Raw genomic sequence first — 72,089 nt, 5'->3', positions numbered from 1 at the left:
GGTTAAACATGTATTTAAACAATGTTATCAATAAAGAATTAAAGACATAATTTTGATCAATATATGGATAAATGAAACTCAAATATTAGCTTATATGTAGCGGTGTCGGTGTCCTATGTTTTCAACATTATCGGTGTCGGAGTGTCCGTATCGTGTCGTGTCCCGGTGTCCATGTCGGAGTCTGTGCTTCATATGTGTAAAGTGAGATAAACATTTATGATATAGAGAGCTTGAGAAGATGTCAAGGAGCTTTTGATTACTAAGTTTTGTTATCCTCTTGTGGTAAATTCGAAGTGTTTTTAATTTTTACTTTGGATTTATGTTTAAGAGAAACTATGATCTCTCTGTACAAGTAAGTATACTGCTTTTGATTTAGCGTTTCCTTTGTCTGGAGCAGAATTAGTAATTTAGCTCAGTGTGACTTCAATCTTAGATTTTCCAGTACTTTTAAGAGTAGTTTTTTGATGATTGATTATTCTAGTGAGGGGTAGGTATGAAGTTGTTCTTGATGAATGATATTTAGGGATGATGAATGAAATCATTCCTTTCAAAAACCCTCGTATGCTAGCACCATTATTTTCTACATGTTATACTCTTAAAAAACACTGTTTCTTCTTTTCAAGCAAAAGAAAATATTTCTTTGTTATTGCAAATATGAGATGTGAATGTGTGTATAGAGAAAATGGTGTGAATAATTCCAAATTCTAAAGGTAATTTTTTTAATTTTAATTTAATATATTTGTCTAGTTTTTTCTTATAATTAAGTGTATAGTAATTTTGACCCTCTCCTAGGTAGACACTTAGAGTAATTAAAATAAGCTATATCATATCCAATGGTATAGCATATAAGGAAACTTGATTTATAAATCACTGCAACACAGTTCCCTTAAGACACTATTGTCATGTCAGTTCTTACTCTCCCGATGAAAGAACAACCTCAGCACCAAGATGTATAGACTCTGATCCTAATCACTTTGCAAATTACAGCTTCGCGTCAAGTTTCATTATTCCAGCACCAATTTTAACTGCTTAAGCTGCAACAATCCCTGCCTTCCCCATTATTCCAATCTTCTAAACCAGAGTTATCACACAACATCCAATAACATTAACAATTTGGTTCCAACAAACTCGTGAAGAGCATCTACATTTTGGTACAATAGTAAAACATAAACCTCTTCAATGAGAGACTTCTTCATATTAAAGAGAATTGAAAGAAAATTCTTTCTTATGTCGTAATTGAGATATAAGTGTTGCTAGACCACTCTAGAATTGCTCTATGGGGCTCCCGTCAAAACCGTGTTGTAGCAAAAAAGAGTGCCATAATTGTCAAAAAAAAAGCATCATCACTGTCACCTTGGCCATAATTCTCCACATCAACATTCGAAGACCACTTGAAGACCGGGGGAGCTACCTACAAGCTTATTAGGCATATGCCCCCACTAGAATTAAAAGTTGATTTTAAAATATTACATATGTACATTAAATTAAATGATTACTTTATTTCAAAATATATTGTATAATAGTTCATTAAATATTAAAAAAGCTCTTAATCTGTTGATGTTTATATCTTTTCTTTATGATAGTATATTTTTGGAATTAAAGAAAAATTAATGATTCCAATTGATTTTGATTTGCGGACACAAAATTGTAAATTTAGAAGAGATTAAAGTAGTACATTGTTGGTGTAAAATAATTTTAAACCATAATCAAGACAACAACAGTAGACCAACCAAAATAAATTAGGTAGCAAAAGAGACTGATGGACCACTCACACGAAAAAAAATAATGGGTTGAGGCCAACTTCCCTAAGAATCGTCTCTATGATAGATTAACAACAAGGAAAGAACGTGAAAGGGGAGGGCATGGGCGAAGCTAAGGCCTGACTAGGGTGAGCCATTGCCCAGACTGCTTCCGCTAACATTTTTTATGCACTATAGAAAAATTTTGTTTATTATATATTTGATACTATCTTAGAACAAAAGTGGAAGAGTTTAAGAAAAATAATATTAAACACCCAATGAGAAGTTGACATTTAGGGTGTGTTTGTTTGGAGAGAAGTTGTGAAGAGAGAGTTTGAAAAGAGAGAAGTAGGAGAGAGATACTAAAGTTATGTTGTTTGGAATGCAGAGAAATAGGGGAGTGAGACCAGAAAAACGTGGGTCCCACTCCTTTTTCTAATCTCTTCTCTTGTGCAGAGAAATAGGAGAGATGCTCTATCTTACCATTTATACCCTTTATCCTTATGTTTCTCTTCCGGATTTTCTGGTTTGGCCCTCCTCTTGCGATGGTACGCTTTCATTGAAAGATGCTTACAAATTTAAAGTGTCCCCTTCGATTAAGCTTCCCTGGCCTGCTATCGTTTGGCATAATGATATTGCTCCATCGAAGTCCTTTCTTGTCTGGCGTCTCATTCACGGCAAGATTCCTACAGATGAAGCCTTCCAATCTTGCGGCTTTAGCCTCTGCTCGCGGTGCAGCCTCTGTAATCTACAGAGTGAATCTACCTCTCATATCTTCTTTCACTGTCGCTTTGCGGTTAGAATTTGGAAGTGGCTCTGTTGTATGATTAATAGTCCTATCAACATTCATTCCATGGATTCTGTTTGGAACCTTTGCCGCAGTAGTACATCTCCGCAAGGTATGCTTGTTATTTCGGCTGCCATTGTTTCTGTTTTATCCTTCATTTGGCTGGCCCGTAATGGAGCTAGATATCGGAATATCACTCCTTCTTTTCATTCGACAGTCTCGGGTATTCTGGCCCAAATTAGATTGGCAGGGAATTGTTCGGTCTTGCGTGCCTCTTCATCTATGTCTGACTTTTGCTTGCTTAAATCTTTCAAGATTTCCGTGAACTTTCCTCGGGCCCCTCGGGTTATTGAGGTTCTCTTGCATCCTCCGATTCAGTCTTGGATTAAGTGTAATTGTGACGGCTCTCTTGCCAACTCTGCTAGTGGCTGTGGTGGTATCTTTCGCGATTCTCTTGGTAATTTTGTTCTTGCCTTTGTTGAGCCGATAGCGGAGCTGAATTCCTTACATGCGGAATTCTCTGCTGTTTTCAGAGCCATTGAAATAGCTAGAGACAGAGCATGGTTGAAGCTTTGGATTGAATGTGACTCCTTAATTGTCGTCCAAGCTTTTTCAAAGGAGGTCTTAATTCCTTGGCAATTTCGGGATAGGTGGTTTAGATGTAAAAATATAATTGCTAATATGTCTTTTTTGTATTACTCATATCTACAGGGAAGGGAACTCTTGTGCGGATTTTTTTTGCTAATTTAGGCCGCAATTCGCTTTCGCTAACTCTTTTTGATGCCATCCCCATATGCATTAGATGTGATTTTGTAAAGAATAGATTGTGGATGTGTTTTTTCAGATTTGTTAACTCTTGAGAGGGTTTGGTTTGCCCCCCCCCCCCCTCTCCTTTTTGTGTGTATCACCTTTTCATTTATTCAAATAGCCCTTATTTAAAAAAAAAAAACCATTGAAAACAATCTTTAATTTTAACAAAAAAATACCGAAACCACCACTTTAACATAATCAAAATATTAATTAATTAATTAAAAATAAAATATTACAACAACTCAATAAAGTAATAATATAATTAATAAATAAAATTATACTAACAAGCATTTTTTTTAATATTTGTTTTTTATTTTTTTATTATAAAGAATAAATTTTTGAAAAGGGTGTTTTTGTCAAATCATAAAATCTTCCAATTTCTCTCTTCTCTATTTCTCTAATCTTTCTCTTATACCAAACAATACTTCAAATCTTCTCTATTTCTCATATATTTCTCTCTTCTCTTACTCTCTCTTATTTATTTCTCTCTTCTCTATTTTTCTTTACAACCAAACACACCCTTACTTGTGTTTCTAGGAGAGATAGGCAGAACGTGGGTACATCTATTTTTTTTTATTACAGGGTACATCTATTTTTGGTACAAGTGATGATGCCATATTAACTATGCTATAATTATTATCAACTACAATAAAATTAATCAAAAATTTCAAGCTATTTTTATTTATTATTATTAATTCCTAATTTTTATATAGACAATTATATTTACAAGCCCTTTTTTTAAATATTTTATCCATCTCTCTTTCCTTCAATTGTTTGTTTATTTTATGCAAAAAAAAATTGTTTATTTATACAATTGTTTGTTTATTTATAATAGTAATATGAAAGTAGACTTGAAGTTTAAATTTTCTTGGAGTTATGAAGTCAAACAATGAGAGAAATGGAAAACAAAAATAATATTGTATAATTCTCATTATCAGAGTAAATTTCAAGTATAATAAGAGTACTATTTATAGGATATATGCAATAAATAGAAAATTAATATGAAAATTTCTAATTGATCGACATCCATAATCATGCCATTTGTAACACTATCCTTGGATATTCATAAAGAATACGTCTCATTAAAACCTTACACCGAGCGAGATATATTTAAGTCACTTTTAAAACCTTGCACCGAGCACCCAAGAGCACTTGGGTGAGACGGCAAGGATCTCTTCCAGCTTAACCAGAGGTCTTGGGTTCGATCCCGGCCCTGGGTACGCAGCAGTGTTAAATCTTTTGAGGGAGAGCTTTATCGCCTATATGGTCCTACCCGGCTCGAGGGATTAGTCTCTGCAGTTGCGCGCAGAGGATACCCCGGTTTATAGATATTGATATTATTTGAATGTTTATTAGAAAGAAGTCTCAGAAAGAAAATCCGTCTCGTGATTTTATATAAAATGTTATTGTAAGATTACGTTTCATCTCTTTTATTTTAAACTATATTTTTATTGACAAAATCAAAAGTTTGTTTTATTTTGCCCAGGCTATACTATTTTTCTGGCTTCGCCACTGGGGGAGGGTGAGAGTGGAAAGATGCATATTAGCAGGAAAGAATGATTTTTTGCTTCTGAATTGGTTGATATGCACATTAGTATGAAAGAATGATTTTCTGCTTCTGAATTGGTTAATATGCACATTTGTAGGAACTATTGGTCAAAGTTAGAGAACCCTTTAAATGAAGGAGTTTAAATAAGAATAAGTATCTTGTTAGCTAATTTTTGTGCAGTTTACTTTATCTCATTTGTTGAATTAATCCAACTGTAAATATATTCGCTCCGGCCTTATTTATAAGTAAAAATTTCTTTTTTAGATTTATTGAGTAATGAATGTATCTGGTCTACATAATAGATTAGATACATTCATTATTCAATAAACCTAAAAAAAAATATTTGCTTATAAATAAGACCAAAGTATAAATTTAGAAATAAGATATAGCCTATTATGTAACTTCTTCATTTTATTTTTTGTTTAAATGTTGTTAGTTCTTTAAAAGACGGGCACCGTCATCCTAATATTAAAGTCAATCAAATTTTATTAAATTTTATCTACTGCCTATAATCAAATTTTCTTTCTAACAACTTTGTACACTTGATTCTATAAAGATGATTATGCCATGATTGGATTTTCATAAGAAATTAAAATATTAAACATTTATATAATATATTAAAACATAATCGAGCATCATCTTGCCAACCATTCAACTATTTTTGTGCCACATCACCCCATATTCTTATGCAGCACACTTCAAAAACTCATTTCATTTATCAGAAGGAAAAGAAACAAATATTGATTCTCTATACCCATTGATTAGGATTAGAAACCCTAATAAACACATTGTCACCCTTTCATTATACATCTCCATCAGCGTCAAAATGACACAATTTCCACTGCCATTATTCTCTGGATTCCACCGAAACAACTCATTCCACCGCCTCTCTTACCGGAAGAACTTGTCACAGAGATCCTCTTACGGCTTCCGATAAAGTCTTTTCTTCTATTTAAGTTCGTCTGCAAATTATGGAGCCATTATTTGAAAACTACTAAATTAGGGATAATATCAATTGTAACATCCTGTTCCAAATTCTGTACACAAATGAAAAATAAAGATCAAATTTATTATTCATTAAGATTGTGTGATAGTCAATTGTTTATCCGAAGATTGATTAATAAGATGAGTTTCTAGACTTAGACAGTACATATTGGTTAATGGTTGGACGCACCCAGCCTAGAGTTATTGCTTTGATAGTTGCTATAGCTTCCAAACCACCATCACCGGCAAGACATGTCCAATCATTGACTGGAAAAGAGTTAAATACTATCAACATCCCTTACAAATAGTCAAATACTATTAACATCCCATAAAACTATTATAGAGTTTCTCAATGTGTGAGGGTAATACTAAGCTCTTGAAATTTTCAAAAAACCTTTTGCATTTTATCAACTCTCAATTCAACAATTAATGAATCCAATTCGTATACACATTGAAGAATGAAAACTCACTGAGCAAGCAAGAATACAACGAGCTCAATAAATTGCATTGGTCATTACTGTCATTTGTTGGTTCTACAATATTAGCTACTTCTGAGTCAGTAACATGGTTAAGCCTACTTAAGGTATCCAAAACATTGACATGTGACAATCAAATAGAGTAGTAAAAATTAGAAAAAGGAAATAAACACAAAACCTTATATCACAACAGATGTTTATCAATTGTCATCTATTCAAAACACCGTCATAATGTATTCCACACTTATAATCACATTCCTAAACATGTATATCGCCACCCTGTGATGCACATATGCACAAAAATTTTAATAACGACCAAATGCATTGAAGGAAAAAAATTACTACTTTGTCTACAAAGATCATCTATAAATGCTCTTTGTTTTAAACACAACCTTCCATTTACGAAGCACTCTGTAAGCCACATTCCATAATTCTTTGCTACTATTAATGTTGCATATTTTTTCCACGGGTCTCGCCATGTAATAATAGTGGGAATGGGCATAAGATGAAAGTTCGATGTTCGAGGATTTTGTGCGACGAAGATGAGATGAAATTAGAAATTATGCAGGGTTATAAATATTAAAGACACGATTATTTGGACGGTTGAATAGTTAATGGGGTAGAAACTATTTTGAATATGGAATCAATAGAATGATACCTTTGTGAAACCATGATTTCAAATTCATAATCGCCGATAAATTGGAGGAGCAGATTCTCGAAACCGTTGATGCATTAGAGGGGAAGATTGAAAAACATGATTTCAAGTTCATAACCGCCGATGAATTGGAGGGGCAAATTCTCGAAACCGCTGATGAATTGGATGGGATGATTGAAAAACAGTGGAAACGGTTTTAGAAGTAGATAACCGTGGAAAACCCCAAAACGATGAATTGGAAAGGAAGATTATCGAAACCGCTGATGAATTGGAGGGGATGATCGAAAATAGTGGAAATGGTTTTAGAAGTAGATAATAGTGGAAAACCCCAAAAGTTTGTCCACTTGTCTGGTCCTATAATAACACTGGGAATGGGCAGAAGATAAAAGTTTGATGTTCCAGGATTTTGTGTGACGAAAATGAGATGAAAGTTAAAATTATGAAGGGTTTTAAATATTAGAGGCACGATTATTAGGAAGGTTGAATAGTTAATGGGGTAGAATCTGTTTTGAATATGAAATCAATAGAATGATACCTTTTGTGAAACCATGATTTGCCGCTGAATTGGAGGGGCAGATTCTCGAAATCGCAGATGAATGAATTGGAAGGGAAGATTAAAAAACATGATTTCAAATTCATAACCGTCGATTAATTGGAGGGGAAAATTCTCTTAATTGCTGATGATTGGATGGGATGATTGAAAAATAGTGAAAAATGGTTTTAGAACTTCTTCAATCCAGAAATACATTATAAATATCTAGGGTTAAGCCTACTAAATGGGCTAAAAGGTTTTGAGCCGAAATAATAAAAGAGAAAATTACAATTAAAATTACTAACAAGATCTCTTTAGTAATAAAAGTCCCTAAGGAGAACTGATAATTTCTCTTATCTACTGAGCCTGACCAACTTCTTATCAATACTCATGGGTCTGTTAAAAACCTTGTCAACAAGGTTCAACAATTTCTTTATAAACCTTCATGGCTTCTTAGGAACCCACGACAAAATTCCAAAAACACTCTTATATTTCTCCGAAGACATTTTTTTTTGAAAAAAAAATGGTTATTTCGGTTGTGCATATCCGAAAATACTTTTTTTAAGAAAAAATGTGACTTCGGAAATGCATATCCGAAGTCACATTTTTCAGGAAAAGAGGTGTCTTCGTAGATGCATATACGAAATATTCTAAATTTTGGTTTTGGAATTTTTCGGATATGCATATCCGAAAGAACTCAATACTTATTAAAAACATTAAAATCAAGGTGAATCAATACAATCAATAGTATAATTAATTTATTAATTAAAAAATATTATTAAATATATATCATCATAGTCAAGATATAATAATAATAATAATAATAATAAAAATAATAATAGTCTAATAAATATTTAAATCAACACCTTATTTATATATTTAAAAATAATAATAATAATAATAATAATAATAATAATAATAATAATAATAATAATAATAAAGTATTTACTATTTATTTATTATTTTTTATGATACATAAAAAAATCATTTCATAAACTAATTTTCAAAAAAAAAAATAGTTAAAAAAATTTATTTTATAAAAAAAATTCTAAAATAATTTTAAAGTTAAAAATACTTTTACTTAACTTATATAAATGAAAAATATTCTTATTATATTTTATAAGTAAACTTTGAATTATATAAAATTATATATATAATTTATTCACTAAATAAAATAGACAAAATCTCTTGTAATTTTTTTAAGTAAGTAAATGATTTTTTATCATAATTATTATTAAAATAATTGTATATTTATGATTTTTATTTATTATTTTGAAAATATATGTAATTTAAATTTTATATTAAAATATGAATAAAGTAGTAAATAATTTTTCTATTACTTGATCTCTTTTATTTTAAATTTTTGTTGAATTATTATTAATGTATTTATTTGTTGTGTAATAGTTATAATTTTAGTAATTATATATATATATATATATATATATATATATATATATATATATATATATATATATATATATATATATATATATATGATATTTTAAGATTTCTAAATGTTTTTTTCATGAAAATCTATAAAGAAATTGTCTAAAGTTCACACTAGGAGAAACTATTTGAATGGGGCTTTGGTTGGATAATTGTGAAATTGGGCCGGGTAAAACAAGAGAGGGATTAGGGTTTGAAGGGAAACGTGTGGGACACGTGGCATGCTAAGGGACCGCCGCGGCTAGGGTGTTGGAGGACAGTTGTGTGAGTTGGATAAGAGACGTTGGAGACAGCTGTGGTATCACGTGTGAGGAAGTGAAGCATCAGAATGAGTGAGGCCCTATGTACTTGATTTGTGTGAAGTGTAACGTTAGAAGTTAAAGACTTGGAACCCATAAGATCCTCAAAGTCTTTCTCTCTCTCTCTCAGTATTCCTCAAACGTCCTTCTCTCTAGGAAAAATTTCTCTCTCCATTTTTTCTCAAACCCTTTTTCTTTATCTATTCTAGGGGCGGCAAAATGGATGGATTGAATGGATATGGATTGGATCCTTAATGGATGGATGAAACCAATCCATTAATCCATTACAATCCATTAAACTCTCTAAATAAAAATCCAATCCAATCCATCCATTAAGGAATAAAATTCATCCAACCCACCCATTAACAAATTTCTAAGGGATGGATCCATCCAAAAGATAATTAAAAATATATTTTTTTTAAAATTTCATAAAAATAATAATTTAGGTCTTTTAAAATAGTTTTTCCGTTTTTCTGAAAAATAATTGATTTTTCGTTCTTCCGAAAAAAATTGAATTTTTGTTTTTTCAAAAAAAACTTGATTTCTTGTTTTTCAGAAGAAAAAAACTTTTTTTTTCCGTTTTTGAAAAAAAATTCGGTTTTTTTTGTTTTTCCGGAAAAAACTCGGTTTTTTCGTGTTGCCAGAAAAAAATCGACTTTTTTCGTTTTTAACAATTTCTAGATCTGAATTTTATTTTTAACAATTTCACTTTAATTTTTTGACAGTACTTAACAAATTCACTTTAATTTTTTTAACAGTACTCTGAAACTTGGTTATCTGGATCTGGATTTTATTTGAAAATTTCTTTAGCCACCTCCCTATGGGGGTCACCCCCAGCGAAAATTCCAAAATACCCCTGCTTCGGAAGTTCATTTCCGAAAGCGTCTATTTTTGAAAAAATTGACTTATTTCGGAAGCGCACTTCCGAAATACTGCGATTTCTGCAGATTTATCAAAACACTCCCCCTCCCCCAATCATTTACCCTAAATCAAAACAAAAAGTGGCAAAGGCGAAAATTTGTGCAAACAGAATTCCAAAGCTGCATCAAGGCTCCAATCAAACTGCTAAACAACATTCAAAAGCCCTCAATCCTAACACTTTGTAAGTTTTGAAATTTTTAGATCTATTATTCAAATGCATGTTATTTAGGGTTTTAATTGCATAAATGATATATGGTTAGGTTGTTAGTAGTATTTAGGTTGTTTAGAAGCATTTTGATTTGGTTTGAAGTTTGGTTTAGGGGTCTGCCATGGAAGTTGCAGAAAACTCCATCGCATGGGTGTTTCGGAAGTTCATTTCCGAAAACACCTCCATCCCAGTTTTCCGTTTTTTTGAAAAAACTCGATTTTTTTGTTTTCCCGAAAAAACTGAATTTTTTTCGTTTTTCGTAAAAACACGATTTTTCGTTTTTTCGGAAAAAAACTCGATTTTTCAATTTTCTGAAGAAACTCGTAAATAATTTAAACAATTTAAAGTATAAAATAAAAATAATCCATTGGAGGGAGGTTGAAGTCTAGATCGATATGAATCGTAAGTTTGTAAGTAATCTGGCCGATTCATTGTGATGATTTTTAATTTTTTAATGTTTGGTTATCTGGATCCGAATTTGGTAATCTAAATCTGAATTTTATTTTTGACAAATTCACTTGAATCATTATTTGCAATTCATCTCTGTGAAACTGGGTTATCTAGATCTGAATTTTATTTTTAACAATTTCACTTTAATTTTTTTAACAGTACTCTGAAACTTGGTTATCTGGATCTGGATTTTATTTGAAAATTTCTTTAGCCACCTCCCTATGGGGGTCACCCCCAGCGAAAATTCCAAAATACCCCTGCTTCGGAAGTTCATTTCCGAAAGCGTCTTTTTTTGAAAAAATTGACTTATTTCGGAAGCGCACTTCCGAAATACTGCGATTTCTGCAGATTTATCAAAACACTCCCCCTCCCCCAATCATTTACCCTAAATCAAAACAAAAAGTGGCAAAGGCGAAAATTTGTGCAAACAGAATTCCAAAGCTGCATCAAGGCTCCTATCACACTGCTAAACAACATTCAAAAGCCCTCAATCCTAACACTTTGTAAGTTTTGAAATTTTTAGATCTATTATTCAAATGCATGTTATTTAGGGTTTTAATTGCATAAATGATATATGGTTAGGTTGTTAGTAGTATTTAGGTTGTTTAGAAGCATTTTGATTTGGTTTGAAGTTTGGTTTAGGGGTCTGCCATGGAAGTTGCAGAAAACTCCATCGCATGGGTGTTTCGGAAGTTCATTTCCGAAAACACCTCCATCCCAGTTTTCCGTTTTTTTGAAAAAACTCGATTTTTTTGTTTTCCCGAAAAAACTGAATTTTTTTCGTTTTTCGTAAAAACACGATTTTTCGTTTTTTCGGAAAAAAACTCGATTTTTCAATTTTCTGAAGAAACTCGTAAATAATTTAAACAATTTAAAGTATAAAATAAAAATAATCCATTGGAGGGAGGTTGAAGTCTAGATCGATATGAATCGTAAGTTTGTAAGTAATCTGGCCGATTCATTGTGATGATTTTTAATTTTTTTAATGTTTGGTTATCTGGATCCGAATTTGGTAATCTAAATCTGAATTTTATTTTTGACAAATTCACTTGAATCATTATTTGCAATTCATCTCTGTGAAACTGGGTTATCTAGATCTGAATTTTATTTTTAACAATTTCACTTTAATTTTTTGACAGTACTTAACAAAGTCACTTTAATTTTTTTAACAGTACTCTGAAACTTGGTTATCTGGATCTGGATTTTATTTGAAAATTTCTTTAGCCACCTCCCTATGGGGGTCACCCCCAGCGAAAATTCCAAAATACCCCTGCTTCGGAAGTTCATTTCCGAAAGCGTCTTTTTTTGAAAAAATTGACTTATTTCGGAAGCGCACTTCCGAAATACTGCGATTTCTGCAGATTTATCAAAACACTCCCCCTCCCCCAATCATTTACCCTAAATCAAAACAAAAAGTGGCAAAGGCGAAAATTTGTGCAAACAGAATTCCAAAGCTGCATCAAGGCTCCAATCACACTGCTAAACAACATTCAAAAGCCCCCAATCCTAACACTTTGTAAGTTTTGAAATTTTTAGATCTATTATTCAAATGCATGTTATTTAGGGTTTTAATTGCATAAATGATATATGGTTAGGTTGTTAGTAGTATTTAGGTTGTTTAGAAGCATTTTGATTTGGTTTGAAGTTTGGTTTAGGGGTCTGCCATGGAAGTTGCAGAAAACTCCATCGCATGGGTGTTTCGGAAGTTCATTTCCGAAAACACCTCCATCCCAGTTTTCCGTTTTTTTGAAAAAACTCGATTTTTTTGTTTTCCCGAAAAAACTGAATTTTTTCGTTTTTCGTAAAAACACGATTTTTCGTTTTTTCGGAAAAAAACTCGATTTTTCAATTTTCTGAAGAAACTCGTAAATAATTTAAACAATTTAAAGTATAAAATAAAAATAATCCATTGGAGGGAGGTTGAATTCTAGATCGATATGAATCGTAAGTTTGTAAGTAATCTGGCCGATTCATTGTGATGATTTTTAATTTTTTAATGTTTGGTTATCTGGATCCGAATTTGGTAATCTAAATCTGAATTTTATTTTTGACAAATTCACTTGAATCATTATTTGCAATTCATCTCTGTGAAACTGGGTTATCTAGATCTGAATTTTATTTTTAACAATTTCACTTTAATTTTTTGACAGTACTTAACAAATTCACTTTAATTTTTTTAACAGTACTCTGAAACTTGGTTATCTGGATCTGGATTTTATTTGAAAATTTCTTTAGCCACCTCCCTATGGGGGTCACCCCCAGCGAAAATTCCAAAATACCCCTGCTTCGGAAGTTCATTTCCGAAAGCATCTTTTTTTGAAAAAATTGACTTATTTCGGAAGCGCACTTCCGAAATACTGCGATTTCTGCAGATTTATCAAAACACTCCCCCTCCCCCAATCATTTACCCTAAATCAAAACAAAAAGTGGCAAAGGCGAAAATTTATGCAAACAGAATTCCAAAGCTGCATCAAGGCTCCAATCACACTACTAAACAACATTCAAAAGCCCCCAATCCTAACACTTTGTAAGTTTTGAAATGTTTAGATCTATTATTCAAATGCATGTTATTTAGGGTTTTAATTGCATAAATGATATATGGTTAGGTTGTTAGTTGTATTTAGGTTGTTTAGAAGCATTTTGATTTGGTTTGAAGTTTGGTTTAGGGGTCTGCCATGGAAGTTGCAGAAAACTCCATCGCATGGGTGTTTCGGAAGTTCATTTCCGAAAACACCTCCATCCCAGTTTTCCGTTTTTTTGAAAAAACTCGATTTTTTTGTTTTCCCGAAAAAACTGAATTTTTTCGTTTTTCGTAAAAACACGATTTTTCGTTTTTTCGGAAAAAAAACTCGATTTTTCAATTTTCTGAAGAAACTCGTAAATAATTTAAACAATTTAAAGTATAAAATAAAAATAATCCATTGGAGGGAGGTTGAAGTCTAGATCGATATGAATCGTAAGTTTGTAAGTAATCTGGCCGATTCATTGTGATGATTTTTAATTTTTTAATGTTTGGTTATCTGGATCCGAATTTGGTAATCTAAATCTGAATTTTATTTTTGACAAATTCACTTGAATCATTATTTGCAATTCATCTCTGTGAAACTGGGTTATCTAGATCTGAATTTTATTTTTAACAATTTCACTTTAATTTTTTGACAGTACTTAACAAATTCACTTTAATTTTTTTAACAGTACTCTGAAACTTGGTTATCTGGATCTGGATTTTATTTGAAAATTTCTTTAGCCACCTCCCTATGGGGGTCACCCCCAGCGAAAATTTCAAAATACCCCTGCTTCGGAAGTTCATTTCCGAAAGCGTCTTTTTTTGAAAAAATTGACTTATTTCGGAAGCGCACTTCCGAAATACTGCGATTTCTGCAGATTTATCAAAACAGTCCCCCTCCCCCAATCATTTACCTTAAATCAAAACAAAAAGTGGCAAAGGCGAAAATTTGTGCAAACAGAATTCCAAAGCTGCATCAAGGCTCCAATCACACTGCTAAACAACATTCAAAAGCCCCCAATCCTAACACTTTGTAAGTTTTGAAATTTTTAGATCTATTATTCAAATGCATGTTATTTAGGGTTTTAATTGCATAAATGATATATGGTTAGGTTGTTAGTAGTATTTAGGTTGTTTAGAAGCATTTTGATTTGGTTTGAAGTTTGGTTTAGGGGTCTGCCATGGAAGTTGCAGAAAACTCCATCGCATGGGTGTTTCGGAAGTTCATTTCCGAAAACACCTCCATCCCAGTTTTCGGAAATGAACTTCCGAAATGTATCAGAAGTTCAAATTTTTTTGTTTTTTATTTTGTCTCGCATACTAATCGATTTCAATTGTTTACAGGAACATGTCCGTTTTAATTTGCAAGTACTTTATTTTTAACGCCTTTGTTTATTGTGTCTGTTTCTTTGAAGTTTGTGTCCCTTTCTTCTTTTATAAAAGGAGGTCTCATGGACCTTTCTTTCTTCATTTTTACGCAGGAATGGGTGGCGCTAAGGGAAGAAAGGGTTCTTCAAAGAAGGAGGTGAAAGAGGTGAAGGAGAAGAAGAAGGTTTTGACTGGTTCTGCTTCTCGTCCCCTGGGGGTCCATGGCTCGGACGTGCAGACTCAGTCTTCAGGCGTGATCAACGCTGATGGCTCTGATACTGAGTGGGATGAGGATTGATATAATTATCTTCATTCGGAGGAGTTCGTTCGTCGGGAAGAATAACGTGTTTTTATTTTGTTTGATGTGTATTTTGTAACGCTCGTCGGGCAAAATAACGTGTTTTTGTTTTGTTTGACGTGTTTTGTTTTGTTTTGTTCTGATTTCGGATTGTATCGCACAGTGTTTTTGTATTGGATTTATCATCTTAGTTTTTGGATTGTTCTGATTTCAATATGTAGATTCTTGGATTTCATCGCCGCGAACACTATCCATCTTCTGGATTATAAACATAGAACTTTGACTTTCCCAGCGCACCCTTTTGTTTGATTTTTTTGTAATGACGTCCCCTGATGATAATGATAAACTATAGCTTACTTTGATTGGCTCCTTTGTCTCGCGGTGGACGTACCTCCGGTTCTTCTTCCTCCGGACATCCACCTCCTCCGTCATATGTTCCGGCCCCGGTTACCTCTCCTCCGTCTGTTGTTGCAGCTCCGGTTGTTCGTCCATCTGCCATAAACCATTTTATTCTTTATCGTTAAGAACTCAAACGATCTCTGTCCTAATACGTAACAAAAATTGGGAAGCTCCAAAGCCACGCGCTAATTCCATTTTGTTACTTACAGTAGTACGTATTTTTATTAAAAGAATAAAAAAAACCTTTTGAAATTTGGAAGCCTTTTTTTCTCCCCACCACTCTCTCATACGGTTACCTTCTAAACACTTTCCTACTTAAAGCCTCTCTCACCCATTTTTTTTCAATCACATCTGAATCGTTTTCCATCTTTACTCTTTTTCTCTACTCACATATTTTATTTCTGTTGTTACCGCTTTCAACGCAATGTCTCGCCGCGGTGGAGGAAATCACTCCGATAATCGCCGGAGTCAACCATCTCCTGCACATTCTCAACAATCATTCATCAATGCTGCAGGATCAGGCCGTGGTGGTGGTGGTCGTGGATCTTGTTTGTTATTTTTCTTCTGTCCAGACCTTTTTTCAGAAGTGTATTTCCGAATTCCTCCAAGGGGGTGAATTCGAAGATGAACTTCCGAGAACACCACATTTTCTGAAAAATAACTTTATTTCGGAGATGCATCTCCGAAATCAATATTTTATATTAAAAAAACCCTTTTTCGGAGATACATTTCCGAAAACACCTTTTTTAAGAAAAAAAGTACAGTTTCGGAAATGAACTTCCGAAAATAAGGGTATTGTGGTAAATTTAGCAGAGGTGGCCAAGAAGGTTAGGAGGTGGGTGAAGAAATTTCCTTTTATTTTTAACAAATTAATCATTATTTACAGTTCATATCTGTGAATTGAATTTTATTTTTAACAAATTCACTTTAATTTTTTTGACAGTACTCTGAAACTTGGTTATCTGGATTTTATTTTTAACAAATTTACATAAATTTTTATTTTTTACTTTTCCAAAATATTTAGATCTAGAAACAAAATGAGAAATCTGTCGTATAATTGCTAAGGGACCTTCTGAGAAGGTTAATTACTAATCTCCAATTCTGTTAGTTTCGAATTTTTGTATTTAGTTATAAAAACTGTTATAGGTTAGTTATAAAACTGAGAGTTAGTTACATGTTGCTGGAAGTTTGTTACAGAATGTTTTGTTAGTTTAAAAACTGTCATGGGATAGTTAATAGGTCTGATTTTGTTAGTAAAATGTTGTTATGAGTTAGGACTTTAGTAACTGAATTATTAGGTTGTCAACTGAGATGTTAGTTATTGATTAATTAAAAGTTAATTAGTTGAAATAGGTTTGAAAATTAGTTACCTAAGAGATTAGAAGTTATTTCTGATTTGTTTTGAAAATAGTAAGTTAGGGAAACTAGTTTGAACACCTGATGAATGAGGTATATTATGGCATGATGAATGAGTTATATTATGGCAGGGCTGGACATTGTTCTTTTTATGTAAGAATTCTGGTGAGGGTACCATTAATGAGATGCACCGAAAGAAGAACTGATGGCGTGTTACGAGAGTAGCGGAGAACAAAAGGTTGTAAATGGCAGCCAAGAGTACAGATCCTGATTTGTTATAATATCAAAAAGAAGTCTATAAGCAGATTGTGACCAGGCCTATAACTAAAAAGACTTCATTTAGAAGTGTTCAAAGAGTTTAAAGGTATACTAACTCAACTTGATGAAACACATCTTAATTAAACAGTTCTGCTGATTTTATGAACCAATACTGGTCCATTGTGTCTTCCCCATTATCATGTTTTTGAGCAATTAACCCGAATCCTTGTCACACCAAGTATTCCCCAGGAATTTAATACACACGCCAATATTTTATGACGCTCCATTTATTCTTTTCCGTCCATAACCAATAATTAAAACTGTATGTGCTCCTTATACTTGTCCCTTCAAAACAATAGCTTATGAGTTTTAGTTAAATAAACATTCGAACTATCAAGAAAGTACAATATGAGTTTTAGTTAAATAATCATTCTAACAATCAAGAAAATACCATATGAGTTTTAGTAAAATAAACATTTAAGACCGAGTATGAAAGTACCTTAGATAAGTATCTGCAATGGCGGAGCCAGCACCCGGCAAGGCCGGGCAGCTGCCCGGGCTCTTATACCACCGCCAAGTAGAATATCCCATCTTTCTCTTATACCACCGCTAACTATTCAGTTCTTTCTGTTTTCCGCTTAACATTTTCACTCCCATCTTCTTCAAAACCCTACGACGACAATCTCGACGCCATTCACAACGTTTTCAGATCCATGGTAAGTGGTAATTCCTCCCTTGTTGTTCTCTCGTTTTCAATTTTAGTTAGTTAGGGTTGTTAGTTACAATAAATTTGAGTTCGTTTTAGTCTTGTTGTTATTAGGTTAGTGTGAATTTAAAGTTGATTTTAGTTTCATTGTTGTTAGGTTACTAAGAATTTGAAGAAGCCGAAGGATTTCTATCTTGTTGTTCATTTATTCTTATAGGGGATTATATAGATCTGATGTGAATTTGGAGAAGTTGAAGGATTTTCATCGTCGAAGATTGCAAGTTCTTGTTGAAGCTGGTCCAGATTTGCTTGCTTTTGAGACCATTCCAAACAAACTTGAAGCTCAGGTATAATCTTTTAAGCCAGTAACACTTGTTTTGTAGATAAATAAGCACACCTTGTTATGATTCCTTAAAGTAAAATTACTACAAACAATAAGTGTATATCTTAGCAGGGTAATGGATTGCTATACCGCATGACTGGTATAGTGTAGCTGAAATTTTCAATAGGTATCCAACTATTTTTGTGTCAGTGGAAGTGCCTTGCCACTATTCTAATTTTCATCATCTGAATTCTTTATTTCTTATCTATTATCTCTTTAGTGATGAAACTTCCAAGCATTATTTTTCTCTCTATTTGCAATGAAATTATACATTGACTTGATAAAAAATTTATGAACCAGGTGCTGCTTTCAGCTAGATTTAATTGAATGAGAAGGCATAATCTTGTTCAATTGAAAATAAAGTGGACAATAAAGACTATGGACATATGGATTTTTTTTTTTAAGTTTATTTTTCAGCTGAGTTTCTTTTCCTCCTGTAACTATAGGGACATAATGTTCTAGTCAATCTATTATTGAAATTGCATTAGGCTTTGAATAAATACCAAGTTAAGGTGCTGCATTATTGAAGAGTTTGTTACATCAAAGCCAATTTTTGTTAACAAAACATCAAATTGAGTTTATCTTATTGATTTCTTTGAAACATGATAGAAACTAATAGACAATAATCATTTCATACATAAATATTGTTGAATTTAGAATACTATCTACATGCAATCATTGGATTTAATTTTTCAGAGTTCTACATATCAAAATATCATGAACAAAACCTTGAATTAAGAAAATATGATTTATTTATTGTGAAATATATGAAAGAAGCTAGTGCCCAGCATTATTTCTTACACAAATAAGGTTGACTAGAGCGTCATATAATGACCCTTTAAATACAATGTCATTTGTTTTTTATTTAATTTAACTTAGTGGTTGAGAGCCTATGACTTCAAATCTGTCAGGATTGGTATTTAGTTATATCTGGAGCTCTTTTGTATATTAGAGATGACTTCAGTAGATATAAAGACATGGCTTAAGGTAAAAAATGATGAAGCCAGTGGCAGAGCCCGTGAAAATTTGCCCAGGCTTCATAATATTTCTGGCTCCGCCACTGAGTATCTGAGGTCCTCGATCTGATAAAAGCCTCTAATGACTGGAACTTTAGTGTCCAGTAGTAGCTCCACATTGTTAATTCCGTAAATTTTGTCAAATCTTCTAGTTTTTGCGATAGTGTCTCTGAAATTTTTTGATTTTGACTCTCTCCTGAATTTTTGATGATATTTTCCTTTGAAAGGTCTTTCTCCATAATCAATCAAACCCTTGCTTTTCATAACATTTAAGCATCTCTTAATGGTAGTGTCATATGTTTTATAAATATCAGATTTAAGGAGATGATATGCCATGTTTTTTTTAGAAGTTGTAATCACGGTTTTAGAGAAGTTTTAATAAATATTGATAAAACATATGACACTACCATTAAGAGATGCTTACATGTTATGAAAAGCACGGGTGTGATTGATTATGGAGAAATACCTTTCAGAGGAAAACATTATCAAAAATTTAGGAGTGTCAAAATCAAAAATTTCCAAAGACATTATCGCAAAAATTAGAAGATTTGACAAAATTTACGAAATTAACAATGTGGAGCTACTACTGGACACTAAAGATTCAATCATTGGAGACTTTTATCAGACCGAGGACCTCAGATACTCCCTCTGTTCCTTTATAATTGTCACTTTTTAAGTTTTTTCACATATCAAGACAATCAATGATTATTGTTACTTTATTAAGAAATGATTATTTTTTTTTTCAATAATACCCTAAACTTTTTAACACTTTATTTAACTTTTTCTTTCTTTATCATAATGATTAGGGGTAATTTTGATAAAACAACAAAAATACTTTCTTGAATTTTGAAATGTGACAATTAAAAAGAAATAAATTTTTTCCACAAAAGTGACAATTATAAAGGAACTGAGGGAGTACTTATCTAAGGTACTTTCATACTTATCAATAGTAGATTTAGAGAAGTTTTATCCTCCCCCGATATCCAATACGTTAAGATAGCTCCAATCCCAATGCTCACCTGTCATTCTGAACTCCTCGCCAAACAGGTTCAAACTGAAGTGCAAGGACGAGTAAGTTCCAACTTTGATTTTTCCTCCAATGGGTCAGTAAGTACATTTTGAGGGGATGGCACATTTTGCTCAGGATCAATGAGTTTCTGAATGATTCTAGATGCCTAGAATAAAGGAATCATACAACACATAAGGATAGATTAAGCATATGTTGTCATATGCAAAAAGACAAAGATAGACATTTCCCTGTAAATAAAAATTTAAAATAAGATTGAGTTTAAATATACCAATAATTAAGAGAGTAATAATACCATCTTACAGACATAGTTCAGATCACAATCTTTGTAATTGATAGATAATGCACTTCGTGATCTCCTTGGTTGTGTTTAAAAAAAAGGAAATTTTTTCACCCACCTCCTAATCTTTTTGGCCACCTCCCGACCACAATACTCCTTGTTTCGGAAGTTCATTTTCGAAACTGTACTTTTTTTCTTAAAAAAGGTGTTTTCGGAAATGTATCTCCGAAAAGGTGTTTTTTTTAATATAAAATATTGATTTCGGAGATGCATCTCCGAAATAAAGTTACTTTTTCAGAAAATGTGGTGTTTCGGAAGTTCATCTCCGAACGCACCCCCTTGGGGGAATTCGGAAATGAACTTCCGAAAATATGTCTGGACAGAAGAAAATGAAAAACAACAACAATTCGCTTTATTTAATCGGGTGAAGATTACAACGATAATATTACATATAATTAAAGTTACATGTTGTTGATCACAGGTAGGTGGAGATGAGTCAACATTTTGATAACGTCGTCCGCCGATCTTTGAAGTTTCGCGTCCAACTCGATCGGGCCTTTCGAAGAAAATCGGTCGAACGTTGTCCACAAAACCACCAAATCTTCGTCGTTCTTGATCTCAAAAGGTGTGAACTTAATGCCTCCCTCGTCGTTAAGCGATGGCGAGCGGTACTCGAGCTTGACAACCTTTCGATTCTCGGGATAGTGCAAAAGCGTGTTGAGCGACGGTATCAACTCCGCAAACGGCGTGTCGCGCGAGAAGCAAAATTGGAACGGCATCGGGTAGTCGGTTTCAAAGTAGACGAATGCTAGGTGGGGGTAGGTTTGTGTCATTTGTGTTTTGTGGTGTGAAGAGGATGAAGAAGAGTGTGTATTTATAGACTTATTGGAGCATTGATGGCCTAACAAACCTTATCCTGCCTCAGGGGACATTTCGGAAATGAACTTCCGAAAATAGGAGGCAGACTAGCACATTTCGGAAGTTCATTTTCGAATTATGCAGAAACAGACATAAATTTTGCATTTTGTTGATTGCTTAGTGTGTTGTCTAAATTGAACATATGGAATTGACATTAACCATAAATTAGACAAGCAAGTCATAAAACATAATTATATTATAAATGTATTGAATCGGTCCGATTTTACATGATAAACAACAATACATACAAAAAACGATCCGGAACAAACTAAAATTCACCGAACCAATCGGTGGATCCTAAGTCCAAAATAGGCTCATTCTTCGACCGCTCTCTATTTTGCTCGTGCTCTTGGCTCATCATTTCTTCAAACTCCGCCATTCTTGAAACAAAAGGATCCGGCCAAGTCTCCGCCTCATTTGAACGATGTGCGGTCCATTGACAACAAGTAGCCGGTATAGGACACCCCGGTTTCAAAAACACTTGGACGAAGTGTCGCGATCGTAGATACCCGATGCATATGATTCGGCCCGACGAGTCCAATGGCGGTCGACTGTGAAGTGGAAAGAAAGTCTCACATAGTCCAAACCTCGTCAAATCGACGCATACAATATCATATGCACTTGCTATTAGATGACCCATATCGGGGAATGACATCCACTTCGAGACCGGAGCGATACCGGTAAGTGGTGGAACAAGTGCATCATGAATTTTTGCAAACTTTTCTTGATTTTCATATAGTCGGCCGTAGATGTCCCGATACGAAGTCAACTCCGCAATGAGTTCCCGTCGGACTAAAGTGTGATTATTTTCCCCTTTACCGAGCAAACCCGCAACGGCCCGATATCCACAATTTCCGTCGCCTCCAACATCAACGATGTTATCGATATATTTGTGCATAAAAAGTGACATCTCATCAATGTAGACAATGGGTGATTTTTTTATCGGCGGTGTGCGAGGTGGCTTCGAAATACGGGCACCTTTGTTACCACTACACTTGGACTTAGGTGTCTCATGAATTTCCGGGAACGATGCATCAACATGTTCAAAGTAGGAAGGAGATCATTTTGTTGATGTGTCATCTTGTGTAATTTTGGACTTTTTCGGTGCACCTTTAGTCTTAACCGGTTGAGATGGCGGTTTCAAATCGGTGGTCTCCGGAAATGCGATCTTTCGCAATTGTTCTTTTATGTGCATTTTTGTTGTGTCGTCCGCTTTAGCAAGCTTCTCCAATATCACTTCCAACTCGTCGGAGATGGTGATTTTGGAGTCATTTTCTTTCAGCGGGTCAAAATCATCAAAACGAAGTTTCTTCCAATGGTCGGCTACCTCATCCATGCGTATGGGTGAATTCAAATTCTTTTTTTTTGCAAGTATACAAGCACATGGTAGGCCGTATGTCTTTCTAATCGTGCACCCACATAATGAACTATCCGGCCCCGTGGTCTCCGACCGTTTAGCTTCATGAAACAAAAAATTCAAACCCGTTCGAGATATGTTGTAAATCAATTGGGAGAATAGAATTTGCCCTTTAAACCGGTGTTCCATAACCGTCTTGCATTTGGTTCACGGTGTCCCATCCCCGACACAAATCTCCCTTGCTATCACCCAACCACCTCTCGAAGACCGCATGTGCGGATTCAACTCGGTTAGTCGTGGTGCAACCAAGATGTCTAACTCGATTTGTCCAAGCGCACACGACTTTTTCTCTAACTTTATCAAGAATGGTGGATTCGACATAATGACAAAAAGTCTTAAGGGAACCACACAACGACCTAAAGTGTACCAATTTCTCGGTATACACGTCTTCGGAGTAGGCATCCAAAATTTCCCTCCATGCCGCCATTATCCTATCAACCACAACACCGGCTTTAACAACTTTACCGTTTTCATCCGGCCTATCGTTTGTCCCAACCGCGGGTTTCAACTTGCTTCTCACGTTGCAAGTTATGTGATACCGGCAAAGTAAAGCGGTAGATGTCGGGAAGACGGTATCGACCGCATTCATCAAAGCATTGTCCCGATCAGTGACAATGACGTTTGGCATAACCGCTTGATCAACTAACAAAGACTTGCAAATTCCCAAGGCCCACGTAAAGTTGTCTTCTTTTTCACACTACAAAAAAGCAAACCCCACCGAATAAGTCTTGTCCATCGAGGTAACACCGATTATCTCTAGAAGCGGAAACCTATACTTGTTGGTCTTGTACGTCGAATCCATCACAAGAACGGTTGGAAATGTGTTGAATAATTTGATACTTTCGGGATGAGTCCAAAAAATATCACGCACCGTAACTTTGTCCTCGGAGGTTCGGAAGCTTGAAACATAATTGTTATCGCCTAGTAGTTTCAAAAGTTGTTGCATTTCCGACCGAGGGTCCATATTCAAAACCTTGAGATTGTGCCGTTCATTGTAAATTTGCTTGATATTTGAAACACTATCCGGTTTCTTACGCTTCAAATCGGCAAGTATGTTGCGAGGCGCCACTTTGACTATCGTTAAGTCCGATATCACATTCCTCTCTTCGCGGGACAAACGACACGCCATTGGATGTCCGTGTAACTTGACATCCAAGGCATGATTATGAATTCCACAAATTACGGTTAACCGCCACAAATCATCAACCCTCCGAGTAGCACGCAACTTAAACGGACACCCGCACTTTCTCGAGCCCGTGTCCTCGTGTTTTAGCACCCGGTTTGATTGTACATAACTACCACCCCGTTCGCAATTCAAAACAACGAAAGCTTTCCGCCTACTATTTCCGTTGTCCGACCTTAAAATAACAATTCCAAATCCATGTTTGTTAGCTTCCTTCTGAACCCAATCAAGCAATTATTCGCGACCGCCGAAGCTCCGATCAATTGTAAAATGTTGCCGAACATCGACCGTATTGATCATAGGAGTAACGTCAATAACCGGATCGTTATTATCGTTGACAATTTCTGGAACTAATACTCCATCGTCTTGCAAATTGTTGTCCGGATGCACCATACCTAACAAATGAATAAATTATCAAAAGTTGGCCAAAACTGTTTTTTTTTTCCTGCCAGGCCTATTTTCGGAAGTTCATTTCCGAAATATGTTAGGTAATATATTTCGGAAATGAACTTCCGAATTATATCAGTTTTCAGCAGAATTTTGTTGAATCAATGTAGTGAAATAGGGAATGAAATTAGTGATGTTTACCTGAAATTGTAGCTTTCTATGCTCCCTTTAACGTGATCAACGGTTTGAAACTTGATTTTAGGACGAAAAAAGGATGGAGATTGATTGGGTTTTGGAGAGGGTTTGGAAAAGTGTTGGAGAAAAATGATGAAATAGTGAAGGAGGGAAATTTGTATATGCAGAAATCTTTTCGGAAATGAACTTCCGAAAATATTAACGGTTTTGGCATTTTTGGAGATTCATTTCCGAAGTAAAAAAAAATTCAAAAAAAAAATAACTTCGGAAGTTCATTTCCGAAGCAGGGGTAGTTTTGGTTTTTCGCTGGGGGTGACCCCATAGAGAGGTGGCTAAAGAAATTTTCTAAAAAAATAAGGGAGGAGGTGAGCTATACAGGCAGAAAGACAAACACTTAACAATACATACAGAAAAAGTCAAGTATTAGAAAGCAAATAGAAACACGGTTATTATGATACATTAGTGGTATCTTGATATTGTAGAAAACTGATCCCAACAGATATGAGTCCCTGGTGTGTACTTATTTGGGACTTGAAACAAATCTTGAATCTTGATTCAACATGATGAATATTGATCCATTATATTAATCTCTATCTAAACTGAGGGTAGTCAGCCACTTTTTGTCAACTTTGTATAGCCAACCACTTTTCCTTTGTCACTTGATTTATGAACTTGGATCTTGAATTACTCTGAGGTTCATATATTTCAGCTTATAATTTAGCTAGGTCACTTGTTTAGCATGTATCTTACAATTTATAAGATTTGATTCACGATATCGAAAATAGTTTCCCCAAATTACAATATGAACCTTAATTTGATCAACATGAATAGAAGTACAAAAAACATTGATGGGATTCAGAAATCAAAATAGCAAGATTAATACATACTGTAAATGCATTTTGCTTTTCAATGTGAACAACTAACATTAAAAGGCTATGAGGAAACACATACAATGATATATTAGAGAAAATAAAAGGGATTTGATTCACGATATCGAAAATAGTTTCCCCAAATTACAATATGAACCTCAATTTGATCAACATGAATAGAAGTACAAAAAACATTTATGGGATTCAGAAATCAAAATAGCAAGATTAATACATACTGTAAATGCATTTTGCTTTTCATGAACAACTAACATTAAAAGGCTATGAGGAAACACATACAATGATATATTAGAGAAAATAAAAGGTTGTAGAAGCTTACCTCAAAGTTAGAGGAAATAGTTAGGGCTCGTGACAGTTGACTACTTTTGTAAACTTCAGAGTCAGTGATACTGCCTGGATGATTTGAAGTTGTCCTGGATGCTTTGAAGTAGTCAACTGTCACCAGCCTTAGAAATGACAGATGACAACACTTGGAACACTGTTTTTATATAAAAGAAATTGTATCAGAAATAGAGAGAGAAAACTAAAAAATGGAGGATAAAGAATACTTGGAATAGATAAAGAGAACTAAAAATCATCAGTGTTGGAAGATAAAGAGAACTATCAGATCAAGAACCTTGATGTTTTAAAAATCATCAGTGTCGTATTATCTTATTTAACATATTCTAACATTACTTACTATCTTATTTAACGTATTATAACATTACAGTTACTATAGAATTTAACTTCAGAACAATAACAAATGATGAAGAGTAAATATGGAAAAGAAATAATGGTATACCTGAACAAAGAAAATAGCAATGGGATTTCCTCGCAAACAAGATATTCACACATATTGACATGGAGTGTGATTTGTAGGTGTTGGAATATTATGTATATATTCCAATATAGTGAGATGAATTGAAAAAGTTCATTAAGTTAAAGTCCCACGTTGTATGTTAGTTGAAAAAACTTCTTAGTCCCACATTGCTTAGATTAGAAATCTTGGCTAGTTTACTTCATTATATAAGGAAGTCACTTGTTTCATTCCAAAACACACCAAAAATTTATTTTGAGTTTTTCCTTCCTCACTCTCATAACTCCGCGTCTTTCGAATTGTCGAAGCGCCAACTTCTCCCCCTTTCTTTCTACTCGTTGAATTTTCCGAGTACTTTTTTGAATTCTCCTTAGAGAATAATGTTAATTTCTCCTCGTTTGAGTTGAGAACACTACAAGAAAAAAGGTCTATGGCCACGCTAAAATTTTCCACATCTCAAAAACTGTGGCCATATATATGATTTGGCCAGAGCTTTATAAGCGTAGACTAATGTTTGAAAACATTGAATCCAGACTGCGAAACCGTGGCCTTTCCTTCAACTATCCACGGTTAGACAACTGCAGATATTTTTAGCCGCAAAGAAAAACCGCGACCTTATAATTTTGACTAGAAACTCTGGCCCAAGTCCAAAAAATTAAACCCGCCTGATTTTCCCTCTTTTTTTTTTTAATTTCCCTCTTCTTAATTAATTTCTTTTATAATTTTTTTAATTAAAAAACATTAAAAAATTAAATACAAGTTCTCATGCTCTCTCCTAATTTCCCTCTAACCTAATTTTTCCTCTACCTCGCCGTCTCCTTCCTCAACCGAACCTCGCCGTCTCCTTCCTCAACCGAACCTCGCCGTCTCCTTCCTCAACCGAATCATGCTCTCTCCTTCCTCAAATCGGTCCTCTCTCTCATGATTTCAGATCTTTCTCTTCTCTAAATCCATTTCCTTCAAGAGAAAATCGTGAACGATTTGCAGTAGTTTGCAGCCGCTCATCTTCGTTTCTCACAACTTCCTTTCAAGCAACTCCAAAATGGTTGGTTTTCTCATCTTGTTGAATTTCAACTGTTTTTTTGTTATTCTAATTTCATTCTTACGATGATGATTGTGTTTGTTAATTCATATGTTTGTGATTTTGTTTACAGACTAAGAGAACCAAGAAGGTCGGTATTGTTGGCAAATACGGTACGTTCTATCAATTTTGTTACATTTCAACATTTTCTGTTGTTTCTGTTTTATAGAAATGTGCCTTTGTTGTGGTTTTGGTTTCAGATTTGTCTGTTCTAACCCTAAAAACTTGGTGGGTTTTTTAATTTCAATTAGGTTTAGTTTATATTTACTTTTAATTTAAATGAAATTCTCAGCTAATATGAGTTTATGACTTTTTAATTAGAAGAAGTTCTGTTGAAGATGGGGTAAGTGGGTCACAAAACTAATCTTTATAAGCACTTGTTTAGTTTGGGTTTTTAATAATGATATTTTGATTTAGTGATATTTCAAAGTTTTTATGGGTGTTGTTAATATGAGTTAATACAAGGCTCCAAGATTTAGGTAAGTGGGGCATATACTTCTGGAAGACTCAGAATCTTTGCGTGAATCTATTGTAGCATGGTGGTGATGACGATATGCTGTTGATGCTGAATTTTTGTATGTTGCAGGGTTGTGTTCGATGTAGAATGAAATGGGGATCGAAACTGATGTCGTGACGATGCAAAGTGAAGTTCGAACTGTTTCTTGTTCTCACTTCTCTCACTCATTCATTCTCAGATTTCTTTATTTTTAATTTAGGGTTTGTGATGATTGTTGTTGTTTACAGGTGAGTAAAGGACTTTGAACCAGTAATCTCACTCTACAAGTGATTAGGGTTTGTTGACTTCTTTTATTTCTTTATGCAGCTTCCAACTCAGTTATATATGGTAGTGGTAAGCACTCTAGCTGAAGACTAATGAGTTATGTTACCTAGGAAATCGTTATTGTTATCTGAATTTCCATTTCTCAATTAGACTGTACGATGTTACATTTTTACTGATGTATTGATATGCAGTTGTATACCTTTGTAACTGTAGCACTTGGTTCACAATCCATTTACTATGGATACATATACAAGAGACAGCTCAAAATGCAAATTCGGATCCCTATGCTGAGATACATTCAGTAAACTCAAATTGTGTAATACAACACTTTCATCTGTATTCTATCATTGCATGAATAAGCAGGTTGAGACACCAACAAAAGTCAGTGATGCTGAACAGAGTCATGGATTTGATGATTTCAGTAGAGGCGCTGTTCTGAGTTCTCCTATCTACCGGAAGAGAATTATTCCAGCAAACCTTCCAAGCATATCTACCGGAAGAGAATTATTCTACCAGTAACAAACCTTTCTCTGTAAAGCTGTTCAAAACTTATTTATCTTCAATTTGTTTAAACAAAGAAAAAAGTTTAATAATCCACTTATTTCTTTGAAATTCCGTGTTGACATCACTTTAGTCTGAAATATAAGTGACATTATTAGTCCCTCAATAATAGAAATTGACATAAAAAAAATCCTTTTGTGCACAAACTGTGAAATTAAGGACTAAATTACTTTCATTTCCTTATTGGGGCACTAAATTGATGCCAACTTCTTGTGATTGAGGGGCTGAGTTGATGCCATTTTTTATTTATTGACGGACTAAATTGATGTCAACTTATTGTTATTGAGGGGCTGAGTTGATGCCATTTTTTATTTATTGACGGACTAAATTGATGTAACTTTCTTAAGATGATTAAAACAATGCGACTCTCCATGTAATTTGTGATTTGTGACTGAGCTTCTTGAGAGGCTATCGAGTCAGAGTTAGGCAGTGGTGTCGTATTATATTGAGTAACATTTACAGATAGAGGTTCATGAATTGGAGTGCGATTTTCCATATCTAACATAACTTCATGTGACAGAAGCATCGTTTCAGCAACAATCATTGGACATCGGTCATCACGATTCTGAATGATAGACCTTAGCGCTTGATATTCAGTTGGAGGTCCACCGAGAATCCTCTCCAACTGATCATGATGTGAGATTGGATCTCCAATTGATTAAAGAATGTCTGCCATATACTGAATGTGACCTAGGTACTATGCAATGGCGGGGTCTCCTTTTTCGATAAACACGAGTTCATAGCAAAGTTAGATTGGTTTATATTCAGATTCCATTAAAACAAAACTTTGCCTATGTCATAGTCATAGTAATTCTTCGGTTCTGTGACTGAAATATTATGCTTGCAATGGTATCTAAAGCTATTTTAGTTTCAGGGACTTCGGATGTCGTCTAAGCTATGTACTCTGGAATTCATAATCATCAAGTAACCTTTTGGATGTCGTCTAAGCTATGTACTCTGGAATTCATAATCATCAAGTAACCTTTTGGACTTTTGGTGCTGCTGAACAATGACACCAAAATACACTCTTATCACTTGAATGGATATGCATTTTTGTGTTAATGTATCAGCCAATGGTCTATTTTCTTTTTCTTTCTTGTTAAGTTGGTTGAAAGGGAAGAGCATATCCATCTAACTAAATTGTATTGTTATGTATCTCTCTCAGGAATCTGGATAAATATCGGTCACCGACTATGTCGGAGTGACGAGCACGGAATGGTAAGTCACTCTTATCATTAATTTAATGATTATGAATGGAAGTTGGAAAATATATTAATGATATTTTTTTACTGGTATTATCATTTTAGTTTAAAGGCTTTTGAAAAAGAGTGGCTCATCTGACATCTTGATTTTCATAATTTCGTTGAATATTTATACTCCAAAACACAAGCTGCACTAAGTGGAAGAAGGTTGTCCTGAAGATGTGGAAGAACAAGGAAAACAGTAGAAGAAGTTGCAGCTCTTGTAAGGTCTTTGCCTGGAGAAGAGCAGCCAAGTATGTTTTGTTAAACTGTTGTCATTTCGGAAGACGTGTGTAATTTGTTAGGTCTTATTTTGCAGCTTTTGTTTTCTCATGTCATTCAGTCTTGACATAATAATGCCTTTGGCAGCAAAGGTGGAGGTTGCACTAAAAGATCTTATACTTTCTGATTATGCAAAGAAAAACAATGTGAATACTTCAGCTTTGACTCAATCTGATTTACACTGCCATCTCACTACTTTCTGATATATTTGTGTCCTAAAATTGATTTATATACTGCCATCTCAATGTATAATATTTACTCTACTTGTTCTATTTTCACTACTTCACAGGCGCATGCATGAAGCAAACCAAGTGATAGTTGTAACAACAAAGATTGTGATTGAGATATGGAAGAAGCTTGTGATCATGAAGATGTGGAAGAAGGTTGTCCTGAAGATGTGGAAGAACAAGGAGATTATCAAGAAGAATATTAAGAAGTTGTGTTTTATATTATCTAGCTATCTAGTTCTTAGAACTTTTGTTGTTATTTTGGGATGACTCTTTGAGAGAAACTTGTGTTTAATTTAGCTCTTGTGTTGAATCCCATGGTTGTTTTGAATTTGGGATGACATCAAAAATTAGTATCCAACTTATTAGTGGCACTACAAAAAAAACTTACTTTTGACGTTAATGTTAATTTGCTTGTAATTAATTAGATTATAATTATCAATATTATTGTTAATTTTATATATATATATATATATATATATATATATATATATATATATATATATATATATATATATATATATATATATATATATATATAATGACATATTTATGTAATAATACAGAAATAAACCATGGCTATATCTTGAACAAAAACTGTATTGTAAACGTTAAATTGAAACCGTGGCTTTACCATATAGCCACAGTTTTGAAGTCATGGCAAGTATAAACCGCGGCCTTAATCAAGTTACCTAAACCGTGGCCTAAAAAAGCCACGGTTGTCTAAAAGGCGTGGTCTATACCAAAAAACCGTGGACTTTACTTTAGGCCACGGCCGCATACTCCACAGTTGGATTTCCGTGGCCAAACCGTGGCCTCAGCGTTACGCCACGGTTATTTTGCATATAGCCTCGGTTTCTTGGGCGTGGCAGGAGGCCTTTTTTTTGTAGTGGAAATTATAAGTATAATTTTTTCTTGGATTCTCTTTAGAGAATTATTGAAATTTCTCTTGGTTTGAGAAATTACTACGACTGGTTGTTATACCAGATACTAAGATGGTATGTATACCATATTTGAATGGTCTTAGTACCATTTGAGGGTGTATTTCTAGACCGATTATCTACCGTGCAAGTAGTAATCGTATAGTATAGAACTGGGCTGTTTTATCCTGGAGGCGTCGTGATTATTAAGAGCTGCTTTGCATAATTTTGGCAGTACCGCGAAACGTCTTAAAGAAAGCATACCGATCCGCGACTCGACCCGGTAATTTCTTTGGTGGCAAAATTGTTAAAATCGTGATCCAACAATTTTTAAGACGTTTCGAATTGCCATGGCTACTGAAGAAATTATTGGTAGTTCTGCGGATAATTTCTTTGACAAACCGTTCATGTTTGAGAGATGTCACTTCAAATGTTGATTTTCTTCTTAATGTTGAAAAAGATAGCTAACATTTTGACCGACGACATTTTGTTGCTCCTTTTGGATCAACCGAACAAACTAACGGTAAGAAATCTGTGGATTCAAAAGGAACACGTAATAGTGTTGAAGTTGAATCTGCTGCACAGATTAAAGCGAATAATTTACAGCTTAGGAAAGAAATCCCTTTATAGAAAGAATTATTATAACATTCTGAATGGAATCGCAAATGATCTGTATGACTATTATAATAATTGCGATACTTCAAAATATGTTTAAGAGAATCTGAAAAAACAAGTATGACATCGAAGAGGCTAGAGAACAGAAGAATGATTTTAGAAGCTACGTGAAGTATCAGAGGTAGATGAAAGGTCAGTGAAAATCCAAAGTCACAAATTTCGAAAGATTGCTCATGAGATCATCACTAAAGGTATGTACTTATATATACAATTCGAATTTCTTTTATTTTTGACAAACTGCCCCTAGTTTGAAAGTTTTTATGAATTATGCTTTGTTAGAAAATAAAATAATTTTATTTAGAGACTGATTATTCTCATTAAAGAAGAATATCAGAGATATGATTAAATAGAAAAGTCTTGGTTGTTTTAAACAACAAAAATAAATTCGGTGTGGTTCTAAAGCCATATGGCAAATCATTATAGAATTAGAACTGCAATACTGTGAACCTAATTAAGAATGGGAACCCTTCTATGGCCCCAATTGCTCCAACTAGACAACAACCACCACCTCAAAGAAATGACGTTGTTTTCCTTTTGTTTCAACAGTGGAAAACTAAGTCATATGGCTAAGAGATGTAGTATGTAATGCTTGAACTTGGTGTAGCCTGTAATGCACAGGTTAACCTGGCTAATGGGAAATTTATTCATATGACCATTGAAATCAACATGGTTGATAGATCTGATGGTTGGTGGATAAACACAGGCGTCTCTCGTCGTGTTTATTATGAGAGTGTTGGTGGATAAACATGGTTGATAAATCATACACGAATACTAAAGATACGAAAGTGTTGTTGGGAGATGCCCACACCACTAATGTTGTCGATATTGGAGAAGTGGAACATAGTCCACCTATGAAAAGACTTTAATCTTGAAGAATGTCATGTATACTTCTGATATTATAAAGAATCATGTTTATATTTTTTCTTCTTCTTATAAATAAGGAAATATTTAGTCAATTTGTTGGGGTAGATTTGTACACCATCATCATAAAGAATGATACTTTTGTGAATGAAATTGATAAGTTTAAAAACTTTGTAAAGAATTTGAAAATGATTTAGTAAGAATTTGTAGTGATAGGTAATATGTATGATTCTAGTTTATTTAATAATTTTTATAAACAACATTGAATTGTACATGAAACGACTGCTCCATATTCCCCTGAAATAAATGGTAAAGCAGAAACAAAGAATAAAACTCTTACTGAATTATTTGTTGCAATTATGATGAATTTTGGTGCTGCACCTCACTAGTGGGGGAAATTCTATTGACTGTTTGTTATGTCCTGAATAGAGTTCCCAAGTCAAAGAGTAATATATCTCCTTATGATATATTAAAGAAAAGACAACCAATCTTGTCTTATTTGATAACTTGGGGATGTCTGGCTTATGTCAGAATTCCGGATCCGAAACGAGTTAAACTCGCTAGTAGAGCATATGAATATGTATTCATTAGATATGAAGCAAACAGTAAGGCATATAGATTTTATGACCTAAATGCAAAAGCGATCATAGAATCAAATGATGTTGATTTCTATGAATACGAATTTCCCTTCAAATTGAGAAATAGTGGGGGCACTCAATCGAGTCGCATTCTTGTGATAAGAAGCACAGAAAGCAACAAAAATGTAGAAATAGAACTTCGACGAAGTAAAAGAGTAAGAGTCTCTAAAGATTATGGGCCTGACTATGCGGCTTATAATGTAGAAGAAGATCCAATAAATCTTCAAGAACATTTGTCATCTCTGGATGCAGACTTATGGCAAGAAGCTATTAATGATGAGATAGATTCTCTGGAATCTAACAAGACCTGGCACTTAGTAGACTTAGTTCCTGGTTACAAACCAATCGGTTGTAAATGGGTTTTGAAAAAGAAACTAAAACCTGATGGAACTATTGATAAATACAAGGCTTGTTGTAGCCAAGGATTTTAGACAACGAGAAAATGTAGATTTCTTCGATACCTTCTCTCCTGTCACTAGAATAACATCCATTAGGGTACTTATTTCAATTGCTGCTATTTATAATTTAATAGTACACTAAATGGATGTTAAAACTGCTTTTTTAAGCGGTAACTTAGAAGAAGAAATCTATATGGAACAACCAGAAGGATTTGTGATCCATGGATAAGAAAAACAAGGCCTGTAAGTTAGACAAATCTATGTATGGATTAAAGCAAGCTCCTAAACAATGGCATGAAAAGTTTGATAGCTTAATGATATCAAATAGGTATAAAGTGAATGAAAGTGACAAATGCGTTTATTACAAACTTGAGAATCGCATTTACACTATCATATGTCTATATGTAGACTATTTACTCATATTTGGATCAAACATTCAGACCATTAATGATGTGAAATTATTGTTGAGTAACAACTTTGATATGAAAGATCACAAGATTCTTGGTATCAAGATCACGAGACCCGTGCAAGGAACTTCTTAGGATCAATCACACTATGTGTAGAATATCTTAAAGAAATATAAATACTTTTATTGTAAACTTGCATGCACACCTTATGATCCAAGTGTGAAATTTTTTAAGAACACTTGTGAAAGTGTGAGACAAACTGAATATGCGAGCATCATTGGCAGTCTTACATATGCCACTGATTGTACTAGACCCGACATTGTGTATGTCGTAGGATTGTTATGCATATTTACGAGTAGACCGAGTAACGAGCACTGACAAGCTATTGAGCGAGTCATGTGGTACCTTAAAAGGACCATAGATCTCGGCCTACATTATAAGAAATTTCCTACTGTACTAGAAGGGTACAATGATGCAGATTGGAACACCTTATTAGATGATTCCAAATCTACTAGTGGCTATATATTTAGTATAGTCGGAGGAGCTGTATCTTGGAAATCAAAAGAAACAGACTATCCTGACTCAGTCCATAATGGATTCTGAGGTGATAGCACTAGCCACAGCTAGTGAAGAAGCAAGTTGGTTAAGATGCTTGCTAGATGAGATTTCTTTATGAGAAAAATCTATGCCAGTTGTGTTGATCCACTGCGATAGTACCGCGGCTATTGCAAAAATTGAGAACCATTATTATAATGGTAAAAGACGTCAAATAAGAAGAAAGCACAATGCCTTTAGAGATTGTATCTCTAAAGGAGCTGTAAGAGTGGATCATGTGCGCACTGATAAAAACTTAGCAGATCCTTTGACGAAAGGATTAGCTAGAGAGAAAGTCCATAATACATCCAAAAAGATGGGACTAATGCCTATAGAGAAATGAGTTGCTCATGATGGTAACCCGACCTAAATGACTGGAGATCCCAAGAAATAGGTTCAATGGGTAATAACAAGTTGTGAGTAATATGAGGCGATCATGCTAGAGTAAATAAAAGAAGCATGAATCCTGAAGTAATAAGAGGATGAGATAATAGAAACTCTTAATGAGATCTATACTTTGTATGAGGGAGTACCTAGACTACATGAGTACTCTTGATAGACTCACCTATGTGATTGTGGAACTGAGGCCGGTTCCTATGGAATTTCGAGGCAGAATTCCTAGAGCCTTCACTAAACCGGGATACACGTGCAGGGCCATTAAAGCACGGGCTATTAGAATACAACTTAAGAAAAGGTTGTGTGCGAGTTTGATGTCTAAGATAGAGTTCAAGACAATTGTGTCACTCTTGTTGAATCGGAATCCTACTTGCTACGCAAAGGTTCAAGTCGTAGACACCTCTGCTTATGCACAATCTTAGAAATGTTTGACGTTACTTCTGAAATACTTTTTTAAATTCAAGTGGGGGATTGTTGGAATATTATGTATATATTCCAATATAGTGAGATGAATTGAAAAAGTTCATTAAGTTAAAGTCCCACATTGTATGTTAGTTGAAAAAACTCCTTAGTCCCACATTGCTTAGATTAGAAATCTTGGCTAGTTTACTTCATTATATAAGGAAGTCACTTGTTTCATTCCAAAACACACCAAAAATTTATTTTGAGTTTTTCCTTCCTCACTCTCATAACTCCGCGTCTTTCGAATTGTCGAAGCGCCAACTTCTCCCCCTTTCTTTCTACTCGTTGAATTTTCCGAGTACTTTCTTGAATTCTCCTTAGAGAATAATGTTAATTTCTCCTCGTTTGAGTTGAGAAATTATAAGTATAATTTTTTCTTGGATTCTCTTTAGAGAATTATTGAAATTTCTCTTGGTTTGAGAAATTACTACGACTGGTCGTTATACCAGATACTAAGATGGTATGTATACCATATTTGAATGGTCTTAGTACCATCTGAGGGTGTATTTCTAGACCGATTATCTACCGTGCAAGTAGTAATCGTATAGTATAGAACTTGGTTGTTTTATCCTGGAGGCGTCGTGGTTATTAAGAGCTGCATTGCATAATTTTGGCAGTATTGCGAAACGTCTTAAAGAAAGCGTACCGATCCGCGACTCGACCCGGTAATTTCTTTGGTGGCAAAATTGTTAAAATCGTGATCCAACAGTAGGGTAGGTCATCTCACGTCTGAGCGCTTCACAACGTGGGTGAACTTTTTGAAATGTTTTTGACTAGAAAGCAAATAAGAACCAGTAAAGCAAATAAGTTTTACTTTGGATTTATGTTTAAGAGAAATTATGATCTCTCTGTACAAGTAAGTATACTGCTTTTGATTTAGCGTTTCCTTTGTCTGGAGCTGAATTAGTAATTTAGCTCAGTGTGACTTCAATCTTAGATTTTTCAGTACTTTTAAGAGTAGTTTTTTTATGATTGATTATTCTAGTGAGGGGTAGGTATGAAGTTGTTCTTGATGAAATTTAGGGATGATGAATGAAATCATTCCTTTCAAAAACCCTCGTATGCTAGCACCATTATTTTCTACATGTTATACTCTTAAAAAACACTGTTTCTTCTTTTCAAGCAAAAGAAAATATTTCTTTGTTATTGCAAATATGAGATGTGAATGTGTGTATAGAGAAAATGGTGTGAATAATTCCAAATTCTAAAGGTAATTTTTTTAATTTTAATTTAATATATTTGTCTAGTTTTTTCTTATAATTAAGTGTATGGTAATTTTGACCCTCTCCTAGATAGACACTTAGAGTAATTAAAATAAGCTATATCATATCCAATGGTATAGCATATAAGGAAACTTGATTTATAAATCACTGCAACACAGTTCCCTTAAGACACTATTGTCATGTCAGTTCTTACTCTCCCGATGAAAGAACAACCTCAGCACCAAGATGTATAGACTCTGATCCTAATCACTTTGCAAATTACAGTTTCGCGTCAAGTTCCAACCCCTCAATACTTTCGTTATTCCAGCACCAATTTTAACTGCTTAAGCTGCAACAATCCCTGCCTTCCCCATTATTCCAATCTTCTAAACCAGAGTTATCACACAACATCCAATAACATTAACAATTTGGTTCCAACAAACTCGTGAAGAGCATCTACATTTTGGTACAATAGTAAAACATAAACCTCTTCAATGAGAGACTTCTTCATATTAAAGAGAATCGAAAGAAAATTCTTTCTTATATCGTAATTGAGATAGTGTTGCTAGACCACTCTAGAATTGCTCTATGGGGCTCCCGTCAAGACCGTGTTGTAGCAAAAAAGAGTGCCATAATTGTCAAAAAAAGCATCATCACTGTCACCTTGGCCATAATTCTCCACATCAACATTCGAAGACCACTTGAAGACCGGGGGAGCTACCTACAAGCTTATTAGGCATATGCCCCCACTAGAATTAAAAGTTGATTTTAAAATATTACATATGTACATTAAATTAAATGATTACTTTATTTCAAAATATATTGCATAATAGTTCATTAAATATTAAAAAAGCTCTTAATCTGTTGATGTTTATATCTTTTCTTTATGATAGTATATTTTTGGAATTAAAGAAAAATTAATGATTCCAATTGATTTTGATTTGCGGACACAAAATTGTAAATTTAGAAGAGATTAAAGTAGTACATTGTTGGTGTAAAATAATTTTAAACCATAATCAAGACAACAACAGTAGACCAACCAAAATAAATTAGGTAGCAAAAGAGACTGATGGACCACTCACACGAAAAAAATAATGGGTTGAAGTCAACTTCCCTAAGAATCGTCTCTATGATAGATTAACAACAAGGAAAGAACGTGAAAGGGGAGGGCATGGGCGAAGCTAAGGCCTGACTAGGGTGGGCCATTGCCCAGACTGCTTCCGCTAACATTTTTTATGCACTATAGAAAAATTTTGTTTATTATATATTTGATACTATCTTAGAACATAAGTGGAAGAGTTTAAGAAAAATAATATTAAACACCCAATGAGAAGTTGACATTTAGGGTGTGTTTGTTTGGAGAGAAGTTGTGAAGAGAGAGTTTGAAAAGAGAGGAGTAGGAGAGAGATACTAAAGTTATGTTGTTTGGAATGCAGAGAAATAGGGGAGTGAGACCAGAAAAACGTGGGTCCCACTCCTTTTTCTAATCTCTTCTCTTGTGCAGAGAAATAGGAGAGATGCTCTATCTTACCATTTATACCCTTTATCCTTATGTTTTGTACTGTGAGTGGTAATGATAAATTGAGACTAAGATGCACTAAAAAACTAATAATGTGATAGTGAAACCATTGAAAACAATCTTTAATTTTAACAAAAAATATACTAAACCACCACTTTAACATAATCAAAATATTAATTAATTAATTAATTAATTAAAAATAAAATATTACAACAACTCCATAAAGTAATAATATAATTAATAAATAAAATTATACTAACAAACATTTTTTAATATTTGATTTTTATTTTTTTATTATAAAGAATAAATTTTTGAAAAGGCTGTTTTCGTCAAATCATAAAATCTTCCAATTTCTCTCTTCTCTATTTCTCTAATCTTTCTCTTATATCAAACAATACTTCAAATCTTCTCTATTTCTCATATATTTCTCTCTTCTCATACTCTCTCTTATTTATTTCTCTCTTCTCTATTTCTCTTTACAACCAAACACACTCTTACTTGTGTTTCTAGGAGAGATAGGCAGAACGTGGGTACATCTATTTTTTTTTTTTTGATTACAGAGTACATCTATTTTTGGTACAAGTGATGATGCCATATTAACTATGCTATAATTATTATCAACTACAATAAAATTAATCAAAAATTTCAAGCTATTTTTAGAATTTTTTTTTTGAATAACCATTTTTTTAAAAAAAATTTCAGAAATAACCAACTTTTCAAAAATATTCCCCAAATGTCCATTTTTTGCTTAAAAATACACGTTGTCGCCAGGGGGGGGTGGCGACAACACTGGGCTTTAAGAGCATTCGCCAGGCCCACTGGCGCCCATGTGCAGTTTTTAGGTGTTGTCGCCACCCCCCCTGGCGACAACACCCCCCCTTATTTTTTTTCTTTTTTTTTTTTGTAATTTTTTTTCTTTAACATTAATTTCTCTTAATTTTTTTCAGTATTTTTTTTTTAATAACTACAATTTTTTAATAATTTTTTGTTAGCTATTTTTTTAGTTTTTTTTTTTAACAACAATTTTTCAATAATTTTTTTATATTGTTTTTTTATCTATCTTGTTAAAATTATTTTTGGAATATAAATGTTAATTAACTTATTTATAATTTAGTGTCTGAACATGGTTAATAATATATATTTTATTGGTCAATGAAGTAGTGGAAGTAGTTAATGAATTATAAGTAAAATAATTAATTAATAACTTATATTTTTGTGGTTAATATAGTCGTGAAGTTGGTTAGTAAAACAATGTTATATTTATATTATAAAATAAATTTTAAGATTGAATATTTTTTTAAAAAAATAATATTATTTTAAAAAATATTAAATACATTAAAATATAAGTTGGACATTCGTTAAAATAATTATATATTAAGATACAATAACGATACATTGACGATAGAAATACATTAAAATTAAAGACATTTCAAAAAACATTAACGATACAAATACATTATAATTAAAAACATTACAAAATACATTGAAGATACAAATAAAAATCTTATTGCGCGCCACGTGGACCATGGTACGATCCACATTGAGGTTGCCGAATGGGTCGTGTAGACGGGTCACGAGTTGGTAATGCCCCTCTATTTCCGCGACGACGCCCCCCTCTATTTGGTTCGTCTTGTGCCATAGTCGACGGTCCCTGAATGAAACCTGGGTCTTCAACATCTTGACCTATAGAATTCCCTCCATAGGATAGGCGGGTGCCCGCGGCGCTGTCGAAGCTGTGTCTAGGCGGGTTAAAATTTCTCCTAGTGGGTGCGGCCTGGAAGTTTTGGAAGTTGGTGGTGGATCCGGTTTGGTTAAAATACAATGGTTGTGGCGGTGTGTTGAAGTCAAATTGTTGGCTGGGGTACTGTGATGTGTGTTGGTCGAATGTGGTGTATTGCGGGTATTCTTCTTCTATGCCCATGTCGGGGGTCATTGGTGGTGATCTTGAAGAGCCCCCCGCATGGAATTCCTGGAAATGTGATCTAGAAGAGCTCCCTGCATGGAATTCTTGATTTTGTGGTTGAGTTTGGGATGAAAAAAACGGGTGGAGTTGTTGGGAATGTTGTTGGTAAAAAGGTGTTTGTGGTTGCATTGGTTGTTGGTGGTAACTTTGTTGTTGTTGTTGTTGGTGTTGTTGTGGGTAATGTTGTTGTTGGTAATTTGGTGGTGGTTGTTGTTGTTGTTGGTAATTTGGTGGCGGTGGTTGTTGTTGTTGTTGGTGGTAATTTGGTGGTGGTTGTTGTTGTCCTCCAAAATATGGAGGTTGTGCTCGCGGGTCAGCTAAATAGAAAGGGGCAGACACAATCATTTCAGGATTTGTGACGGTCCTGTACCAGTTTACATACTCAACAGTTGGCTTCATTTCTCCCGGCGCCACAGGAAATTCTAGAACCGTTTTTGATCGACGAGCCCATATTTTACGCTGCTCTATGGCAAAGGACTTGTAATTTTGTACGTACCACTGTTCGCTAACCTTCGCAAGATGCCAACGTCCCAAACAGTCAGGCTCAGGTGGGTCAGGGATACCTTGATGCATGCCGAATTGGAGCTTCACACGGTCACTCGGGTGCATCTCCACAGTGGTGAACCGTATGATGGGTGATTTTGCTGTCCAAATAGCCGCCTCGTCACCAGTTTACATTAATATTGAAAAATAATTACATTAATAATGAAAAAAAATTAAGAGGAAATAATGAAAAAAATTACATTAATATTGAAAAAAATAATTAAGAGGAAACAATGAATAAAATTAAGAGGAAATAATGAAAAAAATTAAGTGGAAATAATGAAAATAAGATTGAAAAATATTGAAAATTACATTAATATTGAAAAAAAAATTAAGAGGAAATAATGAAAAAAAATTAAGAGGAAATAATGAAAAAAATTACATTAATATTGAAAATTACATTAATATTGAAAAAAATTACATTAATATTAAAAATTACATTAATATTGAAAAAAATAATTATTTAAAAAATCCATGTTGAAATAATATTTGCAAAATATAACATAAAAAAAATTTAGAATACATTATGTTAAAGAAAAAATAATTACAAAAAAAAAAGAAAAAAAAATAAAGGGGGGGTGTTGTCGCCAGGGGGGGTGGCGACAACACCTAAAAAATACACATGGGCGCCAGGCCCACTGGCGACTGCTCTTAAAGCCCAGTGTTGTCGCCACCCCCCTGGCGACAACGTGTATTTTTTAGCAAAAAATGGACATTTGGGGAAATATTTTGAAAATATGGTTATTTCTGAAATTTTTTTAAAAAAAATGGATATTCAAAAAAAAAATTCCTATTTTTATTTATTATTATTAATTCCTAATTTTTATATAGACAATTATATTTACAAGCCCTTTTTTTTAATATTTTATCCATCTCTCTTTCCTTCAATTATTTTTTTATTTTATGCAAAAAAAAAATTGTTTATTTATACAATTGTTTGTTTATTTATAATAGTAATATGAAAGTAGACTTGAAGTTTAAATTTTCTTGGAGTTATGAAGTCAAACAATGAGAGAAATGGAAAACAAAAATAATATTGTATAATTCTCATTATCAGAGTAGATTTCAAGTATAATAAGAGTACTATTTATAGGATATATGCAATAAATAGAAAATTAATATGAAAATTTCTAATTGATCGACATCCATAATCATGCCATTTGTAACACTATCCTTGGATATTCATAAAGAATACGTCTCATTAAAACCTTACACCGAGCGAGATATATTTAAGTCACTTTTAAAACCTTGCACCGAGCGGGATATACTTAAGTCACTTGATGATATTGATATTATTCGAATGTTTATTAGAAAGAAGTCTCAGAAAGAAAATCCGTCTCGTGATTTTATATAAAATGTTATTGTAAGATTACGTTTCATCTCTTTTATTTTAAACTATATTTTTATTGACAAAATCAAAAGTCTGTTTTATTTTGCCCATGCTATACTATTTTTCTGGCTTCGCCACTAGGGGAGGGTGAGAGTGGAACGATGCATATTAGCAGGAAAGAATGATTTTTTGCTTCTGAATTGGTTGATATGCACATTAGTATGAAAGAATGATTTTCTGCTTCTGAATTGGTTAATATGCACATTTGTAGGAACTATTGGTCAAAGTTAGAGAACCCTTTAAATGAAGGAGTTTAAATAAGAATAAGTATCTTGTTAGCTAATTTTTGTGCAGCTTACTTTATCTCATTTGTTGAATTAATCCAACTGTAAATATATTCGCTCCGGCCTTATTTATAAGCAAAAATTTCTTTTTTAGATTTATTGAGTAATGAATGTATCTGGTCTACATAATAGATTAGATACATTCATTATTCAATAAACATAAAAAGAAAATATTTGTTTATAAATAAGACCAAAGTATAAATTTAGAAATAACATATAGCCTATTATGTAACTTCTTCATTTTATTTTTTGTTTAAATGTTGTTAGCTCTTTAAAAGACGGGCACCGTCATCCTAATATTAAAGTCAATCAAATTTTATTAAATTTTATCTAGTGCCTATAATCAAATTTTCTTTCAAACAACTTTGTACACTTCATTCTATAAAGATGATTATGCCATGATTGGATTTTCATAAGAAATTAAAATATTAAACCTTTATATAATATATTAAAACATAATCGAGCATCATCTTGCTAACCATTCAGAAGGAAAAGAAACAAATATTGATTCTCTATACCCATTGATTAGGATTAGAAACCCTAATAAACACATTGTCACCCTTTCATTATGCATCTCCATCAGCGTCAAAATGACACAATTTCCACTGCCATTATTCTCTGGATTCCACCGAAACAACTCATTCCACCGCCTCTCTTACCGGAAGAACTTGTCACAGAGATCCTCTTACGGCTTCCGATAAAGTCTCTTCTTCTATTTAAGTTCGTCTGCAAATTATGGAGCCATTATTTGAAAACTACTAAATTAGGGATAATATCAATTGTAACATCCTGTTCCAAATTCTGTACACAAATGAAAAATAAAGATCAAATTTATTATTCATTAAGATTGTGTGATAGTCAATTGTTTATCCGAAGATTGATTAATAAGATGAGTTTTTAGACTTAAACAATACATATTGGTTAATGGTTGGATGCACCCAGCCTAGAGTTATTGCTTTGATAGTTGCTATAGCTTCCAAACCACCATCACCAGCAAGACATGTCCAATCATTGACTGGAAAAGAGTTAAATACTATCAACATCCCTTACAAATAGTCAAATACTATTAACATCCCATAAAACTATTATAGAGTTTCTCAATGTGTGAGGGTAATACTAAGCTCTTGAAATTTTCAAAAAACCTTTTGCATTTTATTAACTCTCAATTCAACAATTAATGAATCCAATTCGTATACACATTGAAGAATGAAAACTCACTGAGCAAGCAAGAATACAACGAGCTCAATAAATTTCATTGGTCATTACTGTCATTTGTTGGTTCTACAATATTTGCTACTTCGGAGTCAGTAACATGGTTAAGCCTACTTAAGGTATCCAAAACATTGACATGTGACAATCAAATAGAGTAGTAAAAATTAGAAAAAGGAAATAAACACAAAACCTTATATCACAACAGATGTTTATCATTTGTCATCTATTCAGAACACCGTCATAATGTGTTCCACACTTATAATCACATACCTAAACATGTATATCGCCACCTTGTGATGCACATATGCACAAAAATTTTAATGACGACCAAATGCATTGAAGGAAAAAAATTACTGCTTTGTCTACAAAGATCATCTATAAATGCTCTTTGTTTTAAACACAACCTTCCATTTACGAAGCACTCTGTAAGCCACATTCCATAATTCTTTGCTACTATTAATGTTGCATATTTTTTCCACGGGTCTCGCCATGTAATAATAGTGGGAATGGGCATAAGATAAAAGTTCGATGTTCGAGGATTTTGTGCGACGAAGATGAGATGAAATTAGAAATTATGCAGGGTTATAAATATTAAAGACACGATTATTTGGACGGTTGAATAGTTAATGGGGTAGAAACTATTTTGAATATGGAATCAATAGAATGATACCTTTGTGAAACCATGATTTCAAATTCATAATCGCCGATAAATTGGAGGAGCAGATTCTCGAAACCGTTGATGCATTAGAGGGGAAGATTGAAAAACATGATTTCAAGTTCATAACCGCCGATGAATTGGAGGGGCAAATTCTCGAAACCGCTGATGAATTGGATGGGATGATTGAAAAACAGTGGAAACGGTTTTAGAAGTAGATAACCGTGGAAAACCCCAAAACGATGAATTGGAAAGGAAGATTCTCGAAACCGCTAATGAATTGGAGGGGATGACCGAAAACAGTGGAAATGGTTTTAGAAGTAGATAATAGTGGAAAACCCCAAAAGTTTGTCCACTTGTCTGGTCCTATAATAACAGTGGGAATGGGCAGAAGATAAAAGTTTGATGTTCGAGGATTTTGTGTGACGAAAATGAGATGAAAGTTAAAATTATGAAGGGTTTTAAATATTAGAGGCACGATTATTAGGAAGGTTGAATAGTTAATGGGATGGAATCTGTTTTGAATATGAAATCAATAGAATGATACCTTTTGTGAAACCATGATTTTCCGCTGAATTGGAGGGGCAAATTCTCGAAATTGCAGATGAATGAATTGGAAGGGAAGATTGAAAAACATGATTTCAAATTCATAACCGTCGATTAATTAGAGGGGGGAAATTCTTTTAATTGCTGATGATTGAATGGGATGATTGAAAAACAATGAAAAATGGTTTTAGAACTTCTTCAATCCAGAAATACATTATAAATATCTAGGGTTAAGCCTACTAAGTGGGCTAAAAGGTTTTGAGCCGAAATAATAAAAGAGAAAATTACAATTAAAATTACTAACAACATCTCTTTAGTAATAAAAGTCCTTAAGGAGAACTGATATTTTCTCTTATCTACTGACTCTGACCAACTTCTTATCAATACTCATGGGTCTGTTAAAAACCTTGTCCACAAGGTTCGACAATTTCTTTATAAACCTTCATGGCTTCTTAGGAACCCACGACGAAATTCCAAAAACACTCTTATATTTCTCCGAAGACATTTTTTTTTGAAAAAAAAAAAGGTTATTTCGGTTGTGCATATTCGAAAACACTTTTTTTTAAAAAAAATGTGACTTCGGAAATTCATATCCGAAGTCACATTTTTCAGGAAAAGAGGTGTCTTCGTAGATGCATATACGAAATATTTTAAATTTTGGTCTTGGAATTTTTCGGATATGAATATCCGAAAGAACTCAATACTTATTAAAAAAATTAAAATCAAGGTGAATCAATACAATCAATAGTATAATTAATTGTATTAATTAAAAAATATTATTAAATATATATCATCATAATCAAGATATAATAATAATAATAGTCTAATAAATATTTAAATCAACACCTTATTTATATATTTAATAATAATAATAATAACAATAATAATAATAATAATAAAGTATTTACTATTTATTTATTATTTTTTATGATACATAAAAAAATCATTTCATAAACTAATTTAAAAAAAAAATAGTTAAAAAAATTTATTTTATAAAAAAATTTCTAAAATAATTTTGAAGTTAAAAATACTTTTACTTAACTTATATAAATGAAAAATATTCTTATTATATTTTATAAGTAAACTTTGAATTATATAAAATTATATATATAATTTATTCATTAAATAAAATAGACAAAATCTCTTGTAATTTTTTTAAGTAAGTAAATGATTTTTTATCATAATTATTATTAAAATAATTGTATATTTATGATTTTTATTTATTATTTTGAAAATATATGTAATTTAAATTTTATATTAAAATATGAATAAAATAGTAAATAATTTTTCTATTACTTGATCTCTTTTATTTTAAATTTTTGTTGAATTATTATTAATGTATTTATTTGTTGTGTATTAGTTATAATTTTAGTAATTATATATATGAAAATATATATATATATATATATATATATATATATATATATATATATATATATATATATATATATATATATATATATATATATATATATATGATATTTTAAGATTTCTAAATGTGTTTTTCATGAAAATTTATAAAGAAATTGTCTAAAGTTCACACTAGGAGAAACTATTTGAATGAGGCTTTGGTTGGATAATTGTGGAATTGGGCCGGGTAAAATAAGGGAGGGATTAGGGTTTGAAGGAAAACGCGTGGGACACGTGGCATGCTAAGGGACCGCCGCGGCTAGGGTGTTGGAGGACAGCCGTGTGAGTTGGATAAGAGACGTTGGAGACAGCTGTGGTATCACGTGAGGAAGTGAAGCATCAGAATGAGTGGGGCCTATGTACTTGATTTGTGTGAAGTGTAACGTTAGAAGTTAAAGACTTGTAACCCATAAGATCCTCAAAGTCTTTCTCTCTCTCTCAGTATTCCTCAAACGTCCTTCTCTAGGAAAAATTTCTCTCTCCATTTTTTCTCAAACCCTTTTTCTTTATCTATTCCATGCATCGGATCCGTTCATAGGCCTCTCATTTTGCAAAGGTTGAAGAAGGTATTTTGGTCTTGCGTTTTCTGTTTGATGTGCGGTTTCCGAGCGTGTTAAAGTTTCCGATGCTAAAATATTTTCTGGATTTTGCAAGTCACACCTTGTATCGTTTGAGGAGGGATGTTGAAGTCTAGATCGGTATGAATCGTAAGTTTGTAAGTAATCTGGCTGATTCATTTTGATGATTTTTAATTTTTAATGTTTGGTTATCTGGATCTGAATTTTGTAATATGGATCTGAATTTTGTAATATAGATCTGAATTTTGTAATATAGATCTGAATTTTATTTTTAACAAATTCACTTGAATCATTATTTACAATTCATCTCTGTGAAACTTGTTTATCTAGATCTGAATTTTATTTTTAAGAAATTCACTTTAATTTTTTTACAGTAGTTAACAAATTCACTTTAATTTTTTTGACAGTACTCTGAAACTTGATTATCTGGATTTTATTTTTAACAAATTCACTTGAATCATTATTTACTCATCATCTCTTGAAACTTGGTTATCAAGATCTGCATTTTATTTTTAACAAATTCACTTAAATTTTTATTTTTTACTTTTCTAAAATATTAGATCTAAAAACAAAAGTAATCTGTGAAACAAAATGAGAAATTTTTCGTATAATTGCTAAGGGGCCTTCTGAGAAGGTTAATTACTAATCTCCAATTCTGTTAGTTTCGGATTTTTGTGTTTAGTTATAAAAACTGTTATTGGTTAGTTATAAAACTGAAAGTTAGTTACATGTTGTAGGAAGTTTGTTACTGAATGTTTTGTTAGTTTAAAAACTGACATGGGTTAGTTAATAGTTCTGATTTTGTTAGTAAAATGCTGTTATGAGTTAGGACTTTTGTAACTGAATTATTAGGTTGTCAGCTGAGATTAGTTATTGATTAATTAAAAGTTTATTAGTTGAAATATGTTTGAAAATTAGTTACGTAAGAGATTAGAAGTTTTTTCTGATTTGTTTTGAAAATAGTAATAGTTAGGGAAAATAGTTTGAGCACCTGATGAATGAGTTATATTATGGCAGGGCTGGACATTGTTCTTTTTATGGAAGAAGAACTGATGGTGTTACTAGAGCGGAGAAAAAGTTGTAAATGAGGATAAATCATTGTAAATGGTTGATATTCAACCGTTTCAAACATGCGGCAGCCAGGATTACTGATCCTGATTTGTTATAATATCAAAAAGAAGTCCAAAAGCAGAAAGTGACCAGGCCTATAGCTAAAAAGACTTCATTTAGAAGTGTTCAAAGAGTTTAAAGGTATACTAACTCAATTTGATGAAACACATCTTAATTAACCAATTCTACTGATTTTATAAACCAATACTGGTCCATTGTGTCTTCCCCATTATCATGTTGTTGAGCAATTAAACCGAATCCGTTGTTAGCCCAAGTATTCCCCCAGGAATTTAGTATACGCCAATATTTTATCGATGCTCCATTTATTCTTTTCCGTCCATAACCAACAATTAGTATTGTATGTCCTCCTTCTCCCTTCGGTTTGTATACTCCTCCCTTCAAAACAATAGCTTATGAGTTTTAATTAAATAAACATTCGAGCTATCAAGAAAGTACAATTTGAGTTTTAGTTAAATAATCATTCTAACAATCAAGAAAATACCATGTGAGTTTTAGTTAAATAAACATTCAAGCAGAGTATGAAAGTGCCTTAAATAAGCATAGATAAGCATGTGAGTTTTAGTTAAATAAACATTCAAGACAGAGTATGAAAGTACCTTGGATAAGTATTCGATGTCCGTGAGCCCGTAAAAGGCTGCGATGACTGGACCTTTAGTGTCCAGTAGTTGTTCCACATTGTTAATGCCGTATACTTCGTAAAAATTTCTTATTTTTGCAATAGTATCTTTGTAAATTGTTGCTTTTGACCCTCTCCGAAATTTTTGATAATGTTTTCCTTTGGGAGGTCTTTCTCCATATTCAATCACACCCTTGGTTTTCATAACATCCAAGCAACTTTCAAGGGTAACACCATATGTTTTATCAATCTCAGTTTTAAAGAGATGATTTACCAAGTCTTTTTTGGAAGTTGTAATCACGGTGCCAGTTTGAATTCTGAACATTGTCTCGAAAGCTGCACAGCATGCATAAATTGTGCAAGAACCTTCATTCCCTTGATGATAGGGAGTGGGTAGATAATCTGTCCACTTATCAACCAAATAACGATGCATAATTTGTTCAACCGTTTTAGTTTGGCTTGAGGATTTTGGTCTTCTAGAAGCAAATAACTTTGAGGTATATTTTGGCCGCCTCAGCACAGCACCTGAGATAGCATCTTTTGTAAAAAAATCCAAAATACAAATGTTTAATATGATTTTGATATGACACCATATTAATGTAAATAGAAGCCAACATCTAGCATTAATAACTACTATTTTCATTCAAGATACCTAATCATTATTTCATTTTTAGATCCCTCTGTTTGAGCAAAATAATCTCTTTAAACTATCATCACTTGAAAGAAGAGAAAACACTAATTATTTAGTGGTAGAGTTAGAATTTTTTTATTAATGCCAACCCCATTTGAAAATTATGTTTGGAACATATTTTGGAAAATAAGAGTGAGTTGCAAACACTACATTTTACTTGAGGAAATAGTATGGAAAACTCAAGTTCAAAAAATATTTGTATTTCATAATGATGCACTTCTGACTAAATTAACCTGTGACCGTAAGAGCTTGTACTTTAGGCAGCGCCGCCCCAAAGTCTGAAATAGTCTTGGCCTCCTTGCTGCAAGGGACAGGCTGCAAAAAGCAAAATGTTAATCAAAGTTATTTAAGGTTGCTAACAATGACATTAAAATTATTTAAAGTTATTTAAGTTGCATAACATAGTTTGGTACAAACCTGCAAGACCATAGTCGGATATCCAGACAAAATGAAAGATGATGCACCTTGTGATCTCGTTGGCTGTGTTTAAAAAAAAAAGTGAGGTGAGCTATACAGGGCTTGAAACAAATCATGAATTTTATCCGACATTATCAGAACTTTTGGTAAGATTTAATTATGGGATGAGTAGTTATTTTAACATTGAAAATGTTTTAGATTTTCTGTTGAGCAGAATTAATCTAGGTGTGAAAAGTTCCAAATATTTAAAACATGCCTAATTATACTTCAAAAGTGATTTTATTTAACCATCCCAAACAGAAATCAATTTCTTTAATATTGGTAATTGCAAAATCAATTATTTCAACAATAATATTTCAAAAATGAATTCTATAATTTTTAAAAAATAATAATAATTAACCAATATCTTGTTGTTTGTATTCTTCTTTTCATTGCCCCCCAAAACTTCCTTACAAAACTAGAGATCCAAAATCTATTGGAATTTACATGACTAATACAGCAAGAACAACATTCAAGCCTTGTCTCACTAAAAGGCTGCAAAATTAACATTAAAATTGAAACACCGTAATTATATAGCATTTAATTTGGTACGAACCTGAGCTGCACAAAAATAAAGAACATGTAAGATCCCTTTTTCCACGGCCCCGATATCCAATACGTTAAGATAGCTGCAATCCCAATGCTCATCTGTCATTCTGAACTCCTCGCCAAACAGGTTCGAGTAATCAACTAAAGTGCAAGGACTAGTAAGTTCCAACTTTGATTTTTCCTCCAAAGGGTCAGTAAGTACATTTTGAGGGGATGGCACATTTTGCTCAGGATCAATGACTTTCTGAATGATTCTAGATGCCTAGAATAAAGGAAGCATACAACACATAAGGATAGATTAAGCATATTCGTCAGATGCAAAAAGACAGATCACAATCTTTGTAATTGAAAGATAATGCACTTCGTGATCTCCTTGGCGGTGTTTAAAAAAATAAGGGAGGAGGTGAGCTATACAGGCAGAAAGACAAACGCTTAACAATACATACAGAAAAAGTCAAGTATTAGAAAGCAGATAGAAACACGGTTATTATGATACATGAGTGGTATCTTGATTTTGTAGAAAACTGATCCCAACAGATATGAGTCCCTGGTGTGTACTTATTTGGGACTTGAAACAAATCTTGAATCTTGATTCAACATGATGAATATTGATCCATTATATTAATCTCTATCTAAACTGAGGGTAGTCAGCCACTTTTTGTCAACTTTGTATAGCCAACCACTTTTCCTTTGTCACTTGATTTATGAACTTGGATCTTGAATTACTGAGGTTCATATATATCAGCTTATAATTTAGCTAGGTCACTTGTTTAGCATGTATCTTACAATTCATAAGATTTGATTCACGATATCGAAAATAGTTTCCCCAAATTACAATATGAACCTCAATTTGATCAACATGAATAGAAGTACAAAAAACATTGATGGGATTCAGAAATCAAAATAGCAAGATTAATACATACTGTAAATGCATTTTGCTTTTCAATGTGAACAACTAACATTAAAAGGCTATGAGGAAACACATACAATGATATATTAGAGAAAATAAAAGGGATTTGATTCACGATATCGAAAATAGTTTCCCCAAATTACAATATGAACCTCAATTTGATCAACATGAATAGAAGTACAAAAAACATTGATGGGATTCAGAAATCAAAATAGCAAGATTAATACGTACTGTAAATGCATTTTGCTTTTCAATGTGAACAACTAACATTAAAAGGCTATGAGGAAACACATACAATGATATATTAGAGAAAATAAAAGGGATTTGATTCACGATATCGAAAATAGTTTCCCCAAATTACAATATGAACCTCAATTTGATCAACATGAATAGAAGTACAAAAAACATTGATGGGATTCAGAAATCAAAATAGCAAGATTAATACATACTGTAAATGCATTTTGCTTTTCAATGTGAACAACTAACATTAAAAGGCTATGAGGAAACACATACAATGATATATTAGAGAAAATAAAAGGTTGTAGAAGCTTACCTCAAAGTTAGAGGAAACAGTTAGGGCTCGTGACAGTTGACTACTTTTGTAAACTTCAGAGTCACTGATATTGCCTGGATGCTTTGAAGTTGTCCTGGATGCTTTGAAGTAGTCAACTGTCAACAGCCTTAGAAATGACAGATGACAACACTTGGAACACTGTTTTTATATAAAAGAAATTGTATCAGAAATAGAGAGAGAAAACTAAAAAATGGAGGATAAAGAATACTTGGAATAGATAAAGAGAACTAAAAATCATCAGTGTTGGAAGATAAAGAGAACTATCAGATCAAGAAGCTTGATGCTTTAAAAATCATCAGTGTCGTATTATCTTATTTAACATATTCTAACATTACTTACTATCTTATTTAACATATTATAACATTACAGTTACTATAGAATTTTACTTCAGAACAATAACAAATGATGAAGAGTAAAAATGGAAAAGAAATAATGGTATACCTGAACAAAGGAAATAGGAACGGGATTTCCTCGCAAACAAGATATTCTCACATATTGACATGGAGTGTAATTTGTAGGGTAGGTCATGTCGCGTCTGGGCGCTTCACAACGTGGGCGAACTTTTTGAAATGTCTTTGGCTAGAAAGCAAATAAGAACCAGTAAAGCATGTACCGCGATATTATCCAGCTTGGAAAAGGCATAATTAAAAGCATAAACATGTCATATATAATAAAAGAGAGAAAAATAATCAATAGAATCATTTGCAACAAAAAAAAAAATTTGCTGGAGCATATATTGACATTAATAATGCAGCTTTATTAAAAACATGAGAAATTACTTAACATAGTGAAGATAAGAAAATGGCATGCACATCAAGTGTAATTATTTTTCACAATCAATTATTTGCTAATCTTTATTTAGTAAGCATAACTTAATACTGCTAAAAATTATAAATGACCTGTCTTCGAAGAAATAATTTCAAAAAACATGCATCAATTTGACAATATCACGAGTCACTAAAACAACAGAGTCTATGTGACAAGTATACAGAAACCCGAAATAAAAGACAATGATCAGACTTCTTAAGTTCTTATCAGATTGAATATACCTAAGTTTCAACCAAAACACAAAATCAAAATATTAATTATAGACTTTATCAACACTAGCAACACTAGCAAAATGCCCTAAAATTACAGTTCCAGAAACTCAATAAACTTGATTTTACAAAATTAAAATCGATTACTAAAATTTCAGCATGAACACTCAAAAACCTAAACAAATTCAAAAAAATGAGAACGAAAATGAAAGAGAGAGGAAGGAATGAACGAACATTGAGTTCGAGTAGAATCCATTCCTTGGTATTGATGGCGGTGGACCAGTGAGAACGGAGGTCTGAGTCAAGAACGTTGAGAGCCTTCTGAGAAGGAGATTCTCTGGACATGGCTTTTACCTCGAATTGAAGAAGCTTCACGCGAGGCTCTAACTCGACCTCCATTTTTTCTTCTTCGTTTCGTTGATTGATCAATCACATTCCCTATAGTTTCTCGTCTCTGTCTGAATATGAATCTCACTCACAGAGCACTAGTAGATGACTAGAAATGAAACTCGCTATATACTATCTTAGCCCTAACGGAAAAGGACTTTTTAGTAAATGCATATTGTACATCATTTTTTATTAGGGTTAAATATGCATGAAGTCCCTATAAATATCTCAACTTTCACTTTTAGTCCCTACAAAAATTTTCTTCGAACTTTGGTCCCTGTAATATTTTCCGTCTCATTATTAGTCCCCCGTTAGATTTCACTAACGGAGGGTGACGTGTCATGCCAGTTGTGTGAGTTTATTTAGAGTTGTGTTAATTGAAGAGATACGTAGGATAATTGTGTAAAAGACAAAAGGGATCGTGAAAAATTTTTAACCCTAATTTCATTCCACCTCTTGTTACAGGTTGCGCGTTTCTTTTTCATCTTCCATCGTCATCTTCACAGTCTCAGCTTCAAGTTCTTGTTCGCTTTTCTTTGTTCCTCTTCAATTGAAGTAGTCTTCCTTCTTCCCCTTTTCTTGTTCCTATTCAATTGAATTCGTCTCCCGCAATCTTACGATGTCATCTTCATCAAGGAGAACTAAGCCAACATCGTATCAATCCGCAAGTGTGAGTACCCGTCCAAGTAGAAGGTGTGCGTGTGATGCTCGGATGACTTCATATTACTGTAAGAAAGGACCTAACAAAGGGCGCCTGTTTTGGAGATGTCCATTTTGGCAAGATGATGAAACTTGTAACTTATTTATATGGGATGATGATATTGTTCAACGAACCGATGTTCAAGAAAGGTCAGATGATGAAAGGATAAATATTGAGAGCAAGATCAAGGAGGTCTCAATTTCTCTTGAAACTATGAGAGAATTGTATGAAATTTCACAGAAGAAGAACAAGAAATTGAAGTCGAAGATAAAGTCAGATGCTATGTATGGAAAGATGAAGTCTTGGTGTATTGTTGTTTCTGTAATGGTCAATATGTATTTTTTATGGAAATGTAATTGTTGAATCAGTGTTTGGAATGTTCACTTCGGATGTAATGTTGTTGTTATGAAATATGAGTTTGACAATTGTTGTAGCAGTGTTCTATAATCTGAGTTGGATAATTGTCGTATCAGTTCTATAATCTGTTGGTGTTTTGTGATGTTTTTATGTTAATATGTATTAATGTTGTTGATATAAATCTGAGTTGGATAAGTTGTATATAATTTGTCTCATTCAATTGACCTATAATCTGAGTTGAATATAATATGTTTTGTTGGATATAATCTGTTTTGTCTCATTCAATTGACCTATAATTGTCTCTATTTTGTCATTCAATTGACATATAACTTTATCTTGAAAGTGACATGTAATTTGTCATTCAAAAGACATATAATTTGACTCCAAAATTTGGTCATAAAAGTGACTTACTAATGAGCTATAATTTGGTCCAAAATTTGCACACAGTATGATAAGACTGCAAAATACCATTGACATACCATTAGGTTTGTTACATATGTTCATAAAACACAAAATAGATTGCAATAACATCAGAATAGTTAGAGGACTAGCCTCACTAACATTACAAACATGTCATCCTAATAACATCAAAATAGTTAGAGGACTAGCCTCACTAACATTACAAACTAACATCCCAATTTTCAAACACCATAAATATGTCATCCTACTGAGTCATCCTTTTGCAAATGGCCTCCCAATCTTCTGACTGCTTCCCACCATTAGCCTGATCTGAGGTTGCTTCATCTTCATTAATGACCAAAGGGTCATCAGACTTCTTTCCAGGGCCACCAATATTCTTTGTCATAAGGGTCCTAAGTTTGTCACTCCGCTGTTTTTGAACACCCATATCAACACTCTTCTTGTGCTTAGGCTTCTGTTTTGGTTTGTTGACCTATGGATAATCAACAATTACAGTTAAGCTAGATGAAACAGACATTTGAAAAAAGATTGTAATGACAAATTAAAACTCACAGGTTCTGAACATGTTGGCCTGGATGAAGATGAACCCTTGTCTTTGGAAGGTTTCTTGCCCACCTTTGGAGCTTTACCAACAAAAGTACTGACAGTTCTTTTCACAGGTGTTGTGTCAACATTCAATGGTTGAACATCTAGAATTTCATCATCATCAAGCAGCTTAGTCAATGTGTCAACTGAAGGATAGAAAAACACTTAGAAAGGGGGGGTTTGAATAAGTGTGACTTTAAAAAATCTTAAGACAAAAACAATTAACATAATTATTTTTATCCTGGTTCGTTGTTAACGAAATTACTCCAGTCCACCCCCTTAGAGTGATTTACCTTAACTGAGGATTTAATCCACTAATCAATCTTGATTACAATGGTTTTCCACTTAGATACCCTCTAAGTCTTCTATAGTATTCTGATCACAACTTGATCACTCTAGGAATACACTACTTATAAACTTCTAAGTCTTCTAGAGTCTACTGATCACAACTTGATCACTCTAGGAATCTTTTACAAATCAATGTAAAATAAGTGTTTACAAGAGTATTGAAATGCTTCTTAGAAAGATATAATCACAACTGTGATATTTCTCTTAAGTTCTAAGCTTAAATATCACTAAGATATTACAAGTGAAGTGAGGTTGAAGATGAAGTCTGAGAGCTTTTGAAATTGACATCGTTTCTGTATTTTTGCGGAAGAGTTGTGTATTCAGCTTCTCATCAGAACTTCTATTTATAGGCGTTTTGAGAAGATGACTGTCATACCCCAAAATTTTCCCATAATATTTCAATATATCTTGACTCATATGATCTTCAGTTAATCAAGCATATGCAAGAATTGGGCACACTTACTTATCTTCTAAGCAATCAACCCACAACTAGGGTTTTGTTTCTCTCGAGATCAAATCAAGTTCTGAGACCTCAAATGGATACCATGGCCTCTCATATGCTTCAAAGGGTCCTCATGCCATTTTTCAAGCTCTGATTCATAGGATTGCTCAGTCAACAACTCAGATAGTTAATAGTCGACTAGTTTGACCTAAAAGTCAACTATGGTCAAAGTACAATTAAAATTTCTGATTTTTGGTCAACATAAACATTTTTAAGTTACATTCATCATTTGATCAAGGGTTGATCATTATTCATCAAGGAAAGCTCTAAGATCAACAAAAGTCCAAGTTTCTAAATTAGGGTTTTAGGAGAAAGGTCAACCCAACTTTGACTGATTATATCTCTCTCATACTTCATCAGAAATTCCCCAACAAAAGCTCATTCTCAAGGAAATTTGATTCTCTACAACTTTGATGTTGGGCCAGGTCAAGAAATGCTTCCGCATAAGAGATATGAGCCCATACATTACAGGTCCTTCTAGAAGATCGCAAAAAGTTGTTTTTTTGTCAGGAGCCATATCATCAAGATAAAATCTCCAAATGAAAAATATGTTCCAAAGTGGATTATAGAAGACATCTTGGGATTTCCAAAAAGTTCTTGAACATGGTCATATGATAAAAATTGAAGGAGATACGAGACCCAGAAGTTGGTCGATTTTCAGAAAAATTACAAAACCCTAATTGCATAATTTTGTGTTTTTGGACTAATGGGCCTAAAACATAGGTCCCAAACATGTCCATAGGATTTATGAACATCCTTAAACTAATAAATTTATTTTTATAATATTTATTTTGTTTACTTGAATTTTAATTCATTTAAATACAAATAAATCATTATAAAATATGGAAAATTAGTTTTAATGAAAGATTTGATTTTTAATAAATTCTAAGCAATCAAGAGGGCCAAATATGATGCAAATTTCATGACAAGAGGTTTGGAAAAGATTGGGTTGAAATTGATACAAAAATAGCAAATTTTCAATCAAATTTCAATCAAATTTCTCACCATAAAAACACATGATTTTATGTGATTCTCTCAAAAATATTTTGACCTAATTCCATTCCTCTATATAAGGAGAACACTCACCAATCTGAAGGGGAAGAAAAATTGGTAAAAAAACTAGGGTTGTAAGTTGCCAAATTTTCAAAGAGAGGTGAAAAATTTGTATCCAAGGATCCAGCTATTATCAAAGTCAAATTGTTTTTCCATTAGTCTCCAGAGGCATCACAAGGTAAGTCTTAACCATGAAGCCTAATTGAATGCACGTAAAATCTATCTTCATGACTAACATATTCATGCATATGTTATGATCCTTATATCTTGAAATCCTTTACGTTTTAATGTGATTTATTCATATCTATGAGTCCCTAAGATCATTTAGAAGGTATTGAAGTCGTTGTTTTGGAGCTTTAACGTATGGAACAAATTCCACCATGGCTAGGGCAAAACGAAGGTGCTTCTTCGTTCTCATGCCTCCAAGCATTTTCAGACCAAAACAACGGTTCCATTGAGTTCGTAAGGTGTCAATTAGTAGGTCTGGGGGCGTTTGCATTTGTTTGGATCTTGTTCTGCAGGTATTCTAAATCGCAGGTTGAAGATGAGAAAAACAAAGGAAATTTCGCAGGAAATATCATGGGTAATTCCACAAGAGAATCCGCAGGTAATCCCAAGAAGATGATGAATAATAGTGCAGACCCCTTGACCACGCGTGGCATTTGTATACTGGACGGTGTCATACCCCAAAATTTGCCCTCTTATAATTTTCTATGTCATGTTATTTCAAATTATTGACGTAGCACAATTGGTAAGAATTTGAGGGCAAAAGACGCACGACCGAAAGGTCCCGGGTTTGAATCTCACATCTAACCTTTATTTTATTTTCTAACTTTATCCATTTTTATTTTTTATTTTTAACTTCATTATGTTATAATTTTCTTCTTTTTTATCAGGAAGTTCAAAACATCTTTTTTCTTTAAATCTTAATTTTTATACTCCTTTTAGTAAAATATATTCAAAAATTACAAAAGATATATATAGTTTTTAGAAGTTACTTTTTATTTTAAGCATTAGTTTTGTTATTATATTAAAGATTTAGAAATATTATATTAGATAGATGTTATTATTATTATTATTATTATTATTACAGTTTTAATTCAGTTATTTTTAGTTTTATATTTTTGCTTCTAATTATATTATAGTTAGTTAGCTATTATTATTTAGTATTATAATTAATAGTTATTAGAATTTTATTTTTATTACTAATTAAATCTTTTTTAGAGTCCAAGCCTATTGTTTTTTAACCTAATATTTCTCTTATAAATACTAATATTTTTTATACACTAGGGACTAACAATTCTAACCCTTATTCTCACACTCTATCTCTTCTGACAAATACAAAAAATATTTTCTCCTTCTTCAGGGTTTCAATTCCGGTTGCAGCAGAGTGATAAATTTTCCAGCCTATCAGCCAAATTCTGAAACTACTATTTCGATTTGCTCCGAATTTTTTCCAGAAGTTCATAAAAAAATCGAGGAACAATACTACTTTAGAATAGAATTTTAAAGGATTTCGACCCTCAAAATCGCAAATTCCTCGTTTTTCTATTTTATTTGATTTAATATCTATTTTCATATTTTCAAAAAATCTCAAAAAATTTGTAGCTTCGTTATCTTATTTTATTTGATTTATGTCAAGTTTTTATATTTTTTTAATTTTATTTTGATCACTTTTTTTATTTTTCCATTTGTTTTCTTAACCGTAACATTGCATGGTTTATGAACAGGTTTCCTATGAATTGGCCAACTGGAAGGAGCTTTATCCCTTGACCTCAAGGTGGTTACTCATATTTGGCCAAAAGCGTTTTGGCTTTTGGCCAAATCAAGGTTATTCGTATTTGGTCAAAAACCTTTTTGGTATTTGGCCAAATCAAGGTTATTTGTAATTCTGTCCATAATTTAATTTTCTAAACCCCAATTCTTTTCTTGTGTTATTATTATTACTATTACTAATATTTTTATTCTTATTATTATATTTTTTTTGCAGGTACCTCCAGATCTCAACCACACAGGATCATAGCTAAGTGTTTTAATTTATTTTTTTATTTTTAATTACATAAATGCTTTTATTCTATTTTCTTATTCTCCTTTTCTATTATAATTATTATTAGTTATATTTTTATTTATTTAAATTAGTTTGTATAGTAAATTATAATTATTTATTTTTAATCGGAAACTCGACTTTTCCATAATTTTATCAATAATTGTTTTTAGACAATAAAAATTATTTTGTTTACTTTATACGGTCTGCCTGGCCTTTATTTATTCTAATAATCTGGTTAACTTTTGCCTCATTCAGGGCTTGCATTTTGCCTTGCCTTTTTATTTGTTTGCCTAAATTATATTTGTTGAGATCTTTAATGCTCTAACATTTTTCTTCTTCGTGACTGTAATACGGTGAACTGACTTTTTATTAATCGGAATGTCGCGGTAAGCAAGAGTCGCCACCAACTTTTATTTTATCCAAACAGATTCGGAAAGGCAAAAAGAAACAGAAAAAAAACCTTTTAAAAGAAATCTAAGTTCGGGGGGTAATTTATGCAAAGGGAAGGTGTAAGGCACCCTTTGCATCCATGGTTTTCCATGGGCTCTTAATTGCTTTGCTTGCTCGTTTGTTTAGAAAATGTAGATGAAAGAGATAGGGACTTTAGCTTGTGAATAAGCGTTGCCCTTTTGAAAAATTACGAGAAAGAATATAATAAAAAGGTTTGAGCATTGCAAGGCAATTAGGGGCAATTACCTTAAACTCAGATGATAGGTCTCTTTTTGCCTTTCAGAATGAAAGGGTCTATCCTTGCCATAAGAGGGCAGGAAGCCTTTCGTTTGGAGGTTGAAGGGTCATCGAAGCATCCTTTGCCATAAGACTGTCCCATGCCATAGAAGGGCAGGTAGTCTGAGGCAAGGATCAGAATAAGCCATTTCGTAGGCAGCCAGAAGATACCTCAGCCTTTTTCGTAGGCAACATCCGAGGGTCGAGGTTATGTTAGTGTACCGAAGGCAGCATCATTAGGGTCGTGACCTTTTTATCGAGGCAACATGGCTGAGGTATCCCTGAATTCGAGGGACGAGGCTTACTCTGCAAAAACACAAAGGCAACAGGCAACAGGCAACAGGCAACAGAGAGGGTTACCCAAAAAGCGTGCGTGTGTGCACCAATCATGTGATTCAATTCAGATTATATTTATCTTTTAATTAGTTATTCTAATTCAATTAACGAGTTGCACTCCCTAAATTACTAACCACGCAGTATATAAAGCAATAAAGGGAAGGGGGAAAATGAAACCAGCGGAGGAGAGGGGAATTGTAACCAGCGGATCCCTTAATAGGGTTTGGCATAAGTAATAATAAAATAAAAAAGAAGAAAAGATTTAGGGTTACCAATGACATAGCTTTGGCATTTGACAAACCCTGAAAGAAAGAAAAAAATGGCAAACAAAAGAAGGTGAGTGCATTATCGATTCGAGGGCAGACTTCATTAATTAAGAAAAATAAAATAATGAACTACAGGTAAAACAGAGAGAATGTACTTAGCTTTGGTGTTTGCCTGACAGGGTTGAGGGCAAGGGTTTGTCAGAAACATTGACTCTGATCATTAGAACAGACAAGGAAACGGACAAGGCGTGAGTGTATTATTAATTCGAAGATAATCAGGGTTAACGTAAATAAAATGAAAGAAAAAATAAACTAATAATGAATAAATAGGGAATACTTAGCTTCGATTCGAATTTGATCTGATATGGTTATTAGGCGCCTTTAGGATTGACCCTGAAACAAGGCAGAAAATAGGTGAAGGCAAAGCAAACCCTAAAAGTAAATTAATTTAAGTATAATTAAAATTAAATAGAATAGAATACTTATCTTTGAGGTTTGTTGAAGGCGCGCACTCGGGGCGAATCATGTTGCTAATCCTGAAAAAGGCATAGAAAAAGAAATATATTCAGTGTAGGGTAAACCCTAATCAGGATTCAAATCGAGTGTAATGGTAAATTGATTTAATTAAATCGGGATGTGAAAACAAAGTCAAGCACAAAAATATTTTTTGGGATTTTTTGGAATAAAAATAAGATATATATGAATTTTTTTGAATAAAATACATAATAAATATAATTTAAATAAAAGATAATAAATGACTTAAATTAAGTAATTTAAATAAAATAAGTATTAATTATAAATAAATATATAAGAGTAAAAGAAAATATATATATGAAAAATAATTAAGCAATATAAATAAAATAAATATATTTAAAGAAATATTAATATATTAAAGAAAATAATAAAAATAAAACAATCATTATTATAAAAGGAGAGTCTTTAGAAAAAGATATATGATAATTATATGTTAATTATTGTATAATAGAAAAAAAAACAATCAAAAACAATATATATACTAATATATAAAAAATAAATAGTTTTATGTAATTAAAAAGAAAAAAAATTAGAAAACTTAGCGTAATTATCCAGTGCGGCGCATGCGTGAAGTCTATGGTGGACTGGCGGATCTGGGCGCGTTGGATGAAGAGATGATGAGATCTGACGGATGGTGAGACGAGGGTACATGATACGCGCGTACATCTTAACACGTTGGATCGTAGGATTCAAAAAACCCTGGCGCGCGTTTTTTCAGCCAATAGAAGAGGGACACGCCACCGTCTTCTTCATTGGAATTCCTGCAACAGGCTTTTTATAGCGCTTATTGCGCATGCGCTGTAAAAGCCTCGTATCTATCATACCTGTGCATTACGAATACCACCAAACAAATACAAAAATTTGGCGCGAGGCCATGAATGGAATCGTATCATTCATACGAATCTGATGGTACCTGTTTCATGGCTCAATTTGCCCTGGATAAAAAACCCCTAATCGAACCTAACAAACCCTAGCAATGGCAATCTCAAGCAAACGCGCATGGAATTATAATTAAACATCCAGAATTGTTTACTACATCAAAACCAACATATGTACGCATTCAAAACATGTTTATATGCCATGAATCAGTGCAATCGAGCTTGAGAATTTTGCGACATACCTTGGCTTGTAGGAGGTAATTCTGGGAGTATTGATGTCGTGCAACGATCCAAACAGCTTCAAGAACTTCCTAAGATTGTGTTTGAACCTTTAGAATGCCTTGAATCTTTCTCCAACTCCGAATTCGATTTCCACTTGTTCTTGATTTTTAAAGATCAAAACTAGGGTTCTTGGCTCAGAATTTTCGTCCCCCTTGCCCCTGATGCTGATTAGTACTTATACTAGGAGGATTAGGTCAACATAATATGATCAAATCTCATTGAATCTTTGATTTGTAATCATGCAAATTTGATTGAAATTTGGTTTATATTCATTCTAAATTTGGCTTTAATTGAATCAATTTTCTCTCAATCTCTTGTGCACGAAATTATATGAAATATGTGGTTTAATGGTGATTGGCATTAGTTAAAAAATTGAATCAAATCAAATCTTTTTCAATTATATGATTTATTTGGATTAAAATCACTTTTAATATGAATAAAAATCCATAATAAATCAAATAATTTAAATAAATTCGTGGGAAATGATCTATGGGCTCCCAATGTCCTAAGGAACAAGTTTTGGATTTAAAAATATAGGCCCATTAGCAAGAAAATCAAACTTCTTCACATTTGTCCCTCCAAAATAGCCTAACTTTGACAAGGCCCATCTCCCTCAATTTTTGAGGTGTGGAAGTGTTCTAAGACATTTTGGAAACCTTAGAGAGTCCTCTAACCAATGTCTTTGGTCTCGTATCAAAATTATTTTCCATTCTCATTTCATGACCTTTTGAAAAAAGTGTCCTTTTGTTGACTTTTGAAAAGGACCTATAATGTATGAAGCCATATCTCTTAAACCGTTGATCTATGAGCTCTGATTCTTGGGCCATTGGATAGAGGAATGAATTCCCTTCAAAATGAGCTTTGGTGGGAATTTTTCTGATAAAGTATGAATATTTGGTGAATTTTCAAAGTTTGGTTGACTTTTTTAGTTCATGCCCAAAATAGTAACTCTTGACTTTTGACTTCTCTGATCTTTCCTTGCATCATCATGATCAACCCTTGATCAAATGATGATTTTAGGGTTATGAGAATGTTGTTGACCAAATATCTTGAGTTTTGACTGTATAATGACTGTTTTGCCCTTGGGAGTCGACTGTTGACCTAATCAGGATTTGAGGGACTAAATTTGCTCTGTTTGACTTGAAACTTTATATGGAAATACTTTGGGATGTTAGTGACCCTATGGACCACCTTGAGCCATTGATTCAATGATTTTCCATCGAATTAATCAAACCCTAGTTCAGAGCTTTTGTATAGGAGAGTGTGTTTTGGAGCTTTGTCTTTTGTTCTGATTTTATGTGTGAAAAATAACATGGGCAAATTTTGGGGTATGACAGCTGCCCCTGTTCAATTATCTTAAACCTGAAGATGTAAAGTGGTCGGTATGCCAGTCGGTATCTGAAGGTGGAAGATGATTGAACACTAGAATACCAAGAAATTTGCCCTAGCTAAAGTAGGGACTTTTATCGGAGATGGGCTTAAAGATGCCATCTGGATAGTGTGAAGTGAATTAATTGTAGTGACTCTATTGTCATGATTGTTTCTGTACTGAATACCAGGATTAGACTTGTGACTTAATCGTTACGACTCCATTGTCGTGACTTCGTTGTGGTGATTCCATCATCGTGACTCAGTTGTCGCGATTCCATCATCGTGACTCGGTTGTCGTGATTCCATCATCGTGACTCAGTTGTCGTGATTCCTTTATCGTGACTCAGTTGTCGTGATTCCATCATCGTGACTCAGTTGTCGTGATTCCTTTATCGTGACTCAGTTGTCGTGATTCCTTTATCGTGACTCAGTTGTCGTGATTCCATCATCGTGACTCAGTTGTCGTGATTCCTTTATCGTGACTCCGTTGTCGTGGTCTTTTCTGATTTGCGTGTTGTGATTAAGTCTGTTTCTTTCTTTGATTGTGTCAGCACCATTCGTGGTGGCCAAATTAGGTCTTGGAGAGATGATCGTGTCAGTACCATTCATAGTAACTGAATTAGATCGTAGATATTGTTTATCTGCTTGTACTTATGTCCTGAGAAAAGTAGAGTTAGTCTTTATGCAATGTTATGATGCATGTGTTATGAGTTTCTCAAAATAAATGAGAAACTTGTATATGAGACAATGTATGCAATGTATGAATATGTTTATGATATATGATGTCAGAATGTGGTTTGTCCTTGATTGAGAAAATAAATCTCTTCATCATTGTGATTTTGATATATGATCTTTTTTGAAGATGCTCAGCTGGGGATTTATGATTTCTGATTGGGGACAATCAGTAACTTGATGCACCCTGATTGGGAATAAAAATATTAGTAAACCATGTTGGAGAAGAGCGAAGTGTTGAAGAAACCGGTTGTGTTGAAGATGTAAACTCTATTGGGGAGCCATATCTTTGTCGGGACGAGAGCATTTGAAGATATCTTCTTAATGATTGCTCTGTGGGGATATGATCTTGTGAACCCGACTCTGTGGGGGAGACATGGGTGTCTTGAAAGTTGCCCCCAGTATTATAGCTGCCATTCATGGATTTGTATTGGGACACACCGCTGAGTATTGATCAAGATGTCGGACTGGACTTGCATAGTTTTGCCCCAGTTAGCAGGAACTTTAGAAAGATTCGCCTCGCGAGGACTTTGTGAGATATAAACTATGGGCGATATGCCCCTAGTAATCATAGGCCCTATATAATGTCCTATGTTGGTTGAGAAGTAGCTTCGGATTTTCTGGGATGTGTGCCCCTGATTATTTTGGCATCCTTGAGAGATTCTCGGAATCTTGACTTGATTGCCCCAGATTGTTTGGACAAAACACGTCGTGCCCCTTGTATATGCAGGAGACATTGCTTTTGGAGTGATCTTGTCTGTCGGGATAACTATTAGTCATTAGTTGTACCCTGTACAAATTCTTTCTGTTGCTAACATTTGAAATTATGTAGCAGAATTTGTTTAATAATGAATTCATGAGATGCAATGCATACATTTGTCTTGAGTTTTTGAAAACATTAAAACAAGAGATGTAAAGGCGTGATATTTGTAAAAACATGATATTCGTAACAAAAACGTGATATCAACTTAGCATTTTGGTAACCTTAAGGAGTCGGGATACCTTTTGATGACAGTATGCTTTCGAACTAACCATGCTTCAATTAGGACTTTCAAGGGTTGTAACGTGGCTTGGTTCATGGTTTAAGAAACAAAGGATAAAGGCTCAAAATTTGATTGTACCCACCCCTCTTCGTGATGATCTTCGATCCTAAGCTCAGTTAATTCAACTTATGCATTCAGTTTCCAGGAAACTTTTGGATTTGCACCTTTGATAATGATGATGGTTCACAAGCAAAGAGAACTTTTGAGATGGCAATCACTTCTTCCTTTTAGTAGTCACAACATTGTGTTGTTTAGGAATTTATTAACTTCTCTTCTTTCATTTTTTGATATCCCTAACTTTTGCCTGAACTGTCTCTTTTGAACTTACAGTCAGCGGGACGCCTTGATTTTTGCCTAAGTCTTCTTTTTGATTTTTGACTTAGCAGGCTTTTCTTTGTATATATGTTTTTTCACTTTTTTTCTTTTTTGAAAGATATTGACTGCCTCGCTTGACGATTGATGAACCATCATTGGCTTTTGACATCTCCAACATTTCTTTGATGTGTACGGATGATCGCTTGTGATTGAACCCTTTGTTGAAAGGCGTAATGAACGATTTTCTTGAAATAGAATGCACAGCCAGATTAAACTGAGAACTACCCTGCCCCAGGTTATGATCAAGGATTTTAAATTGTGCAAGAAAGAAAACTTCTACTCCTTAGGCTCAAAAGGGTTGACGAGGGATTAACATCCTTATATCTCCACTGTTTAGGAATTGAAATAATGCCTGTACATCGTCAGCATAGTCTGCTCAAAAGCATACTGTATGAGGCTGCGGTATCGTTTTCGTCATCCTCCCTCAAAAGGCTTACAGTTTTAGCAGGAGTTGAGTATCATAAAAACATATGTAAAGTAAAGACATAACTTTAAAATGAGTGATAACGAAATAAATTATTCAAGACAAACATATGCAATGCACTGATGATGATTATTAAAAATAGATAATGTCTATCATAATTCGAATGTTTACACAAACAGAATAGGAATTTGCAAACGAAAGTAAAACTAATGATTAAAAGTTTATCCTTCTAGCCATCCACATTATTAGCAGCTACATTAGGAGTCTCAGGAGGATCAAACTCGACTTCTCCAGCATCGATCATATCTTGGATTTTGTTCCTTAATGTCCAGCAGCTATTCGTATCATGACCAGGACTATCAGAGTGGTATGCACACCTCATATTGGGATTATAGCTTCGAGCAGAAGTACTAGGATTCTTAGGGGGATCCTTTAGAATGATCAACTTTAACTTCAACAAGTGTTGTAGTGCTTGAGCTAGTGACATATTGATCTTTGTGAATTGACGTCTGGGTGTAACTTGTTTGTCTTGACGACCTTGTTGAGGCGCCGGTGTGGAGCTCAGAACTGCCCCAATAGATTGATCATGGTTTATCCTTTTCTGCCCATACACAGCATTGGAATCTGCCCTCTCATTGAAATGCTTCTTTGTAGTACCTGAGGATGTCGCTATTTGAATCTTACCACTTCGAATGCCACTCTCGACACGTTCCCCATTCAGTATGAGGTCAGTAAAGCCAGATGAGGAGCTACCCAGTAAGTGACTATAGAACGGCCCAGTTAGTGTGCCCATGAACATGTCTACCAACTCTCTATCATTTAAAGAAGGTTGGACTCTTCCAGCTAAATCTCTCCATTTTTGAGCATACTCCTTGAAACTTTCTTTAGGACCCATGGACATGCTTTGAAGTTGCATGCGAGTCGGTGCAAGATCAGAGTTATATTGGTATTGCTTGTAGAAAGCCACAACCAAATCTTCCCATGTACGGACGCTAGCACTTTCCAGCTTATAATACCATTCGAGTTGAGTTCCAGATAAACTCTCTTGAAAGAAATGGATCCAGAGCCTCTTATCAGCAGTGTGAGGCTGAATCTTCCTCACGTAAGACCTCAAGTGCATCTTAGGACAGGAAATTCCATCATACTTAGCAAAAACGGGAGTCTTGAACTTCGGAGGAATAACGACCCCAGGAACGAGTCCTAATTCTTCAAAATCCAACTCAGGTACCTTCTGAACTTCCACACTTCTCAGACGCTCTTCCAGTAGCCTATACTTCTCATCAGCGTAATCCTCGTCTTGGGGATACTCGTCTTCTTCTTCTTCTTCTTCACCATCGGAACCTACATGGCTTCCCTGATTGTTCTTGACACTGAGATCATCTCTCTCTTCATCTTCCCCATTCTTAGGGATTTCAGCATCTTCGGCCCTCCTGGGACGACCTTTGAACCTTCTTCCCAGATTGATCACTCCTTTGGGCTTCTGAGTCTTCTTTTCCTTCTTAGTCAGAAGGGCTTTCAGTTCGTTTTGCCCATTGGCTAGGGTCAGGATCAGAGTTTGAAATTCAGCATTCTGAGCTTGGAGAGCTTTGACAGATTGTTCGAGATCCATCTTTGTTACTGAAATAAACAGCGGAAAGATGAGGCATTTGTTTTTATGAAACCTGTGATGTGATGTTTATGAATGATATGATTTATGCATATGCAATGTTTCGAGGACCTTGGAATTCAAATTTGTTTAAAACAAAACAAGAAGAAACTTTATTAATAATAATTAAGAAAAAGGAATTGTAAATTGTTTTATTGTTGTCTTCTACAATAAGGAAAGTATAAAACTAGAAAATAAAATAAAACTTAGGAAAGATAAAGTCTTCAAGTCTCCCATGGACGCTTCCTTTTTGAACCAATGAAGTTGTTGATGCCTTGCTCTGCTTGAAGTAATCTGGTGAGTTCTAACACTTTCTTTTCTTTGTCACGAAACTGAGCTTCGAAAGTGTCTCTTTCTTCCTTTAGTTGAATCCAGGATCTCTTTAATTCTTCGATGTCAGTTGGCATGTCTGGATGAGTAATAACTTGAGGAACTCTTTCCTCGCAATCAGGCTCCACTATCACAGGTAAGACATACGGATAAGGCATGATGAGACGTTGAGCACGAGTGCGTACCCATCTAAGGTAAGGCCCCAAAGGAATGGAGTTTCTTTGTCCCAAGCTTTTGTTATCAACTCTATTTACCATATCCCAAGCTCGTATGAACTTCCGGCGGTGATTCTGAGTATCATCTTCATAATCAAACACAATCCCTTGTATAAGCATATGGTGAGGACCATCTCTTCGAGCGTAACCAAATTGTCGTAAAGCCAAGCAAGGATTATAAGTGATACCCCCTCGTATGCCAAGCAAAGGCACATTAGGATATTGTCCACAACGGTCGATCATGGTGAAACTTTCCTTGGATAAAGACAGCCAACGGATATCAGAATGTGAAAGTGACATTATTCTCTTGTGCCATTTCAACCTTTGGTCGTTCCTCATTACTGAGCGAGGCAAGTGCGAAATAAACCACTTAGATAACAAAGGTATGCAACACATAAGAGTCCCTCGTTTCTTCATAGTACGAGTATGAAGAGAATGTAGGGTATCTCCAAGCAAGGTAGGAACTGGATTGCGTGTCAGAAATATCTTTATGGCGTGCACATCAATGAACTGATCAGGATTAGGGAATAATACCAAACCATAAATGAGTAAAGCTAATATGTCTTCGAAGGCTTGATAACTCATGGACTTCAGAAACATGCGAGCTTTCCCAAGTAAGAACTTAGCGAGGAATCCCTTGACTCCACTTCTGGTTTCCCAATGGCCCTCAATATCAGACTTTTTAAGATGTAGAGCAGGAGCGATAACTTCTAATTTTGGAATTTCTTCCAAACCAGTGAACGGAATCTGATCTCGGATGGGGAGTCCAAGTATGTCAGCAAACTCTTCCATAGTAGGTACCAACTGATAATCCGGGAAAGTAAAACAATGATGCTCGGGATCGAAGAATTGAAATAGTACGCTCATCATTTCTTCGTCAAAACCTGAAGTAACTAAACTGGGCAAGAGACCATGTCTTTCAGAGAATCGGGAACCTCCAGGAATCTCTAATACCAATTCTTTCAATTCGGAAGGTATCTTCACAAAGTTAACTCGAATGGTGTTTCTAGTCTCCATAACCTACAAAACAGAACAAAGATGAATTCCTTGGTCCTCGAATGGTTAGTCATGATGTTATGATGCTCATGATGTTTATGATGTCATGAATGCCAAGTAGATAACAAACACAAACAAGTCACACAATTTTGCCTTAAGGTTAGGCTTGCATGTGGTCTGGGGGTGCGTACCCTCCCCACTGAAGTTTAGTCGGTTCAAACCTGTCCTATATACAGATCGGGTTCTAGGGAGCTCATATCATTGACCTTTCTCGAAGGCGCTTATCTCAGTTCGGCAATCGAATCGCCAACCGAAAAGGTCCTGAAAGTCCAGTCCATATGAGTGTAGCTTCGAGTATCAACCAACTTCAGTCGGAACCAAAGCCAGCCATCTCGCTACTTTCTAAAAGGCCAAAGTCAAGTTCGACTAAGGTTCTAAGGGCGAATTAGTGCTTAATGACACCACGCGGCAGCCAAGCATTTCCTCAGGTCGGATCCCAAGGAACACCAGGACAAACCAATGTGTCACACTAACGATGGCCATCAGATCAACCACATCAGTATACGCTGTGCAGTCTCCTTGATCTCATGCCATATACCTAAGGTACTCAGATCCGGGTTAGGATCTTTCACACAACAGAATACCCAAAACAGCCCTGTAAAAATAAAGCAAACAAAACAAACAATAGAAAACATTTAAATGAATCCTAAGCTTTTAAGGTAACCCCTCTTAATCGAAATTTTCCCCAGCAGAGTCGCCAGTTCTGTAATACGGTGAACTGACTTTTTATTAATCGGAATGTCGCGGTAAGCAAGAGTCGCCACCGACTTTTATTTTATCCAAACAGATTCGGAAAGGCAAAAAGAAACAGAAAAAAAAACCTTTTAAAAGAAATCTAAGTTCGGGGGGTAATTTATGCAAAGGGAAGGTGTAAGGCACCCTTTGCATCCATGGTTTTCCATGGGCTCTTAATTGCTTTGCTTGCTCGTTTGTTTAGAAAATGTAGATGAAAGAGATAGGGACTTTAGCTTGTGAATAAGCGTTGCCCTTTTGAAAAATTACGAGAAAGAATATAATAAAAAGGTTTGAGCATTGCAAGGCAATTAGGGGCAATTACCTTAAACTCAGATGATAGGTCTCTTTTTGCCTTTCAGAATGAAAGGGTCTATCCTTGCCATAAGAGGGCAGGAAGCCTTTCGTTTGGAGGTTGAAGGGTCATCGAAGCATCCTTTGCCATAAGACTGTCCCATGCCATAGAAGGGCAGGTAGTCTGAGGCAAGGATCAGAATAAGCCATTTCGTAGGCAGCCAGAAGATACCTCAGCCTTTTTCGTAGGCAACATCCGAGGGTCGAGGTTATGTTAGTGTACCGAAGGCAGCATCATTAGGGTCGTGACCTTTTTATCGAGGCAACATGGCTGAGGTATCCCTGAATTCGAGGGACGAGGCTTACTCTGCAAAAACACAAAGGCAACAGGCAACAGGCAACAGAGAGGGTTACCCAAAAAGCGTGCGTGTGTGCACCAATCATGTGATTCAATTCAGATTATATTTATCTTTTAATTAGTTATTCTAATTCAATTAACGAGTTGCACTCCCTAAATTACTAACCACGCAGTATATAAAGCAATAAAGGGAAGGGGAAAATGAAACCAGCGGAGGAGAGGGGAATTGTAACCAGCGGATCCCTTAATAGGGTTTGGCATAAGTAATAATAAAATAAAAAAGAAGAAAAGATTTAGGGTTACCAATGACATAGCTTTGGCATTTGACAAACCCTGAAAGAAAGAAAAAAATGGCAAACAAAAGAAGGTGAGTGCATTATCGATTCGAGGGCAGACTTCATTAATTAAGAAAAATAAAATAATGAACTACATGTAAAACAGAGAGAATGTACTTAGCTTTGGTGTTTGCCTGACAGGGTTGAGGGCAAGGGTTTGTCAGAAACATTGACTCTGATCATTAGAACAGACAAGGAAACGGACAAGGCGTGAGTGTATTATTAATTCGAAGATAATCAGGGTTAACGTAAATAAAATGAAAGAAAAAATAAACTAATAATGAATAAATAGGGAATACTTAGCTTCGATTCGAATTTGATCTGATATGGTTATTAGGCGCCTTTAGGATTGACCCTGAAACAAGGCAGAAAATAGGTGAAGGCAAAGCAAACCCTAAAAGTAAATTAATTTAAGTATAATTAAAATTAAATAGAATAGAATACTTATCTTTGAGGTTTGTTGAAGGCGCGCACTCGGGGCGAATCATGTTGCTAATCCTGAAAAAGGCATAGAAAAAGAAATATATTCAGTGTAGGGTAAACCCTAATCAGGATTCAAATCGAGTGTAATGGTAAATTGATTTAATTAAATCGGGATGTGAAAACAAAGTCAAGCACAAAAATATTTTTTGGGATTTTTTGGAATAAAAATAAGATATATATGAATTTTTTTGAATAAAATACATAATAAATATAATTTAAATAAAAGATAATAAATGACTTAAATTAAGTA

General features: G+C 33.9%; 1 protein-coding gene and 4 long non-coding RNA genes across 40 annotated transcripts; 3 read left to right on the top strand and 2 right to left on the bottom strand.

The window, feature by feature from the left end:
* Positions 1-17,005: 17,005 nt before the first annotated feature.
* Positions 17,006-17,333, bottom strand: LOC131618049 (uncharacterized). The gene is made up of 2 exons (XR_009288724.1): positions 17,158-17,333; positions 17,006-17,050 (listed from the first exon to the last, which is right to left on the bottom strand). It is a non-coding gene; the product is annotated as an uncharacterized LOC131618049 (long non-coding RNA).
* A 56-nt stretch (positions 17,334-17,389) lies between these two features.
* On the top strand, positions 17,390-18,670 carry LOC131618048 (uncharacterized). Of its 2 annotated transcripts, none has more exons than XR_009288722.1 (4): positions 17,390-17,757; positions 17,965-18,094; positions 18,202-18,256; positions 18,430-18,670. It is a non-coding gene; the product is annotated as an uncharacterized LOC131618048 (long non-coding RNA). The 2 variants fall into 2 exon arrangements; XR_009288723.1 differs by having other exon boundaries at positions 17,905-18,094.
* An 8,329-nt stretch (positions 18,671-26,999) lies between these two features.
* Positions 27,000-30,707, top strand: LOC131616190 (uncharacterized). Of its 35 annotated transcripts, none has more exons than XR_009288062.1 (9): positions 27,004-27,280; positions 27,390-27,429; positions 27,903-27,959; positions 28,061-28,166; positions 28,311-28,612; positions 29,179-29,352; positions 29,533-29,876; positions 30,049-30,153; positions 30,471-30,707. It is a non-coding gene; the product is annotated as an uncharacterized LOC131616190 (long non-coding RNA). The 35 variants fall into 35 exon arrangements; XR_009288060.1 differs by having other exon boundaries at positions 28,289-28,612; XR_009288053.1 differs by adding an exon at positions 28,033-28,060 and having other exon boundaries at positions 28,140-28,612.
* A 16,112-nt stretch (positions 30,708-46,819) lies between these two features.
* LOC131616189 (uncharacterized) lies at positions 46,820-49,455 on the top strand. Its single transcript, XR_009288027.1, has 2 exons — positions 46,820-47,198; positions 48,079-49,455. It is a non-coding gene; the product is annotated as an uncharacterized LOC131616189 (long non-coding RNA).
* A 722-nt stretch (positions 49,456-50,177) lies between these two features.
* On the bottom strand, positions 50,178-53,540 carry LOC131616188 (uncharacterized). Its single transcript, XM_058887455.1, has 4 exons — positions 53,260-53,540; positions 52,430-52,567; positions 51,968-52,126; positions 50,178-50,766 (listed from the first exon to the last, which is right to left on the bottom strand). Exons 1-4 carry the CDS (start codon positions 53,422-53,424, stop codon positions 50,485-50,487), a joined length of 744 nt encoding a protein of 247 aa, XP_058743438.1. The 5' UTR covers positions 53,425-53,540; the 3' UTR covers positions 50,178-50,484.
* Between the last annotated feature and the right edge of the window lie 18,549 nt (positions 53,541-72,089).

Source organism: Vicia villosa, linkage group LG7, assembly GCF_029867415.1.
Source record: "Vicia villosa cultivar HV-30 ecotype Madison, WI linkage group LG7, Vvil1.0, whole genome shotgun sequence".
NCBI classification, from domain to species: domain Eukaryota; kingdom Viridiplantae; phylum Streptophyta; class Magnoliopsida; order Fabales; family Fabaceae; genus Vicia; species Vicia villosa.
This window is presented reverse-complemented; position numbering and strand designations above follow the sequence as displayed.

Coding starts and splice junctions, on each gene's coding strand:
- LOC131616188 (XM_058887455.1), bottom strand. CDS start 53,424: ATGGAGGTCGAGTTAGAGCCTCGCGTGAAGCTTCTTCAATTCGAGGTA. Junction 52,127..52,429: donor TTCCTATTTCCTTTGTTCAG/GTATACCATTAT, acceptor ATATAAAAACAG/TGTTCCAAGTGTTGTCATCT. Junction 50,767..51,967: donor CTGTTTCCTCTAACTTTGAG/GTAAGCTTCTAC, acceptor CCTTTATTCTAG/GCATCTAGAATCATTCAGAA.